The following is a 60874-nucleotide window of genomic DNA, read 5'->3' on the forward strand; positions in this document are numbered from 1 at the left end:
AATAGAACCACGTCAGTGAATCTGAAAATAACGTCTTTAAGGTCTTTATCATCTCATTATGCTGAATGTGTGGACAGGGAGAAAAATCTCTCATTTCGGAATAATTGGATGATTCAGTTCATGTTTTATTTTAGGCAGCCATTTACAAGATGCCACATGAGTCGTAATAAACGGCACTTGGATAATTTTATTAACATTTATCATGGTTAATTAAATGAATGTTTGCACTTGCACTTTTAATCACCACCATGGCTCCATTAGAAAGGCCATTTTGTTGGCGTGCGGAAATGGCAAAGACGCAAAGTTCCCCCATTATGATGTCATCACAGACAATGACAGTAATTACGTTTGCATCTTGAGAACCATATAGTCTCGATCATCGCTCTGATTATCTACTTCAGTTTCTCTCTCTGTTGATGAAAAGCTCTCCATCGTCGCTGATGGAACGGGCATGTGTATACGTTGCTGTTCCACATGGAAGACTATTGATCAGACAGTCCAGCTGGAGTTAGTTTCATTAGTTTCAGGCCTAACCTGCCAAGACCAGACTCTAAAATACAGAGAAATAAACAGCTTGCCTGCGGTAGATATAAACATTTATTCTTTCAGGAGTTTGTTCAGCAGGGTGTATGATGAGCAGAGAGACGTAGGGGCTTACGGCATATAACGGGAATGTGAAACAAAGCAAAATATAGCAAAAAAGTCAAACATAGAAAATTGCTTTGAGGATCAGGAATTACTCCCAAAATACGATCAGGGAATGCTTAATGTAGATAGGGACTTTGGTTTTAACAATATGCAGTTATTATATAATGGCAGCTTATTCCAAACTTAAGGAATGAGGCTCTAGGGCAGAAGTAGAAATATTGTAAAGCGCTTGCTTTTTAACGTCACTTTGTTTCATCCTTTACGCGGCAAAACTAAAACCTAGGCACGGTTTAATATCCTAATCTTTTAAATTCCCAGTGTGAATGCACGAGTCGTCAGATGCAGAAGCTGGAAAATAAGATGTAAAAAGGGTAGGAGGATGCTGTGATGAGTAGCTGCATGTTGATGCCCTCTGACCCTAATTTACAAAGGCTCATTTGTCTGAGATGAGGCGATAAACAATGACACATTAGTTTGCAAGGATAGATGGACCTAAATGTGCTGTCAACATATTCCACAGCACATTTAAAAGCTTGTATCGGTCAATACTCAAAACACTGGCTCCATTTACTCTCTTACTTTGGAAAAAAAACATTCACAAAAGATGTCAGTCCTTTGATTTACTGTAGTCTTTTCAAACTGCAAACATGCGACGGAAAAAAAGCTAGAGATGAAACTCACACGGACCATCCTGCAGCCTTGGCACTAGGTGCCCACGAGTTTCTTTGGACGCTTTTCAATCGCTCCACTACGGGGCGTATTAGGGCTTGAGGTCTGCGGATGGAGCAGGCAGTGCCAATCGTTAAGCTGAACCCTTATTTACTTGAGACCAGAACGAGTGGGACCTGTTGTAATTTTGAGGACGTGAGCATCAATATCTCAAAATGCAAACTATACTCAACCACCCACACAAGCAAACACGCTTTCTGAATAATACAGAGTTTTCCTCGCGCGTTTGAGCCTTTCTCGTGAGTTATTTGGCAAAATAGTAGCAGATCTCTTTATAGTTCTCGTCGCAATGCTATTGTATATTGTATTTTTTCGCTGACAATGACGGATATTAACATAATCTAAATGTAAAATGAAAGGATTGGCACTCGTTTGACGCGCGCGCGGTATTCTTTAAAATAATGTAAACGCTCAAGTACGTTGAGCACGCAAAACGCGTTTAAGCGACCTTACCCTGGGAATTTATTCTGTCTTGGGAATTACACCACCGCAAAAAAAGATCTACCACATTTAGAGGCGGGTTGTAGTTTTTGTAACCGAGACGCCCATCATTCAAAATGCAAACCAATGAGAGCGATAAAGTGAGCGCAGGAAACTGTACCTCGCTCTCCCCCCCCCCCTCTCTCTCTCTCTTTCTGAGACAGCATGGCTCATGCACCCTAACCAACTCAGCTGCCCGGAATCTCACTGGACTATCTCAGCATTTAATCTCGAATACCATAAAACATACAGTTCTGGCGCGCGTTTGTATGCTTTGGTCGCTTTCCGTCCACGAAGGCAGTTTGCTCTCCGGAGCGTCGCCTCGCTGAACCCTGACAGTTCGAGGACAACGATCTGGACAACGTCTGCGTGAATTTAGTTTTTAAACGTCAGGTTTCACTAAACGAACAGAAATTCACATATCGGAGAACAAGGAACGCGTGGACGGATGCTGTTTATTTCGTTTACAACAACTAACTACATTTGCTCGCGTTTAAACCGCGTTGACTGTCTAACGGGCTTTGGAATGGAAAGTTAAAAACACACAAGGACCTGAAATTGGTTTGATCTTGTCGAAAACTAACACTTGTGTGGCTCGCAAGAGAGGATGCGCTTGGGATGAACGCATCATCAGACCGGACTATTGACAGACAGCGAACATAGTAACCTGCTTCTGTGTTTATGGTTCATCGCAGTCCGATTCGTCTCATAATTCAATGTGACTGACTCTTGAAGACTTGAGCACATTGCTGTTGTGTTGAACTGTAGACGCACTAGTACAGCATCAGTTAAGTTGTTTTATAAAGAGAATTTCTCACGTGGGATATTTAACAAAAACATACGCCCGTCGTCCGATCGGTCACGGTAAACCCACCAACGCCGTGTTATCCTGAACAGACTGAAACTTTCAGAGATGCTGCAGGTGGAAATGTTTTATTTTGTGTGTATCAGCCTGTGGATGTCTGTGTTGGGCCTGGAGCCGGCGTCTAAGGTGGTAGCAGATCGCTATGCCGTCTACTGGAACCGAACAAATCCAAGGTGAGTTAGTTGCGCAGTAAATACAAAAAAGCGAATGCTTGTCATTTTTAAGAGCTTTGTTGTGACGATAGGAAAACGCAATCGTACGCTGATACCGAGGAGTGGGTTTTGCAGTTTAAATGTTTCTAAGATGCTTTTAAGCCCACCGGATCATACAAATAAGCTTCATTGCTGTATCATCAGTCACCACAAACACGTAGCGTTTTTTCAAAACTTAAGAAAATATATTTTGGGTGAGATGCACACGCTTGACGGCTTTATCTCGCAGTCATTTCTTTAAATCACAGAGTTTCGGATATAAAATACACTACCGTGGCGAAAAAACAGCGCTCGAGTTTGAGAAATTACTTAGTTTTGTTTAAAAAAATGTGTGCACCCTGGCCATTCATAACCCAAAAGACATATATTTTATTAAGGCAGTGGTTTAAATAAGTGCTTTCAGGTGCAGAATTTGTTCTTATTTATTTTTAAGCGTCGTTGTTGTTTACTATTATTATTTTCAGGAATTTAGGCATGATTTATATCTAAAGTTGTTTTCTTTCTATATATTTTTGAGTATGACTTTTAAAAATATGAAGTCATTATCTGTGCGTTTCAGGCACTTAACCGCCAGCTCGTAGACATTGCCCTCTAGAAACATCATTACAACTAAATGTCATGGTTCACTGGTCAATTTTATAACTTTAAAAATCTAGTTTAACTCTTTGAAAAGGATTTTTTACTTATCATATTTCCAAAAGGGCAACATTCTTTGTCCGTGTTTGTTCGTTCTGAAATATATATAAAATCTCTTTGTAAGATCTTTAGTTTTAAATAACTCTTTTATTTTTGACCCCCTTTACTGTGCAGGGAGGTTAAGTCGAAATGAGTACTTTTCTATCTAAATGTGCACTTCTTAAAAATACTGTATGTTTTATTAGGGACTGTTCTTAGTTGTGAGGTATGCTGAATATCAATATGAATATTTCAAGTCATTATCCACCACTTGATACATTATTCTTCATTTGTATCTGAGAAAAATTTGTGTAACAGCTTCATGAAAATTAGCCCATTTGTTAGAATGCCCATCATGCACTTAAATTAAAACGATGAGCAGTATCCTCCCGCAGAGCACCTTGAAAATGTAATACTTCTCTGGTCTTTGCTGGATTGTTGCCTGAAAGCGCCTCGATTCCAGCTCATCCCCATTCTCAGTTGTTCCTCCTCAGTTGCCATGGGGCTTTCTCTCTGCCCTGCACCCCAGCCTCATGCTGGGTCTACACAATGGGTCAAACCTAGAGAAGCATTTCAGGAGTGGCTGATGCCCAGTTGGGTGCATGCTCGTGAGAGGCAAACGCATGCAGGGGTCACACGTTCAGTGATAACAGCACAAGGCTGCGGTTAACCATCATCGGACAGTATTGAGCTCTAGTTAGGGTGAATCCGAGGGCGAGCCCCGTCTGTATAGCTTGTGTGTTTGGGCACTTGTGTGTATGTGTGGTGGAGGCTCCCTGCCTGGGTTTTGTCGAGGTAAAATGAGGCCCCTCTAGCAAATAAATGAGTTAGTCCAAATGAGTATCTCTCATTCGCATTCATGCGCTCACCCAATGGCCTAATTCAAATCTTGCTGTGCTTTATAATGTAACGGCACTATGTGTTACCAATTTGGGGCCCAGAATCAGGCAACGTGTCAGTCATAACCTCAAAACAAGTTGTCTGCTTGGCACTTTTTTTAATTATAACATTTCACTGAAGTTGGTTAAATGTAAAAAATTAAAGTTGTTTATCAAATACTTATTTTTACATTCACAGTTAGTGTTCATTTAAAAAGCGGCATCATCCTCTCTTAATATATCGCTCATTAACAGGCCTAAATGACGAACATTAGAGACAGCTGTGCAAAAGTTCAACTCCAAGATTTAGCTAGCTGCCATGAAATATTAATGCCTCCGTGGCAGAGAGATTGCCTACATTAGGGCTTTAATTGAAGTTTTAAACGGCTTAATGGCATTTAGTGACAAATGTCTCTCTATAATAACGAGAAACACAATTGTTTATACATTTTTTTTCTCTAATTATGCCGCAGACTTATCTCTTAATCCGTAGTTTGCAAGCATTGGAGTTGCACTTTGGATCGACGATGAACATACTCAGCGACTGAGTATTTTCACATGAGTGAGTACAGCGGAGTCTATATAGATTCTTTAGAGGATTTGATGGGGAATGGCTCCTTTAGTTTTTGGCTTGAGATTTGCAGCGCACCCATTCAAATGTAAGCCTCCGCCGAGCTCTGTGTACGGTGGTCTTACAGGCTTCACTGAGTTTTGGAGCTTTTTTTAAATGCAGTCCATGCCGCCCGCAATTACAAATTCAATTCAAGTTGGCAGATTTCCTCTGAAGTTTCCCAGCTCATTCGCAGATTAGCCATTTCTTGGGTTGAGACGTGTTCTTTCTAAAGAATCTAGCGGATTGGCTTGAGATCTTGAGAGCTGATTGTTGCCTCGTCTATGTAGCCTTCTTTTCTGAATAAGGTTCATGCAATCTTGATTTAGCATCTACATAAAAGACAAATGTTGGTCAATATTTTTGGTTGCGTTATTTATTAAAACAGTCTTGCATTGAAAACGAAACCCGTTTATTTGTTGTTGATAGGTAGGATCAGCCAGGAATCGGTATTGAATTCCTCCAGTAATCTTCTGGCTGTTTGTGTATGTGGTGCCATGGAAGCTGATACTGCTGTCCATCAAAGAGGTCTGTCGAATGGACCTAACAGCTGGGTAGAGGGATTTCGCCATTCTGACGGAGTCAGTCCAGGGTCCAGTTTTAATCACTGATAATGCTTCTAAAATCTCTCAATAGCACATGTGGCACTTTTCCTACAGTTTTTAAAGCTTTCTCTGTCAGGTGGTGCTGTGAATACAAAGCGCGTCCTGTTTAGATTTGAAATGTTTTTTTGCTTTTTACATTTCACAGTTAAACGATTTCTCCCTTGTCTTTCTCTTTCCATCTCTTCACTACAGAAATAGGAAATGTCATGGATCTCTTCTAAAGCCTTCTCTTTTTCACCTCTCAGCTCCAGCTTGGGAGCGCCGGGCAATATGACCTCGAATGGTTTCCTTTTTGTGCCGGCTCAGTTTTAATCCCCACTTTAAAAACAAAGCCTATGGTTTGCGGTTTGCGGCCAGTTGATATTGTGATAGCTGTTCAGTTTGTATTGTTCTGTGTGTTTACCCTCTTTTTTCCTCATTGGCACTTCTGGCCTTCTAATGCCAGGTTCTGCCTGGACTTTCAATGTCTGGAAAAAATCGTGTCCAAATATTGACTGGTTTGAGCAGCGTGATCTTCCCCCCTGCCGTGCCCTGTCCCCTGTGAAAGGGTGGCATTGTTTCCATCTTAGTGGACCTTTGCCAGAGTTTAAAGTATTTGGGCTCTTACACACAGGAAGAACATACAGTAGGGCTTGTCTGAGGAAATACGGACCTCTCGAAAGAAAAGCGTGATAGGATGTAAGAGACTCCGACCAAAGAATGGAAAGAGTTACAGATAGGAACCGCAGGCCTCTCGGTATGAGCCCCCAAATCATACCCCATCCTGATTTAACCCTCTAGGGCGGTGGTGCTCTCAAAAGGTATCAGAGAAATCACACCAGCAGCGAGAAAGTTTCTCCTGCGGGGTAACTTACAGCATCATGCTGTTTGATGAGCCTTAGCATGCCGAGCGGTGCCTGGCCCCTTCCTTGGGAGCTCCGCTGATACGCTAATAAATGTTCACATACTTGTTTCTCACAGGACTCTAGAAATAGAGGATTCTGGGTGCAACTCTGGTTTTAAATAAAAGTAAACCATTCCTCTTTTCATTTCACAAAGTCACGCTTGAGTCATCACAGGGGTGTCTCATCCTCTCTGAACTTTTTGCTAATAACTGATGCATGTCGGGTCCCTATGTTTGCTGGGGGTAAGCCGCTCAAATTTTGCGTGCTTTTAACTGCGAGTGGTGAAATGTCTTTGCTGGGGTCTTTAAAGGTATTAACAGAAAGGCACTAAAGGGCTTAGGAGGTCATCGTCCCATTGTGTAAAGATACAAAACACTTCCTCCGAACCCCTTCACCCCTCTGTGTTTCCCTCCGAGAGCCACGACCTCAACAACCATTCATATTAATCAGCTTCAGACCTTAATGACCTGATAAAGCTCCTGAAAGGACCCTAAAGTTTGCTAAGCCCCCTTGATAAGAATTGGAGGAAAATGTAGCATGCGGTAATGACTACTTTGCGCATTCTTTTGCAGGGAAAGCGCAGGGCGCTTTGCTCTTTGTACCCTTCCTTACGGCACATTTAATCGCAATGAGAAATAATGAAGGAAGCGTTTGTTCGACAGACTAAGCTAATAAAAATGGACTGACTTGGCATGCGTTAGAATGAAAGGAAAACAAGAAAGTATAGGAGAAATGTAAGCGAGAGAAAGTGCTTTATATATTTAAAAAAACGTGTCTCCCAGATTTGAACTTGGTCTGTAGCCTCTAAAACTGCTTTCAGCTGCAGAACTGATAAACTCTTGGTTAAAAAATACTTGAATCTTTCATCGTTATTTGTAAAGAACTTACAAGGATTTTTGATGCACTTCCTTCCATGAAACATTTCACTCATCGCTTTATTGCTCCCTGTACTCTTTGTAAGTAGCTTTGGATAAGAGCGTCTGATAAATGACTAAATGTAAATGTCATTCAGAGCATTAAAAAATTGTTTGATTAATTTATATTTTTCAGACATATTGTTGAAGGACATAGTTTTGAACAAAAACAGTTTTGCCATTTAAGCTCCTTTGGATGTGTTATTGTGAACATATTGCAATTAAGGCTGTGGTTATGCTCCAACAAAACCGGCTAATGTAATATTGTTTAGGAAAAGGTACAAGGAGACATTTTTCATTTACTAAACTTTGTGTGAAAAAAAGGCAAAGCATCAATAAAAAACTTTGTTGTCATGCAATGTAGTATTTTTTAATTTATATTTTTATCCTGTTCAAAACCTGTATATGACTCTTTCTTCTGTGGAACCCCCAAACATTTTTTGAGAAATGTCTCAGTTTTGTGTCCACAATAGAAGCCAGTGGGGTCCAATGTTCAAAATATATTTTATATTCTGCAAAAGAAATAGTCATACAGGTTTGGAATAACAAGTTCTTAATTTTTTTTCCAATTTAAAGGAAAGTCACAAAGGTAAAAAGGAAAAACTTTTCTAGCTCGATTCTGCAATGTATATAATAAGAGGTGGGATTTTAGATGTTCTTTTCATGTATCAGGTTCGAGATTTATTGCATATGATCAGTCTGTGGTAAGTGCTAGAGCATTTCCTTGTTACAAATTTGAGTACGCTTGAAGCATTGGGACCCATCAAATATTAAACGCTGTTTAGGATCTCAGAGTCAAGTCTGGCCAACAAAACCTTCACACGCAATGTAGAGAAAATCAGGTCAGGATGACCATCACTGTAATCTGGGGGTCAGCGTTGTGGCATATTGCAGCTGTTTCTTTTCGTAGATTTATATGATGTTTTTCAATACGAGTATGCTTCAGTATTGCCCTCTGTCTGTTTTATCAATTTAATTGATCAAATTCATTTTTATCGTATGTTTGCTTAGTTGTTTTCCAGCCCTCCTTGTATTTTTGTATAGGAGTACACGCGGCCATTTTCAAACTCGCTTCCATTTTGTGTTTTCGAACGGAACAGCTGTGGATTTGGGAATAGGCTCCCCTCTTTTGTAACCTTTTTTTCATCACATCAAGGGGTTACAATGGCTTTCCCTGCACACTGTGTTTAATTTATACCTTGTTCTCAATCAATGCGACAATTCCGTTAGATTCCAGCTTGAATTAACAGTTTATTGATCCCTAGCAGTTTCGCTCGGGCGTCTCGCTCCCTCTTATAACAATTAAATGAACTAGTCCTAAAACTCGAAATTGCTCGACACAAAAGAATCCTGCATTTACCGATTGGCCCTGTGCCACCAAAGATCAGATCTAATAAACTCCACTTGAGCCATGGTGCCACCCTGTTTACATACTCGTGCATTGCCGCCCCGGCGCTGGTATCATTGGAAGGGGGAACATGCTAGCAGACGGGGGAATCATGAAGGCTTTCACTCCTCTTTTATGTATCTGCTGCGGTCGGGCCTCAGTTATTCTTGTGCATAATTGATGGAAAAGTTAGAATAGCAGAAGTAATGCGATGAGAGGGTGCAGTGAAGCGGCAAGGCGGACAAGCGCAGCGCTGGCAGCCGGGAGCGGGATCGCGTGCGTGGGGCAGCAAACATTGCAGGGGATAAGAGGGCATCTGAAGTAACAGGTCATGGCGGAGAGGCAAGACAAAGTGTCAGCCCGTAGTCAATCAATCACTTCCTATTTCGAGAAGAGATCTTTTGGCAAAATGATGGTCAACCTATGACATGTTAACTAAGACCTGATGGCTTTGAGCATAAATGCGTGTTTGTACTCTTTAATTAGACCCGAATAGCGCCGTACTTCATGTTCAGGCTTGTTTTGCAATTTGAAATTACATATTGTTTATGCAAACGGGCGCGTTCCATTGTCTCAAATGCTTTGAACTTGTGTATTAAGTCATACTGCAGGCTGGGCGGCCGCTACACCGAAAAGTGGTGTCACACCTCGAGCAGATACTACAAAGAGGTGCTAATGGCAGAACAGCCCTACTTTTGTGTAATAGACAATGAGCTGCTAACCAGTATCATCCTGTTTCAAAGCAGCCCGGTGACTGTTCATAGACTTTGGAGGAAATCATGGTATCTTCCCCTCGGGCTCTCTCTGAATCATTGGGGCGCCGATTGTAAAATGAACTGAAACTAATCATTACTGGTCCTCCAAATTTGATGACGACAATTGGTGTAATGAGCAAAACATTGAAACCGGGACAGGTGGAAACTGGAAATTCGGGAATTCTCACATTTTCATGATTAAGAAATTCTTGGCGTGTGTTTCTGCTTCACGGTGTGTTGCGGTATATCTCAGCAATAAGAATGCGGTGAGCCAATAGGACAAGGGGGAAAATTAAATGGCTTTGTCAGATTTGATGCTTTTTTGGTTTGGCGAGATTTTGAAGCATGAAGGCAAATAATCTCAAATGTGATTAAAACATGAGATCAATCTTTCTTTGTAGGATAAGGACGGAAGATCTTGGTTTAGTTAGTGCTACTAGACTGCTGTTTATTTTATTATGAATTTCAGGAGCAGTGGCTATGGCTACAGAATTAAAAATTTGAGGATATTTATCACACTTTAAAATGAAACAATATCTATTTGTGAATATTTGTGTTTTCTTTTTGTTTATGTTTTAATATTAAAAATAAGCTAACTCTGGCATCAGTGAATGGCATACATTTTTTTGTAGTTAAACTAAATAATTTTGCATGCAGATACAGAATCGATCATTTTTAGGGTGATTTTGTTTGTGCGGCCACACGACCTGAAAAGAAATATGATGCCATTATAAGTGAAAGGAAACCATCTGTCTTGGACATAAATATTATTGCGATGCCATAAAGGCTTCCGATGGAAACATAAGCAGCGAATACGCTCAGGAAACAAATAAAGCTTTTTTTATGGCTGTACCTGCAGCCCTCTGGGCATCTCTGCTCCACTGAAAACTCCCAACAAAATCATCACCTTCTAATGGTCTCAATCCTGCACTCTGTGATTTGTAGTACTTTAAACATTTTCATTTGAGTTTAAGTTTTGAATTTACATTGAATTACTCAAATGTGTATTAATTAAATTAATTGATTAATTTGCTACAAATGTAATTTTATTTAAGTGTGATAAAAGATATGATTGTGTCCTAATTCAATTACAGTCTAATTATAATGCCTATATAATACAATTCCAATACTTTTTCTTTCTAATTAATTTATTAAATTATTTATTCAGCCAAAATGTCCACATTTGAGCATTTGAAAATTATTGTCCAGATTTATAATTAGCATTTTCTATTGTGACATGAAATATTCATATGACATGAAATTTCATTTTCAGAAAAATGTTCTGTGCATTATATTCACAGCCCTAAGCTGTGTAGTATTTACTCCGTTTAAATATTATATATAATATTTAAATTTCTCGCTTTAATTTTAATAATGAAAACTGTTGTTCAAAGTAAAATTTGAGGGTTGTTTTGTAGTGAAGTGACGTACGTATGACCAGATGAGAATTTGTTGTGAAAAGAAGGTTCTCAGTGGCCCGTTACTATTGGTGTGGATGTGATGTGGGTGGATGTGGGAGTTCAGTCGGTCAGGTCTAGACACGCAATGCACATGGGATATTCAAGTGCTATCTATTGTCAGCCCCACATTTTCAATGCAGCTTGCATCAAATCAGAAAATAAGGTGTATGGGTTTAAAAAAATAAGATCGTGTATTACAAATTCGTTCCATTTAGAAGTCGTTTTTAACTTGTTTAATTACAGTAATTTAAACATTCCATCACAATACAAAATAAAACTATTTTATGTTAAAATCTTTTTTTTACTCCGTTTTACTATGTTTTACTTCTATACACTATGTAAAAGTAGGGCAGGGGAGTGGTTACCAAAACCCACCAATTGAAGCATCAGTGGGGGCTCTGCAGATCTGGGAAAACCAATAAGATTTTGCCGCTTTGAATATCCTCAGGCACATTAGTGTATTGTAAAAGCTTGGGGTGGCTTGCAGGCAGAACATATTCAATCTTATCAGCATCAAGATCACTTTAGGCTGATTTGTATTGTGATTTACTTTGAGTTCGCTTAAAGATCGATCAATCCAGGCTTAAAAGCATGCCAGCGTAATTCATAAGTGGAGGAAACAGAGGCACTACTGTTGAATTTATAGCATTTAATTGTTGGGTTGGCACTCGCGCTTTCCAGCGCAGAGTGATTCATAATGTTCTCATATTAGCGTTCATATAATTCAATCGCGTTCGGGGACCTTAAATCCGCTCATTTGCTCTGAGATATCCTGTCTGAAAGTGAGAAGGTTACTAGATGCACGGGCCCCCTTAGCCCCGCCCCCTCCGTCTCTGCCGCCGTTTGTCTGCTGTGTCCCCTGATTCTGTCTTAAGGGGCTGATATCAGATATGGTGGGGTATGAAATGGCTTACGGCGGGCTGTATCCCAGGCTCCACCAAATTCTCACCCCTTTTTGTTGTCCGCCTTAACTCTGATGTAATTTCCATTCCCTCTGTCGAACTGATAATATCTTTTGTCGGCGAGTCCCTTGTAGGACTAATCCCTCTATGCATACCAGACTTGCTCTTGCTCTTTGAAACCGAGGAATATGTGTTATGTGGGCATTATAGTGCAAGCATGCCGCCTCTCTCAATTTTAGCCTTCCCACCGGGGGATTGAAAACCCGTCTCATCCCTTATGCCTTATAATGACTTTGTGTTTTCTCTGGCTTGTGTTTGATTATTTCGCTATCTCCCAGCTCCCTGCCTAGGTACGATATCGTGCGGCGGCCATTGAATTCGCCATATGGAGCCGGTGCAGTGGAGGCCATTGAGCAAATCAGAGTCCAGATGCTCTTTAGATGATTCTGTTGCACTGTGTGATTTTTAACGTGCATCCTGAGCTTGCCTAGACAGACACACTAATTTCATTTGGTGCAAAAGCGGAATGAAGGACGTGCTGTTGAAGTTGGCCAGCGGTACCGGGCCCTGTCGGGCCACGCTTATCTGTACCGTTACATCCTGCCACATTTACACCCTTTTAATCTGCCTTCACTTATTTTGTGCAACATCCTGGAACATAAGCTTTTGCCCTTGTGGCATGAATGTTATTTAATGATGCTGAAATTAGATAATCGGAACAAAACAAACTGTTATCGCATTTCATTGAAAGGCGAAATGGGAATATTATGTCCATCGCCTCGTTTTTCACAGCCCTTTGTGTTACGGTACAGAGTTAAGTCCAGTATTACGTTTGTGGGAGTACAGTGGGTTTATTTGGTTTTGGGTTTTTCAAGCAGGACAATGAAAATGATCATTGTGAAGGAAAGAAAAGGTTTATACTGACCTCATAGCACGTAGTGTGATGTCAAAGCCAAAGGTTTATGGAGAAAGGTCACAGCCACATCGCTGTGCACATTTCCCGTCTCCTCAGACTTCAGCCCATTAACACCCACATCCAATGGGGTTCCAGCTCAGGCTAATGACCGCTCTGCACTCAGATGTTTATGATGCATTTCGAATGTTTTATCTCACAGACGCAGTGTTTGAAAAGACTGGAGTCAGCCAAGTGTAATCACTCAAATCATTTCACTGACTCGCATGCTAAAAAAGTAGGTCCAGCTGTAAAGATCAAAGTCACCTCAGACATCTGAAGTTTGCTGCTCTCGTACATCTGCAAAGTTATGATTTGCAGAAAGGTCAGGGGCGAAAACATTTTAAACCAATTGCTCGAATTTGGAGAGAACCCGTATCGAGATATTTAATGTGAGCAATCGCATATTTGGTCAGATTGTGAATTAGTATTGTGTGGTTTTGATCATTTCTGGTGCTTAGGCCTATTTGTATGTGCTTGTGTGTCATTATTCAGCTCAGTTGGTTAGTGGCTACACTGAAATAACCGGCGATGGCATAAGATGTGCCTTTTCAAGATAAATGAGAAAAACAGTACAATATTTTGAATTACTGTTCATGTTACAGTTGCAAAATCATGAAATACAATTTAGCTTATATAAAATATGTAATTTTATATGAAATTATTTTTTATTACTATTTTTATTTTATTGCTTTACCATTAATGCCAGTGACAAATTTGACTATTTATTGTTGTAGCAATAAATACAGTAATTATTTTATTTAAGTTTTTTTTGCAGAAACTTTGCTTTAATAAAGTTTTTATGTATTTATTTATTATAATAATGACAATTCAATATGAATAAAATCAACAGGCTTAAAATTTAATAAAAATTCAATGAAATAAGAAATATGTCTAAAAATAGGATAAAAATCAATAGTGAATAGAATATGAAAGATAGCCACAATATTCCTATATATGTAATATTTTAAATTTCATTTTTTCGGATCCGGAGGGCCCATTGTGTGCTTATTTTACTCCAGATATACCCAAGGTTTCTGAATGGGTATCATTATTCACATACAGCAAGATTATTTTTGTTCCTTTCAGTTTACACCCTTGTATCGTGCAAAGCGTCATGGGGCATAGGAATTTCATATAGAAATAAATGTTGCCTTTTTTATAAAGTCTGCATGCCAGGGTAGAGAAAAAGTAACTGGAAATATTCTCCGCAAGATTAATGAGACTAAAACACGTCAAGTTCGAGCCAACACCATAAGTCATCTTTAATTCAAAATCAAATGTGCAATCGCGACGAAAAAACGCTCAGCCATTGCTCAAAACAAACAAGTGGAAATGGACTACAGAACATAGAGCAGGGCGGAGCTGAAGCAGGCACTGATCAACAGAAGGTTTTCCAGAATTCTTCAATTAGAGAGCCGAGAAACAGATGATATAATTACACAAAGGAGCCCACTTTCTTTCAGGTGCTAATTGAATTAGTGCGTTTGCCAAAAAAGACTCCTGTATAGTGGAGAGAGAGAGAGAGAAACTGCTCGGGCACATTCCTGCGTTAAGCCCAGGGGCGTTTTTACAGGGCGTGAAGATGGTGTTTTCAAAGAAAATATGTGAAGGCTTTGGTTGATCATTGTTGGTATCTGAATCATGTTTTGCTCTCCCAGGGCTTGTCAGATGAGCAACCTGTGACCGCAAAATTTCCCTATAAATAGCACAAAATAAAAGAAGCTTTGATTAAATACAGCATCATCTTAAATTAGTCAAGGATTAAAGGGACAGTTCAGCAAAAAATCGAAATTCTGTCATCATTTACTCACCCACAAGTTGTTCCAAAACTGTATAAATGTCGTTGTTCCAATGAACACAGAAAAAGATATTTGAAAGAATGCTTGTAACCAAACAGTTCTTGGCCACCATTGACTACCACAGTAGGACGAATGACAATGGAAGTCAAAAGTGTTTTGATCATTCAAAATATCTTCTTTTGTGTTCAACAGAATAAAGAAATTATAATACAATGTTTGCTTCTATGGTAGGCCAAGAACTGTTTGGTTACAAGCATTCTTCCAAATAAGAAATGTATGCAGATTGGAATCAATTTGAGGGTGAGTAAATGAAGACCGCATTTAGATTTTTGGGTGAACTGTCCCTTTATGTCAGTTTTAAGTGTCAAGATCTCAAATGCGTTTATTTTGATGAGAATTAAGATTAACTTTCATAGTAACCGGTTACTTGTGTTTATGTACTAAGAAAGAAGTAGTAAGAGTGTGTATTTACCTCCAATCTTTCATTTTCTGTAAAAGCCATTCATTTGACTTTTTTTGAAAAGTTTTAAGTTTAGAATCATCTTAAACGTGTCTATTCAGTTCATTATCAAAATGGGTTAACACAAAAGGAAGCCTGTGACATTAACTAATCTGTTTCACCGCAGGGTTTAGGATTATGAAACTATAATTATAGAATATGAATCAAACAGCAATTTTGACAAGAAAGAGAAAACTCTCTCTGCTGGATAACAGAAGTCTAAAACAACAACAAAAAAACCTGTACATCTCTTTTTAAATATAAACCTGCCTCTAAATCTCCAACAACATTGAATTAGAATTATGGGATTATCTAATTGTCATTCCATGGAAAGGATTGTGACATTCACTTTTTATGGCAAATGTTTTTCCTGTTTCTGTACCTGTACTTGTCGTCGTTATTGCTGCAAAAACTATACGCAAATACTAGGAAAATGAACAGAAAGATAATGCGCTAAAGCCCAATGCAGCAACACTGCGCATTGTTAAAAGAAAGTTTCTTTAAAATATAATCTGCAACGCTACGAACCAAATAGTTTATTTGTTCTGATGTAGCTATAAATATTATGAATTTACAGACATAATAAATGGTAGCGAAAATTCCTTTTCAAACTAAATTACGCTTAGCCGTCTCCACAGGACGCATTCATCCTGCAAACCGAGTGTTTGACACCTCCGCTTCAGAGAGATTTGGTTCATTGACTGAGACCACAATCACGCCTGCTTTGTTTAGCTCTGAACTGAAGACTGTTTCTCGCTAAACTCTGTTTGGTTATGTTCGAGCGCGTTCTTTTCCTATTGAAATAGATGGTCTGGGGAAGTAGATGAAAGAACCATTGGAGTAAATCTGTGTAAATGAGAAGAGACAGGCAGCGCATTGGTTCGTGCGGCACACGGGGCAAGGTGTTTGTTGGGCCCCTCTCTCTCAGCACGAGCGGGAGGTTTCAGAGCCGTTACATGACTCACAGGAGTCTATTGTTTGCTTTATATTCTCTGTGATGTCATACGATACAAATTAGAGTTTTGATTGATGTCAGCACCCGAGTCAAACAGGTAATTGAGGACTTTGCTTCCATTAGTTGCGTAAATAAATTTTGCAGTGCTGTGTTTGCGTTGTCTGATGGACACAAATAAACAAGGATGTGAGTTAAAGAGATCGGAATCTCAGGGCAGAATAGTGGCCCTGCCCTTTTGTGTGTGTGTGCCTCCCTGCTGAGCAGGCAGCGCGGGCTGTTTCTCACCGACGGAGGAAACTACACACCAGGAGTGTGACTATCAACACCATCGCAGGGACTTTTCCACTCTTCCTGGTGTGTTTCTTCTCGCCCTGTTCCTTGATGCAGCCACCGTGGAATCAAACGTCCTATGAAAGCTGAGAGGAAGGTTATCTGCCGGTGTAGACATGTGATAGTTTGCAGCCTGTTTTAAAGCTGCCTCGCTGAAATTTACCTTCAGAACGTTTAACAAATCGCTCGGTCTTATCTCTTCGTTCAGATGATCTATTCATGTTTTTTAGACCAAAATAAAATCTGATAAATTATTTGAATACCTTCGTGTCGTCGCAAACATTTGCTTATTTGAAACGGTTTTGGAATTAATGTGGAATGAGGCTTTTAAAGGGATAGTTCAGCCAAAAATAAAATGTGTTGTTATCATTTGTTTATCTACTGGTTTGGCATGTCATGAGGGTAAATTTATAATGAAATCATTTTCATGTTTGAGTGAAATATCCCTTTAGGCTTCAAAAGGAGGTGAAATTGCAGTAGCACTTACCAAGAATTTTCATTTTCGGGTAATTTGGCCTAATTCTTTAAATACCTTCATATGTGCACTATATGGGTTCATGCGTTCACAAATGGCCAACCAGCTGTCTGTGCCTAGAAAGGCCAGTCGTCTTGTACAGAAAATAAGTGGGCGGCATGGGAGTGCCCCAAGTTCACCCAATGTGACCACGATAAGTTGTTCTTTTGTAACTGTAATTTACCCACATAAGGCCTTTATCAATATAATGACCATATACTGACCCCATACCGGCCCCTGAAAAACACAAAGAGCCTTACATGCAATGTCCCCTCACCAAGACATTTATCTCTGATCAGAACCAGACCTAAACCGTCTCAGCTTTGACAAGAGAAGATATTTCCCCGTCCCTTGGCAGATTTTTTCTGGGAATTAGAGTGGTTAACAGGCTCTGGTCTACTGGCTTTAGGCTGATTAAACTATGCAGCTTTGGTCGCAGGATTTTCAGGACGGCTTTAGTTGTGGCTACAGGCATGTCTGCTGGATGTGCATGCAACGCCGATGATTAACGCGATCTGTCACAGTGCCATGACGCCGCATGGACAGAGAGCCTCTTTTACGGCGCTGTATTTTGCAGATTGAATCAGGTTATAAAACTGTCTCTGCTAAAGAGCCCGGCTCTCATCTGTTTGTAGACTCGCGTTTATGTGCGTTGCCTTCCTGGCTGCACATGTTTAGTCCGTTTTGCTTAAATGGCTAACGTTTGGTTAAAGAGCCATCAAAAAGAGGACGACCAATCACAGGGCAGTATTTATTAAAGTCTTATATTCGTTTTGGGGGTAATGCTCATTATTTTCTCAAATTCAGAACATACAACTCAACATCATGGCAGAGTATTTCCCAAATACGTTTTAGTGCAATCTGCTTTCGTGCCAATGGCGGAAAGGGGCATAATTTTTGTATGATTCACACTGTACAAATTCATAAACATTAGCAACCTTGTAAAATATGAATGAGCATACTAATAAAGTTACTAAACAAAGCATCGAAATCCAAATGCAGGTAAAAATGTATAAGCTCTGTTTTGGATAGCCAAACATTAAATATAAAAAAATCTATGATTTTGTATTGTGACCCATATATTGATTTAATATCTAATTGCTAAGTCCCTGCTGATTTACACCCATGTAAACAGATCCACACACATATATTTTCATTCAGCCTGTGGATCCTCTTAAATGCACAGCTTCTTTCTAACAGAAGGAATATTCTTAGATTCACAGTGGAAAAAGAGAATCGAGGGCCAACGCGAATCACAATATAAGCATGATGACCGAGCGCATGGCTATTCGCAGATCGGTCGTCATGGTGACAGTAAACATGGTAACATATTTGTTGAACTGTGGCGAGGCACTGTTTGGACAGACTCTTTTCCGTAACGCCGTTCCATTCGTTTAACTGATCCTGGCCGCCGACTCGAGCCTTTAAAAGTTCCCCTTAAACATAACTCACCCAAATAAGCTTTACCACAAGCTGAGTGACAAACTAAATGGACGTCTCTGTGTTCATTGTGCGCGAGCATTCGATCCCAGATTTCCTGTGGGAATTACACAAACATTTTACAACAAAAAGGATAGAATTTCTCCCACTCCTAAGAACGGGGGCTGGTGCGTATGCAATTGTGGTTTCGCTGAGCATTGTGAGCCAACCGCTTTCCTCTTTTACATTTTATGCTGAATCGCCTATTAAACCTTGAGGTGCCCGCAACATGAAAGACCTCATTGTGACACCAGAGAAATCCTTGTGACACCTAATCACGAAATGAAGAGAAGGGGAAAAATCCTGGCATCTCGCAGCAATCTCACCGGGTTATCTTGAGCAAGCGTGACCTTTGTGACATTGATAGGATTTCACACGCGCATATAAACGCGCCGGGGCTGACCCGCACAGGCGGGCGCACATCCGCCGAGCCTTTCATATGTCTGTGGTTTGTATGTGTGGGATTGAGTTCTTTGAAGCTGTGGGTATCATCAAGGCATACGTCGCCGTGGTGATATGCTCTCCCAGCTGCACCGAACTGACCTCAGGACTGCGGCTGCACCGACTTAAATGCATTTTAGGCTTTTATAATACTTAACACAACGTGTAAGTCGCCCCAAATAGCGTCTATTTTGCGCTTGATGGCTACCGTGCTTAATAAAATTTGATGGGGCATTAAAAGTATTGCATGCCAGTTATTAATGTCTGGCTGATCTGCTATTGGCTGGATGGCGCTGGAATCAGTCTGGACTTTTCCCAGCCCTTCATTTTCACTGACATTAGCCTCTCAAGTTAGGCCAAACATGTGCTTTCTCTCAACGCCGGCCCACAGATAACCTCCAGACGGACCTGTTTTTCGCCAAGCTGTAAATAAAATAAACGTTCCTTTTTTATATGCAGACGGTCCTCGTGCACGTATACAGTAGAATGAATGAGGTGTGTCTGTTCTCTGCTTTAAATCTGTCAAAACTGAAAGCGTTTAGAGGAAGTTGGCCACAGTAACTCTACCCTCACCTCATCATCTGTGCAGGTGGAGTTAAGCCCGGCCCTATCAGGCCCCTATCTCAGTCCCACACAGAAATAACGGCCATCCATCTCCGCACCCTCCCAGCCAATGACATACTGCCTTGGCTCATGGCTGGCTGGGTGATGTCACCATAATGCATTTCTTCAGCGTGCGTTGAGAAATTCGCTACTAGATGCTCTAAAAGTGAGTTCTGCTGTTTTTTCCGCACACCTGCCGGTCCTGGAGCCCAGCGAATGGCAAAGCGTAATCCGAAGCACCTGGATGGGTTTGTGTTGGAGTAGAACATCATCTGCTTTTTTGGCAAAACAGGCACTTGCCCGCATGCATCAGGGGGATCCCATATGGTTTAGCAGCGCAGTAGTTTAGAGTCTAACCGAATGCAGCGTCACACTGCAGAAGTGACTGTCAGCCCCCGCTCTCATTATCGCCAGGATTTGTAGTTGAGAAACCGTGTCGCCGTCTGACACTTTGACCTTTCCTCTCTTCCAATCCAGCGGGTCTCAAATGTCGCTCATCTTAACATGACAATTGAGAGCTGGGCTGAATGTCAGGCAAACCTGATCTCTCCCAGTGCTTCCGCAGACAAGGAGCCTTTTGCACTCGATCAAATAAAAACAAAACGATAAGGTACACGGCTGTGGTTCAAACCGCTTATTCTTTCCTTAATCCCTTTGAATACACAGCTGCTGTTCTCTTGCCAGGCTTGTGAAAGGGTAATTAGTATGTACAACACATCTGCAGTTCCTTTAAGAAATTCCAGGGAGTTATTTATTTTACACCAGGTTGTTTCTGGCCCCTATTGTTTGCAGTGTGAGAACTCAGGTCAGACGCTGGTATCAGTGGCATTGTCAGCATTCCTGTCCCTCTGTGTCTCTTCTCATCTCATTTACGTGCTGTATCAGCTTCTGAGAGCACCAGTTTACAGCTTCAGGATCAGATGGCTGAGGCCTTTGCCAGTATTGCCTTAGGTGAGGGGCGGAGCCTAAAAGTGTTTGCACAACTCTCCTCAGCACGTCGGATGCGGAGAAACTGGCTGGACGAGAGTGCGTTCTGTTTGAGTTATTTGATGTTGTTTGAGTTCCAGAGAAAGGCCCGTTGGAGCCGTGACAAGGTTGGTTCGACGATGCTGTTGTTATGCGTGTCATCGTGTTTTGTTCTTTTAAATCCTAATTTTTGCATCTCAGATGTCCATAATAATACCATAAAGACGATTAAAATGCTTTGTGTAGCTTAACTATTGTTGTCTGGATGAACAAAGGCCCCTATCTTCTAAGATGCCCCATGTGCTTTTGATGAAAGCAGTGTGTGTGCTGTTATCTGCTCATAAAGGCAGAGAATATGAGCCCTGTTTGATGCTCTAAGCCCATTACAGCAAAGCACCTGAATGCATCAGATATGTCCTTGTTATCTTAGATCTGTGGAATAGTGAAAAATAAATCAATAGGCAGCTGCCCAAAAGTCCAAATGAGGAGTCTACAATGAAAATCTGGGGTTTATTGTCATTTAAACTTGGCAGTGAGGAAAATTGTTGGACCGCTTAAGATAAAGAAGAAAGAGAAGCAAAATAAAGACGACGGCGGTATTTCAAGGTCTATAATCTAATGCAGGCTAAATTGGGGTATCTTTATACAATATTTAGCCAAGCGTTTTGTAACATCCCCAGATGCCCTTTGGAACATTCTCATGATGTTGGTATAGTGTATATAGTCAGGTTGTGCAGAAACTTGGGGAGGCCATGCCAGCTCAAGCTCTTCCATGTTATCAAATGATGGACATACCCACGACATTCTGAAATGCTTTACATTTTTCAAATCAATGTGTCACTCAAATTTTGTTTTTAATTACATTTGCAATTAAATGTTGTCTTTGTAATAAATTAAGCAATACTTTTATAAATAGAAGCATTTTCACAGATAGACTCTTGGAAACTTTGTAATACTGTATATTTATGTTTGAGCCAGATAAAGCTGTCTCATATTAGCCCCGAGCCCTCTAATTATCGAGTTCTACTTTTGAAATGGAAAACTGCCTTAGAGCTACATGTCCAACAGCACTATAACTTGTAAACCTTCTCGACCCTAGTCTGCGATCCCTCTCTTCAGCCTGCATGTTTTAACAGCTTGTCATGGAAAACTGCTTGGCGGGAATATATGAATCACTAAAATCAAAATATAAGGTCACCCGAAGGTCGGACCAAACCTAAACTGTGACATCATAGCTAAAGCGTTTAATTGTCAAGTATGCAAAAACAATTCAGGCGAGGTTCTAAAAATCCATCACCCATTGTTACAGGACTTGCTTACTATCCCTGACACAGTCGGAACGTTTATGATGTGGATTTATTAACCTTTTACCTGGCGGATTATTATATGAAGAACAGTGCAATGTCAGGATACTCTGACGAGTGAAAATACTGATCAATAGAGCTGAAGTGCTCTCCATTTAGGTAATGGACACAGAGTCGTAACTGTCCACTAGGGATGAAGTGCCATGGGGTCACAGGGCGACCGTGTGTAAGACAGGAAAGGGATTTCAACCCACGCGTGGGCATACAAGAAAAAAAAGTTGCTTCCTACATGAATTCGCCGCTCCCTGCAATTTAATGCCATTGCTCAATGGTGCCGTAACTGTAATGGGCCGTTGAAGTAATGAGAGCTTACACAGTAGTGCTGTTAATTCAGGGGTCACTGTTTTATTAGTCAGTCTGTGTACAGCTTTTTAAAAAGTGAATACAGATGCTTATGTTTTTATATCCGTAAGCTTTAGAAATGAGCAGTGAACTAACAGAGGTACTTCATTCAGTGCAGATTTACAGGGGCTGTGCAGATTAATAAACGTTCTTGTAAATTGTGCCAGTTTAGCTATTATAGCTCATTTTTAACTTGAAGTCCCTGGACGGGTATCATAAAAGGAGGAAAAAACAAGAGGGTTTTAGCAGATGTTGCATTTTCCTGTTGTAGACATTAGATTGTGAATGTAATAGAAAACAATAATCAGATTAACTAACCATTTGCCTTTTCTCTTTCCTTTGTCTGTGCTGTTTGCTGGCTCTGGGTGACATGTGGAATTTCCCCCTTTTTAGGTAAGAATATGCAAATTGGTTGTATAATTGCGGTTGAATTTGATTTACTTATTAGAGGGCCGCACAAGGATAAATGCCTGAATCCCATAGTTTTGGCTTTACCGTAGGTGTGAAAGCGCAGAGAAATTGAGCCAAAATGTAGGTTTTGAAATTAGGGCTGTGCAATTAATCGAAAATTAATCGTAATCGTCGATTTTAGCCTTCATCAATAACAAAAACTAAATAATCGAGGTGAACGATTGTGATTATTGTGCCGCATTCACTTTTTCAAGGATCCTATCTTTTCTTGTAGTATATATCCACAGTGCACACCTTTCCATTACAGTGGTTCAGCAGTGCTATTTCTTTACATTTATTTTTCAGTTAAATACAGAGTTTTAAAGACAGGTTTTTTTATTTTCTATGTTGTTTTAAAGGTTAATGAGTAATCGTGTTAAATAATCGGGATCTCAATATTGGCGAAAATAATCGCGATTATGATTTGGGTCATAATCTAGCAGCCCTAGTTGAAATGGTACGTATGTCTGTAGCCCAAAACATAATTATTTAAAGCTGTCACATGGTGTTTAAATCAAACTTTGTAAAATTACTTTAAAATAAAAAACTAAATATAAATATAGACTTTTTTTGCAAGATGTAAACAACAGTTCCGGTTTCATTTTTTATTTTATAAATAAATCCTAAAGATGTTTGTCAAACTTCTTGATTCAATTTTAAATATTATGTCAGTTGTATTTTGTTGTAACATTTTTGTGTTAAAAACTGAAACGGGAAGTGCATCTGGACTAGCGTTGTTTACAACTTGCAAAATATCCTATACATTTAACATAAAACTATTGCAATAGCGCTTTCTAAATAGAAAACGAAGTACAAATTGTCAGAAAGAACACTAAACTTAAAGGAATGTAAGACAAGTAGTACTGTACATACACCCCTCGTGTTTCCTCTCTGTCTCTCAAAATTGTTCTTTTCCCCACGTAGATTGAAGTTTCCCCATTTAGGAAAGGAGCACTAAAACATGTTTGCTATTAGACAACATCTGCACTGCGTTAGCTCCATTCAGTAAAAACATGTGAAAGCCCTGTAATAAATAAGCAGCCTGTACCCGCACGCTAACAGGGCAGAGCCCAGCAACTTGCATTAGAGATGCCATGCTCACTCCGAAAGAATGCCGCGTGTTGGGAATGGCGAGCGGCCGCAGCGACTCGGAAAGCAGATGTGCGTCTGCCCGAGGCTCATCTGGCTCTCCTCTCTGAACCTGCGTGACGTGGGAGTTATTGATGGGTAGCCACCGTGTGCCGGCAAGCGGCACGGTCATTAACGTGGTACTGGTGGGGCAGGAAGAGAGACGGAGAGAGCGAGAAGCAGTGGGTGGGTAAATGTGGGAGTGTGTCAGAGGAAAAAACAAGTCTTTCAAAATTCATTCATCAAGCTGGTCCATTAAACTCCCCTCTGGATGTGATTTTTAGACAGGCTGAAAGTGTGGCAAAGAATTATGGGTAAAGAGATGAGAGAGATTGTATGTGGTAGGGTTAGAGGAAAAAATATATTCCAATACTGTCTTAATATTCTTACACCAAAATTATGTTTTAACGTAAATAATATTGTGGATTCAGAGCACCATTTGTGAAAAAAGGTGATTGGTTTATTAAAATGTAATGTAAGTAGGTCGCTGAAAAATGTGTCAGGAAACATTTAGAAAACAAACTGTAAATAAAATATTTTTTTGAATTATTATTTTTTATAATTTAACATGGCATAAAGATTTATCTTCATTGTTATAATTTTTTTTGCTGTCACACCATAGGAGAAATTTACAGTTTATTTGTCAACTACCCAAATATATATATATTTAAAATATTAAAATAAATTGAATGTACTTTATATTTCAGCAGCTGTTTATTTTTTCAGATGAATTGTGTAGCATACAGTTGTGGCATACAGTGTCTATTGCACTATACTTGGTCTTCTTGCACCTCTGGACATTTTTTCTTTTTGGAGATTAATCCAAAACAGATCCTTGAAAGGGGGTGTGTGTCTTGTGTCAATAGTCAACGAAGTGTTTTGTTCCGGGATTACAGGTTTAGGAAAGAAGCCCATGCATGTTGATGCTAAAGTCAGTTCCACCCCCAGGATTGACACTCCATCTGTCAGAAACCAAAGGTCTGACGTGTCCTTTTAAAAGGTCCTTGTATTAACTTCACCCTCTGAAGTTAAAACGAAGTTGTTTTCTATTTGTTCTTGTTGCCTTTGTGTGTGGAACTCATTCTTTCAAAATATTGTTTTAGCTTTGCTGAGTTCCTAAGGAAAATGTTGTGCTCCTTCAAATGCACGTCGTTGTTTTATTTGGGTTCGTATCTTGTAGAAATTGGACCTTGTTTGCTATTTTGTGGCTTGCAAATTCTTTCCCTTCAGCTGTCGGTTCTGCTGATTTACCCCCCTAGCAGGTCTCCATACCTGCCTTTTTCCACATTGTATACACAAACTTTTTAAATGTTGGGGAACTTTATGACTTGGAGTTTGAGGTAATCTCTCTGAGGGTCATGGTTATAGCAGAGTTAGAGCAACTGTTTAGCCATCTGCCCTCCCTCAGGTCTACGAAGGGGCACTGAGAGTTCTTCTCCGCTTAGGTCAGGGTTGGAGGTGAAGAGAGACGAGACTTTAAGACGGAGCACAATCGGGGCTCATCGGAGCCTCCTGCATTCCCAGCAGCCCGAGGTGTCCATCTGAAGAGACAAACTGTCAACACGGATGGTCCTCTCCTAAGCCCGGAGTGTTCCACAGATTAAATTCCCACATTCCAAAGATAAACAGAGGGGGTCTGACCTCAATGTTGTGGAGGCTGCAGGACATTTTCAGGTCCGCTAACAAGGGTGTGCCAGCTAAAGCTAGGCGAAAGCTCAGATAAGGTTATCTTTTCTTCAGGTGTCATAGACAATATCTGTCTGCATCCAGTTGGATGTTGGAACTGTCTTGGACACCTTGAAAGAAGTTTGTTTGGTGGAGTGTCACCACAGGAGTCTAAAGATTATGGGCCCTATTTAAACGGTCTAAGGTGCAAGTGCATTAAGGGCATGTCCAAATCCACTTTTGCTAGTTTAAGGACGGGTGTGTTTAAAGTCATGGGTGTGTTTTGGGCAAAATCCCATAACCATGAAGAGCCAGTTGTGCTCACGCCACGGTGAATTCGCGTGAGGTTAAAGCGCATGAGCCGACCATCTACAGAACAAGCCGTTTTTTATCCTTATGTACACAATAATAATCTTTCACATTGTTATTTTGAATATTTGGCTTGTTTGTGTGCTGCTGCAAATTCCTCTGTGTGTAATAAGCAGAATGTACGTGCGCTGTGCACCCGCCTATAGGTGCATATTACTAACGCACTTTATAAATATCAAAATCGCCGTTGACTTTAGACCAGGTTTCAGTCAGCTAATGGCGCAGTCTATTTCAGTTGCCTCCAAATAGGAACATGCCAACAATGTGCCTGCAAACACCTCGTTTTCAGCCCATGGGCGCACAAATGGGCGCAAATGCATTTGCTTTTTAAACAACGTGGCGCAGAACTGAAAACTAACAAAAAAAAAACTCGCGCCTGGGTGTATGATAGAGACCAAAGTGTATAATTCAGCAAGAATTGTGTAATTTTACATTTTAAAGAGGTAGTTCAACCCCAACATTTTATTCTATCAACATTTACTCACCCTCTTGTCATTTTAAACCTGTATAACTTGTATGACTTTGACTATATTTTGAAGAATTTTTGTATCCGAGAACAAATCCAACTTTACCTTACACCACAATCACAAACCTGTGATGCATCGGATTCTCATGTACGCTTTTGAAACTCCCTGTGCATGATTCACATAGATAAATGAATGCCATAACGATTATTCATTCTTTTAACCTCCTGCACCCTCGCATACCTTCTCGGAAAAGCAGACTGAGGTCACTCTTAAAGATAATTCTCTAGTTTAAATTACAGGAAGTTCTATGCACTAAATGTTACAAGCGCGCTTACGACTCACACCGTAATATCCACCCAAACTTTTGCAGCGGCATCTTTGGCACACTGCGCTTTCCTGACGTTTTGCCCGCAGCGACTGGCAACAGATGAGTTTGTTCAGGAAATATTCACACCTGAAACAGGGCTGCATTGTTCTGCCACGCCCGCAAGCTAATAAAGTTTCCTCTTTTCTGTCTGGAGTCTGTGGTCTCATGAGACCACAGCAGAGGCCATTGATAAAATGCCACGTCTCATCTCAGTCCTGCTTTTCCTTTCTTTGTGTCTTTATAAACTCCTTGCTTTAAACAATTTCTCTTGTAGTTTCTGGGTTATAAGACTGTTGAGCTCAACCCTCTGAGCTCATCTGATTTGGCTAGGTGAGTTAGGTTAAGGCTTTGTCTTATGGAAAATTGTTGACGGATTTGTACATCATTACCATTGTGTCTTTTTTTTGGCGAAGCAAATCATTTCCTCATCTTTTAGATTTTGTAATGAGTTCATAGCTTTGGAACTTTACCACATTTATTTTCATTATTTAAAGTTGCCAGGTATTTTTCGAAAATGCACCTTTGGTGTCAATAGAAAATCACAGGGGTTTGGAACAACAATGACAGAATCTTTCCTTTAATAGTTTGTGTATTTATGTGGGTGATTATGTTTGTGTGTGCGCGTGTGGAACACAGCTTATTAGGTGTGAATGGAGACAGGGACATGCTGGGGAATGTGTTTGTGTTTGGAAAACCGCCTGACACTCATTTGTGAAGCAGTGAAAAACATTGGCAGCCTGGAAGAGCCTAAGCCCACTTCCCAGTCTCATATTTCAAATCCTCTTAGTTGAGGAAGATGATAGTGCTGTGAAAATGGAGATGATCATGTTTACTTTAAACAATGCCCAACAACAGCCTGATGCCCGGGGAATTCCTTTTAATAACAAGGAATTGGGTGTAGGAGTCAATGCAGTGCCCTCCTGTTCTAATGGTGTGCGAGATGTCACCTAGTGTGTTCTCACACCTCTGTTACCCAGCAGGCGGTACGTTGTTTAGCACGACCGGTCAATTTTACAGTAAAACAATAAACAATAGGGGTTTAGTGATCCATTAATCTGGATCGGTGTATCCATTACAGTACTAACAAAGCGTATTGGTGGTAAGCTTATTGTCATTAAACTTGCAACTTACAGCAATAATAAAAAATATTTGAGATTATTAGCTTCTCATAAAAACAGCCTGTTAAATTAAACTATGCTCTTACGGCAAAGAAAGGCTGCTTAAGTCATTTAAATACACATTGGCATTTTCAAGCCCTTAACAGAAGTTGCCTTGCCTCTGGAATTCACTAAACCGCTTTTCATTCCACCTCCATTTACGTTCAGATTTGTTGAGGAAATATATGCATTTGTCCTCAGTTAGAGGGGTTTGTCTCCCCGCTGGTGTGTTCAGCTGAATTGGTGTTAATTACCACAGCAGGAGCAACTTAAAATGGAAAGACCTGGCAACTCGCATGTACGCTACCACACAGCACACCGATGCTCAATAGGGACCGCTGCACCTTTCTTCAGAGAATCTTCAGAGAGACATCCAGAGAAAGAGAAAGAGACAGAGGCAGTCTAGAAAAAGAACAAAAAACTGAGATTTGGAATGAAACAAACTCTAAATGGAATATGGTTGCTGGCATTAGTAACAGGTTCCTTTAGCGTGATAATTTACTGGCCCTGTTGAAAAGCCAGAGTAATGCTCACCAGCACATGTTATGTTTAAAAAATTTTCCTAGCAAGAGATATTGGTGTGCGGGTGTTTCCAAAATGCTTTTTTCATTAAGCTTAGATTTTCGGAGAAAATTGAAATAGAAATGAGACCGTTGCTGACATACAAAATAATATTGATCTAGAAGTGGGCTGTAGTATAGTTTTAATTATTTGAGTTTGAAAGAAAAATGTTGATCTAAAATTAGGATCTTGGCTAATCAAAGTCTTGATGCATTGTTTGTGTCTACATAGGGAGACATATGGACCGCTTCGGAAAATGTATACAAAGTTTATACAAAGTTCAACTTACTTTCATTTGCCACTGACCTAGTAAAATTAATTTTTTAAGTTGGAAAATCTAAATTTGAATTTGTGTTTATTCAAACAATTTACATGATCTAACTTAATTAAACAGCATTTCAACTTGAACATATACATTTTTCTTAAATTATTGTTTCGTTATACATGCAAGTAAAAACCTTAATTCCAACCCTAATATTGCTTAAAGGCGGGGTGTCCGATTTCTCTTTGTTTAAATGATTTGAACATCGACAACGGCAAACACACCCCTACCCCAATCTTTCTCTTTCGTCAGCCCTCGGATCGCCTGATGTCCGTCCTGTGCACTGTGCACCTTACTGCTGATTGGCTACAAGGTTATTTTGGTACTCGGTCTGACTTTGTCTTAACAAGAAAGACAAACTTAAGGATTAATTGGGAATTTCTGTGTGTTTAAGTTGAAAAAGTGTACAATTATGAGTGACTAAGTTGAATAGACTCATAGTTTTAGCTTTCCAACAAACAACCATGTTCACTTTTTACAATGTAGAAGAACTTTTGTGCTTTTCAACAAATTACCACCAACAGAACGTTTATAACCAAATCAAAATCTGTCAAATATACTAATACATCCAACTACATGCAGTATATAAAATTAAAAAATAATACAATTACAATTTTTTACTAGAAATGCTTCTGGACCAGTGCTTGCATCTTGCAAGTGGTCTATAAATGACTTTTTCCTATAAGGAGACATCTGAGAAACAGAAGACCTAAGCGAAACTTTCCATGTAATCCAGGAGAAACGACGGAGATATTAAAGAGATCTTGTTTGTGATTTTTACTTTCCTATGGGATCATGGGAATCTGGTTTAAGCTGGTCTTTTCAGCCGGGATACTATGAAATAAAATAATAAGAGTAAAGTTTCACCCTTTTCGTGTCTCCTAATGTGCCTTACATCTGTTTGGCATTTAAAACTTTAGACTTAAGTCTGTAATTTTTCTCCAAATATACCTGGAGAACTAGAAAAACATTCAGGGTTTACAGCTGCCCCTTGTCTTCCCCTTGTTGCCAAGCCCCGTTTTGAAGCAGGGCCTGAATGTCTAAGACCTGGACAGGAAGTCCTAAATCCAAAGATGCGAAGGAGGAGGTGGAGCTTGTGCAGCCAGATGGTGCTAAATACTGATTAAACCCTGGATCTTTGAACCCCATAGATCTCTCCAATTAGCCATTGTGTGGAGGACAGGATGAAGTGGAGAGGGGCAGGAGGCCCCCTGTGAGTCCTTAAGCCTGGCTTTGTCACCTGACACTTCCCCCGTGCTAACAGGCTTGCAAGAGTCTCTTCAGAAGACTCTAAAACATTCGAGTGGCTGAATTTCAGCGTGGCAAGTGTAGAGGGACAAGAGCCAGCAGGCGCAATTCTGGGACTCGAGAGCGGGTGAATGTGTGCGCCTTTGTAGCGGATCTCCCGTGGCCTTGTGATTGGTTGTTCCTCTTTGAGATTTCTGCAGTTTCCTTTGCGTTTCATTATACCGTCTAAGGATTTGTTTTTTTCTCATGCTTTCTCTGTGAACCGTCCTGTCTTTTCCTTTCTGTGAATCCTAATGTTTATCCTCAAGCCAGAGGTGGGGTATTGTAAGATCTCTTGTTAATGTGGAGCTGCTTTCGATTAGTTTGGGAAGAAAAGAGGATTAGCTCTGTTTTACCTGCTGCGAGAAAAAAGCAACATCATTGGTCTCTCCGTGACAGCAATGCTTACCATCTTTCACAGAGTCCATCAATACTGTGCACGGTGGCCTGCCAAGACCTGTTCTCAAATGAGCCTCTATGCCAGTTCACACTGTTGCAAAATGCAACGCAAACCTGCCTTTGTGCCTACCATGCTCCAAGTCAAACACACACACACACACACACACACAGGTAATCCCACTTACCACCCATCTGTAAACTTCACCCTCCCTTCAGCGTGCTGACTATGAGTGATCACTTCTCCTTGTGGGTCTGAAAGTAATTCCTCTGAAGGATAAATAAACTAGGAGAGCCTTTGTCTGGTTAACTCAAGGTCTCCAGCAAACACAGAAATTGCCCACCAGGCTGTTTTCTATACCTGTTGAAAGAAAAATTCACCCTTGATTTAGTGGAAACCTGAAGCCCGCGGAACAAATAAGCAATGTTTCCATCACGGCAGCTTGAGGACGACGGAGGATTCATTGCTCAATTGTCTCAGCACGGTGGCTTAAAGGAATAGTTCACCCAAAAATGAAAATCATGTAATTATTTTCTCACCCTCAAATTGTTTCAGATCTGTATAGATATTGTTGTTCTGCTGAAAACGGAGAATGATATTTGTGAGAACATTTGTAACCAAACTGTTCTGGGGCACCATTGACTACCATAGTACTAAATAGTACTAAACTACTTGGTTAGATAACGGTGACCCAGAACTGTTTGGTTTCCTACATTCTTTGAAATATCTTCTGTTGTGTTCAACCAAGCAAAGAAATGTATACAGACTTGGAACAACTTGAGGGTTAGTAAATGATGACATCAATTTAATTTTTGGGTAAACTATTCCTTTAAAATGTACTATATATATTTTAGCATTTATATCTGTTTTAGGCTCTTGTCTTTAAGGTTTCAGCATTGGCTATTGAAAACTCATATCGGTCAATGGCTATAAGACACAATCAGTTGAACTGAATTGGTTGTTGAGTCTTTCTACAGCTAAACAAGGAAGTACGTGTTAAGCAGCAGTGTTGATAGAAGCTCGATGAGCGGCATGTTGAAAACCGCTTTATGAACGTTAAGTGCGCGCAAAAACCCCTCTATAGTCTGTTGACTGATGCCTGTTGACACCGTTTTCATGTTTCCCGCTGCCCTCTTGGTGCTGTGGTTTGCGAAGCGACGCCAAGCAGCTATCTTTTCGTACATCACCAAATAGCTCGTACTGACATTGAACCAACAAAAGGCTGATGGCCCTGCTTTTCTTAGAAACGTATGACCGTGGAATCTGAACACTATCCAGTCGCCTGTTGTCAATAATGTAGCAATTGTAAATTGTTCTTTATTGTGGTGGAAAATGTCTCGTAAGTCGAGTATCTAACAGGAAAAAGCTGTAATACAGTCATCTTTCCATGTGGTATAAGAGGGGATAAAATAAGAGGGGATAAACATGCCTGTCATTCACAGAGGTTGTGGTTTATACAAGACACCGACTGGATCCTTCTGTGTCCCCCATTTGATGGTACAGGGTTGCTATATCAATCTGTTAAAGTGACAACAGTGGGGGCTTTAGCAGGCCGACAATAGAAAGGTTGCTGGCGCATACCACGGATGCATATGTGAGATTGTGGATTAAATCTGTCCGTGTTGTGTTCAGAATGGGATGCTAATGACTTTAGCAGTCCCAGACAGACCACTGAAGGCAAAGGTATTGAATGAATTGATATTTACACAGGACCTTAGTCAGGTTAGATGCTGTATTTAATTTGATGCATATGAAAACAAGGCTATGATGGATAGTAGTACCCATTTATTTAGTCAGTCCTTTGGTAGTATAGTTTGAATGTCTTCATTTAATTTCACAAACCATGTAAAGAATAATTATTTATTTTTAGTGGTGAAATTGTACACTCTACACTATAATAAACAATACTGGGTTCAAGATAGTAGTAGTAGTAGTAATAATAATAATTAATTCATTAACATAATTTCAATTAATTTAAATAATTAAATAAGTAGAATACATTTAATAAAATAAACCTATATAGATTTATTTCCCAAACAATAATTTTCTTTTTTAGGGTGTAAACACAATGGAATTTGCAAAGGTTTATTGATGTAATGGAAATGTAAATTATGTCACGATAAAACAGTTTTCACTGAATTTAATTTTACACAAAATAACACACAATTTTAAATAAGCAAAGTAAACCCTAAGAGAGAGCTTGTTAAAATAACACAAACAAACATTTGGATCATACATCATATTGTTAAAAATATCAGTTGATATCCAGTATATCAAATATCAAATCATTAGAAAAAAATATTCACCAAAAGCACATTGCAAACAAATAATGTTTGTGATGAGGCTCGAAATAATATATTTAGTTGTCTGGAAAATTGCCATCATTTTGCACAGAGTTTAGATTTTACTTTGTGAAATTCAATGGCAACTAACCCGGCTAAAGAAATTAACGCTTTCAATTCCAAGTCAATCATATTCTGCAGATGAACGTTAAATACATTTTAAATGACGATACCACCTTTGTCTTTGTTCAACAAAAATATATTTGCCATGGATTTATTACATTCGCATTGCAACCACTAATTCTTAACTTCAAAGAATACCGCAGCGTCCAATATTCCATCATATTCCACTTCATATTCCAGGATGTTATGCTATGATGTCAATCACACAACCACAGCCCATAATAAATATTTTCTCATAAGAGCTTGTTGAACTTGGAAGCCTCGGTTTTTGAATGCAGATTGCAGAGGAAGTTTCCGGAATGAGGGGAAAGATCTGCCTCCACTAAAAACACAGTTGAGTCAGACGTGGAATGTCTTGCTGCAGTGTGTTATATACTGTGCTCTATGCGCTGTTTATTAGCTTGATGGTGGAGATAGAGAACATCTGTATCAAAGGTCCATCCTTCATCTTTCCTTCATAGACACAGGGTTGTTTCGCTCACTGTGATACGAGCATCTGGAATGGAGGCAGGAATAACAGGATCAGATTTATGGAAAAGTGTTTCATTCTACATTTAATCACCTGTCAACAGATAGAGTTCATAAATCCTGCTGATTATATGGGTTGGGACTGCCCATATCCAAGCCTGTGAAGGGAAAATGAACTTTCCAGAAATCTGTTTGGCTATTCTGTCTGTACAACACAATATGTGTTGCATCAGTGCGCTAATCCTTCCAAGCCAGTATGAAGTAAATTCAAATAAGGTCTGGAAGGTGTTGCTTCTGGAAGCTGTTAGGGTATATCTGGTCAATACCATGAAGGAAATAGCCAAGAACCAGCATACAGGTCTGGTATGCTGAAGGAATAAAGATTTTGGTGGTCAAATACAATACTTTTAAAGTAATATGGAAGATGAACGTCCTTCCAAAAACTTAGATGTCCAAATTCGGTGTTTTAAGTAAATGTTTTAAATGATTAAATACTGTGTTGTCAAAGTTGACAAGCACTTTTAAATACTTTTTATTGGTTAGATATTTGCAAAACCCATTGAAAAACATAAATGGTGACTAATAATAATAATTTTTGGCACAAAATAAAAATAACGAAATATAGAGACGCAAGGTTTCTAAAGGACATCTGCGATGTATTTTGGTACAATGTAATTTGCATTTAAATGGGACATACAACAAATTATTCAATGTGTAATAAAAGAACAAACTAAGAAAAATGCTAAATATAAACAATAAACAATAGATAAATGGTCAATTTATACATACAATAACAAAACCTGTATGCAATAAAAACAATTTCAGTATACACCGTTAAAACGTAATCCTGTGATGTGAGTTGTTATGCTGAAAAGCAATAATAAAAAAATGATCAAACAAAATTTGCTCTTTATTTAGTTCAAGTTTAAATGAATTGAGACTGCAAGACATATTTGTACTTTTCAATTTAAATGATCAGAGTGCACGACCGTGAGCTGGTGAAGGTTATTAAAACCTTGAAAAGGAAATAGCGAGTAGATGTACACTTACATATTTATATTCCTTTCAACCTGACTTGATTAAAAGAAGAAAAACATTTTTTTTAGAAGCAATAAATGTTATTTTATCTTTTCAGGTTGGCTGGCTCCATTAAAGTCATGTGTAGGAATTTTAAAACGTTCCCTTAAATTATGACTGTTGCGTATGGCTGGAAAGCAAGCAAAGTGTGTGTGGATGTGTGTGTAGCTGTGTGTTGGCTCTGGGCCCTGCAGGGTGTGTTAGCTGGCCGGCCGGCTGATGGAGGAGGCTCTGACAGGGCCGCTGAGGGTTCTGATGAACTGGGCTAAATGGACGAGATTGAGAGCAGCAGGTGTGAGGTGGGGGGGACTGAGCACGGCATGCCCGGCACTCTGAGGGGACTCTATGTTTAGATGTTACATTACGTTACATGTGCTGTTTTTTTTGGAGCTGCCGCGTTTGTTGAAGGTAAAAAACTTTCTGTGCCAGCTTCTGGACCACCCTCTTTCTCTGTCAGGGTGTTCACACAGCCCTTCTGAAAAAACAGCATAGCAAACATAGCTGGTCCCCAACACGGGATGCAAGTGTTCCTTTAGCTCAACTGGTGCACGGGGGTAATAACGTCAAGGCTATGAGTTCAACGGTAACACTTTCCAATAAGGTTGTATCTGTTAACATTAGTAGATGCAATAACATGAACTAACAATAAGCGATATGGTTTTTCATCATTTATTAATCTTTGTTGATGTTAGATACTGTCAATACAATTATATGTGTTAGTTTATGGTGCATTAACTAATGTTAACAGATACAACATGTGATTTGACAAATGTTGACGTAAATGCTGACATTAACATTAATTATGTTCATTAAATGCTGTAAAATAATTGTTCGTTTTTAGTTCATGTTAGGTAATGCATTCAACCACTAACTAACAAATACAACCTTATTGTAAAGTATTACCAGTTCGACTTCCAGAGAATACACAAAAAAAAACAATACTGTAAAAAAAATATCCAACGGCATAGTTGGATAAAAGCATATGCGGAACGTAAATGCAAATATTGCGACCTGCATGGAAAGGATAAGATCTGGTTGTTTTAAACAGGAAAGCTGTAAAGCCACCATACCTTTCTCACCGTGCCAATGCCACCCCGTTGATTAAAGTGCAATTTCTGGAAAATCACCCTGGTAATATTCCCACACAGCTTTTTAATAGGACATAAACAAAACGTGTTGCGCCGTAGACTATTTTAAGTCACCCGTAAATCGGTGGGCGAGCAATGCGGACAATTAGCACGGGATGTTGATTAAAGCCAGACTTTGTGGCTTGCTAACTGCCTCTCCTCTACTTTAATTGATTCAATGCTGTCTTGATTGGGTGTAGAGGGGCTTTGCCCGGGGCGATGTAAACCGATCCGGCCAGAGCGAGTCGCGGAATGGCCCCTCTGGGAGAGGTCAGTTCTCTAGCCTGCTGTGAAGGCAGGTTCATGTTTACATAGATGTCCGTGGACCCAGACTTCCAGCCTGTTCTATCTCACCTGTGCCGTTGAGCTGTTGTTTGTTGTGCTCGACAAATAATCCGGGCTGGTAGATTAATCCGTTCGCCGTGTATTTGGGGCATACCCTGCTAGATGAGTGACCCCAGGGTTAGCGCTGTCATTCTATTGAGTCTCTTTTGAATATGGAGGCCTTCATTAATAATGGGCAATCCATGACCCCCGACCCCAAGTTGTGACCTCACGAGGTCTCAATGTTGCAATAAGGCCACTAGAGTATATTTGGTGCCGAGCGCTGCTGTCAGTCTGGATATTTGAGATCTATATAGAATCTACTCAACTGACTCAATAAAGTGGATCCACTAAGTGTAATGAGGTTTTTAATCTAAAGAAGTGTGTCGATTGAAAAGTAGCGCACATCCGTGAAGTCCAAAAGGCCAGAGGGCGTCCAATTTGAGATTTTATGTTTCGGAAGGGAACGCTGGGCTGTATTTTTCATTAGACAGCAGGGGTTTTAGCACATTGGAAGGTCAGCCGTCTGTTTATTGAATATATGTGTATGTTTATATGGGGTTAACCACAGAATAAACATTTTGCTTGATGAGTGACATATACCATAATGCACTTCCCTTATCACAATGACACGAGGGCAGGAAGATTAACCTGTGCCGCTGTGAATACCTTTCACATATCATACATGTTAGACAAGCAACAATCTCACCCAAGCCGATATACGTGTTCTCACTCACTCATGTGGTCTTGCCGTATCACTTTTGTCTTCTTTTCACATATCCACCCATAAATATCTAGCTCCTTTCTTCTCTAGTCCAGAAATATATAGACGTGCCTCCCACAAACAGCAATATGTTTTTAATGTAAGGCACCATATATCTTGTCCCTTTAAGAAAATCTCTCTGAGCGTTTTCCATGGGAAACTCGGCTCCGGCCTTTTTTCTCTCACCTTCATCAGTCTTTTGAGGCGGTCGCCAAGCCAGCACAGCTTGAAGTCCTGGCAGGCTATTGTTTGACTGTGATGTTAATGCTTCTGGGCAGACATTCTTTTGGAAGGGGTGAATGAGTGATATCTGAGGCGTTGGGAGATGTACGGTTGCCTCCCGACTGAATGATAGGACAACTGTGTGAGGGCTGCTCCACCGCTGCTGTGAGAGATGTAACCTGAGGAGGTGATCCTCCATCTGTGCCACTGAAAGGCCTGGAGGGCTTGAGGTCTGGTTGACCCACACCCCTGGGAGACATGTCAGTCATTGCCTCAAGAGCGCCCTCTACAGGAATCTGTGTTGTAGGTGTGCTTAAGATTTACATCAGACACGTAATAATGCGTTTTTGTGCTCGGGCTATAGTCGGTGAGTGATGGGCGTTTTGTTTAAAATGCACTTTTTATCACTGAAACATAAAAATAGATGTTTAAACAATGTTATCAGAAAGTAAGTGTGATCGAAAAGTGTTATTTAATCAAATCTCTTGAAAGCAGTTGTTTTTTAATGAATTTTTCTCAAATTGCTTTGAAAGTTTCGCCTGCGGTGTATTTAGCTCTGGAAGGTCTACTGTTAGGGAGCATTTTGGAAAAAAATTTTGACAGGTGAAACTACACAACTGGATCTGTTTTCCTCTTGCTTTGTTAACAAACTTCTCCTTTTAAACAAAAGACCTGCCATCTGTTTTTCCAGTCTATTTCACTGTGGTCCCCCGCTGTTGTTGATCTAGGTTTTATTGTTCTACCACACCTCAAACGCTCCATTTACTTAAAAACAAAAAAACTTGACCTATGAACTCCGAGAACTCTGACTGGTAAACTAAATGACAGAAAACACTACATCAGGCATTATAAAATGAAATTGATGTAGTTCATTCTCTCTGGCTCTAATAAACTGCCGCAGCATTTCAAAATCAGTTTTTAGGTAAAGTTCAACCATTATTTTTTATGTGATACATTTTTTTATCAAGGTTTAATGTGTCTTGTCATGCTGTCAGTCTTTCAGATTAGATTTTTGTTTGAATAGATCCGACACTGGACACAAATATCTAGAAATGCTGATAAAATACAAATTGGGAACAGTCTCTTAAAGACTTTCTCTTAAAGTTTACCACCAAAACATGCGACCCTCTCCTGATGCTTGCTTGCTTGTTGGCTTGTTTTTGTCCGTTTTCATCCTTTCATTTGAAACTCAATGGCAGCTTCAGAGAGCTCTTTTGATTTAATTGGCTTCCTCTGGAAATTCTTGAGTGAAGAGCCTCCTTCATTTTTCATTCCATTGTTAAGACTGAGGAATCTGACCTTGGGATGAACCAACTATAATCATGAACTCCTGGAGACCACAGCCTCCTGGTGCCCAGCCTTTCTGTAGACTCAGGTCTGCCCCGGTCATCCCCATCAACCTCTGTTTGAACATACTAAGAGACTGAAAAGAAGGATTATCCTTGCGGGAGTTTATTGTTGCACGACTTGTTCTGATGACGCCATGTGCCATGTTTGTGCATAGAAATGGCTAAATGAGTTGCTTTCTCATTGCTAATGATGAATTGACACATTATTGTGTGGCTTATTGACCAGCCGGCCTATTGCTCTTCAGGCGCATGAAAGGAGGAGTGAATGAACATCAACATTGATGAGTTGTTTGTCTGTTAGTTGGTCTAATAGGGTCAGATCTTTATAACATACAGGCTCTTGTCAGATAGGTGTTGGAAACGGAGAGCTTTGGTGGCATTTGATTTAGATGCAGAGTATTATAATGTGACACAATGTTTATGAGAGTCAGTATTCTCATTCATTGATTTTTCATACACACAAATATTTTAGGTGGTATTGTCTAAGAAACATTTGCTATTTATAATCTGATGATCTGATTATAATCATGTATATTATAAATTCTTATTATATATTTTATATATTATTTATTTGTTTACATATGTTCATATGTATGTGAATCTATGCATATTATTTCATATAATGGGCAGGGGAAAGGGGTTTGCCTATGAGAATGTAGTGGGGCTTACTTTAAGATGTTTAATGACATGCAGTATTTCCCCAAATCCTTTGCTTTGTAACTGGCCACCAGTTGGGCAAAAGACACAGATTCATATTGATTTTTCTCAGCACTAGACTAAATCATGCCATTTGATTTCAGAAAATGCATTTAGTCAGGAAATGTATTATTTCTTCTTGGGCATTAGCAAAATCCAGACGGTCAAAATTTTTTACTTGAATTCATTACATGTTGCTTAATTCCATTATTTTGCTGGGAAAAGCCTTTAAATAAAAATGCGTCAAACCATTTCATTATACAATCGACCTCCCAGAATAAAAAAAAATCTTAAATGAAAAGACAAAGTGGCTTCAGAAGTCTTATTTTTGCATGCAACTCAAATAACTTTCACATGCCAAATTTTGAGCTGGACCCCTCGGACTGAGCTTTCCCAGTAAGTACAAAGAAAAAATCTTACTTTCCATTCCGATGATGTAGCTCCCAAGTGTAGTAAACAATAGTTGTTCAAAATAGCCCTAAAGTGCTTGCAGCCTTTGAGCAAGATCGAAGCACTGGCAAACAGACACACACGTGCATACAGAACACACAAACTACCGCCAGCCCTTCCTAACCTACAGGGACACTCTGTATTCCAGCAGTGCGTTTGAAATCCACATAATGATAATCGGATAGGTCTTGAGCTCCATCTGCTCTCAATAGTCTTTTATTGTCCATAATGAGTGGAAATCTTTGTGTCAGTGTGCCCAGCTGTGCTTCTGTCCACAGCAGGATCGCAACGCTAACCTCACATTAGCCCCAAAGCTCATCTGCTTCTCTCCAGGGTTCCTGTTGGGTGTCCATTGGCTCCAGCTCTTCTCCATAACTCAGTCTGAATCACTCAACACCCCAAAAATTCCCACCGACTACTGCACCACCGCCTTTAGGTATACAAGTCGAGTCACCAGACCACAGTCACGTTCGCTTACCTCACTTTACGAAGTCACATGGACTTACGGTCTGACGGTCTTGGCAGGAATTGTTTTTGTGTGTGGCTCTACAAACATTATATTACCATGGTTAAACGTGAGTGTCTGATAATGTCTGTTGCAAAGAACAGAAATGATCAACAGCCAATGAAATGACGCATGTGTGAAAAGCGCAAAAGGAGGGCGAGGCAATGGGAACAAAACAAAACATCAAAGTGCACTGTCTCGCCTAGATTTTTTCCTGTTGAGAACGAATTTTGGGGTCATTGCTAAATTCGGGTGAGGGGAGTGAAATGGACAAAAGTGAGTCTTTAAATGTGTGCACAAAGACGAGATTCAGTCAGTAGTGTTTGCTTGGCGTTAGTGGCCGACCTGAGTGTGTCCATCTCCACTAAACTGTTCAAAAAACCTTATATGGAGCCTAGTGGAGTTTGTGTTTTTAAATTGCTTCCTCGTCAAAATGAATCCGGCACATTCCGTTGACATTCATGTTTGGTTTGGTCCTCCTGAGGTCATCTCAATTTACAATAAACAAGATGTAAATCTGAAGTACTCGCCTGTTTTGGCACGAGAGATGCACGTTTTTTCATCGTAAATTCCTTGGAGTGCCATATTTCAACCTGTCATATCTCGCCCATGGAAAAGTAATTCTTTCAGGCGTATTTAAAGCAGAGTTGTCAACGGCAGGATTATGAATTTCCCCCGTGATCCTCGTCCAGCCCCGGCGAACTGAGATTGGATGATTTACGTGCTTTCACATTTGTGGTAATTGCCCTCAAATAAGTGGCTTCCTCCAGAAGTGGTCTTTTTGTGAAGTAGGGTCTCGATGGCTCGTAAAACATCGAATGAGAATAACTGCGTTGGTAATGTGTCATATTGTACATGCTCTGCTTTCTCTGGTGGTTTGTTCATGACGGCCTCTTTTGTTTATGTCTTTATCGCAGGTTCTACAGGGGAGACTACCACATAGACGTTTGCATTAATGATTATTTGGACGTCTACTGTCCCCACTACATTGACACGGTTCCTGAGGAGAGGACGGAACGGTACGTTCTCTACATGGTCAACTACGATGGTTATAGTTCCTGTGACCACACGGCAAAGGGTTTCAAGCGCTGGGAGTGCAATCGACCCCATTCGCCCAACGGGCCCCTGAAGTTCTCTGAGAAATTTCAACTCTTCACGCCGTTCTCACTTGGGTTTGAATTTCGGCCAGGCAGAGAATACTACTATATCTGTAAGTATCACATTATATATTTGTGAATTTAACATGATATAATGTACAGTGGTATACAAAAAAAATATATCTGATGTCAAACAAAATGGTTGATTGGGAGTAGCAGATTTTGGCAACATTTGGCAACCACAAAATCTCACGTAAACACTACGTCTTTTGCATTAACAAGCTTCATTAAAACAAGGTTTTTGTGAAGTCTTTTTTGCTCGCTTTCTTTAAAATAAAAGCCACCTGGTTTTGATATATTCTGTCACGCAATGTCATGTTTGTACGCATATGGTGTTATGTATCCAAAATCCAACACTGTAAATGCTAAATAGATTTGTAAGGTCAGTTTTCAGTTTATATGTGGGTAAGGTCACGTTACGTGGAAACGTATTTTGTATTAGCATCCTCGCGGCGGATAATGCAACTGGAGTCCTAAATTTAATGATATACTTTAAGGACGAGTATCCGATTACGAGCACGGAAGAAATTAAGCCATTGCCAAGTACGACTTTGTTTTTCAGAAGTCTTGGCAAACAGACTACAAGGAAAACACGAACCTCAGGGAAAAACATCTTGACTTTAGTGGTCTTCCTCTGAAGAGTCTTTGTTACAGGCTCCCAGTCTCAGCTTTCGTTTGCTCGTGAGAGGGTTCTTAAAAACAAGCATCTAAACCCATGTTTTTACAACTGGAGTCAGATCCCTACAGGGCGGGAAGGGGAAGACAAAATAAAGCACAGGAGCGGCCCGACTGCTCGGACTGCTTGCTGGTGAGATGGGTTCATTTATGCAGGCACACGCAGGAGATGTGGAGCGTTTGATTAAGCAGAATCTGACCTGATGATCTGACAGATCTCATGGGTGCATAAAACAATGGACATGTTTTTATGGGATGTGAAAGGAAGGAATTGGACAGTGAAGAGGGGGAAGTGGTAGAAAGAAGAGATAAGTACACCCAGCGCCAGCAAGAAAGATAGGAATGCACGCTAAACAGCGTTTAGGGGTTAGATCGCAGCAGGTGATAAGAATGTTTTGCATGGATGTGGGTGTCTATCGGAGACATTGCAACATAGTAAAATAGCTTTTTTTCCCTTAAGGCCTCAGAGGGGTGGATAATAGGACAGGAAACATCTCGTCTGAAGTGTAAATGCCTCATAGTAGCTTACGGGGCATCAGTTGACGTGTGATGGAAAACAAGTAGTCGTAGTGCTGTTTCACTACTCAGTTTCATGATTCAATTGTTAAGAATGCTGTCAAGCCGAGAGGAAGTTTGTCTATTTGTATGAAATCAGAAGTAAAGGGAATGTAAAATAAACAATATGTCAGCGTTCAGACTTGAAGAGGAATTGCTCAATCCATATGGCCACTTTGTGGAACCTTGATCATATCAGAAAATATTTGTTGTTATAAGTTGTTAGGCAGCTATAAATTAAATTTCTTATAGTTTACTAAAATGTAAACTTTGAAAACGTTTCTGTTTATTGAAGTCAAATAAAATATTAGCCTTTAAATTATTGGAAATAAATGTGTCCTCAGAAATCAACTGAAAAAAGACACTTAAATTGGAATAATATACAAAAACCACACACACATTTTTTTTATAGCAACAAAAAAAAGAACAAGTAAATATTAAAATGACAAAAGCTTAGAAGAAAATTGCATACAATTAATACAATTAATATTCAAATATTAATAAAACTACAATAACACTAAAAGCAAGATTCTAATAACTCTGCTGTAAGGTCGAATAAAACATACTTTTTAAATACAATTACATTTTAATATATTAAAATATATGTTACATTAAATTAAAATATCAAAATATTTTGGAATGTATTTTTGTTATTTTTAATATGTTTCTAATTTGTATGTACATCTCAAGAACATTTCTTGGAGAATTCATGTATAAACAAAAACTACTTTGCCCTGGCTATAAGTTGTTATAAATGATAGCCTATATAAAGAAATCTATTGCTTTTTAGAAACTAAGGTATACTCTGATTCTATTTGAAAGTCAATAGATGCCTGCCCCTCTATGATTTAAGACAGAAAGTCTTTGTTAGCTAGTGTGGTTGCTAATCATTCTGAGTGAGGGGTCGCTCCAGGAGAGCAGAGGGGTGACACCCGCGGTCTCTGTGCTGTCAGTCACCGGGGCCTGGGCCGCTCAGGAAGCGATCAGTGGGGGATCAGAGGGCCTGGCCCTCCAGGTCAAATGTGAACATGCTCTGATGACTGCAGTTGAACTCGGAATCTTAAAGGGCTCAAGGCACCATGCTTTTCCAATATGGCCAATGTGGAAGTCTGATCTTAATCTCAGAGGATAGAAATCCAATTTCAAGGGAAGGTTTTTAGTCGGCCTCTCCCTCCTGTGCGAAAGGGGCTGACGGCAGGCCGGGCTGTCTGATACGAGCCCGCTTCAAAAGACCGGTCCCTTCATCTTCATAATACTGTAAGATAGACCGAAAACATTCCAACTGTAGGCTTAAAGCACAGATCTGGTTTGTTGCTTCGATAAGAATCCTGTACTTTGCGGTTTACATATAAGTGGCGTAGTCGTTACCTTCGCCAAAATTATTGTGTGCGTAACAAAGTGCTCAAGAATGCGCAAGGATATAGAGATAGGTGCCCATCTTATCTCCGAGACAGAGCGTAAATCCAGCTTTCCCTCATTTATCAAACTTCTCGGTTACATCAGATCTCATCTCTAAACCCATAGCTGGAATAGTGGTGTCTGGGAGGTTTATTGCCCCTGGCCGTCGGCAGCTCGGGCGGATAACTACACAGGGATCTGATGTCAGCCATGTGGAAAAGGAAACATGGATGAGCAGCCTGGACCATGATAGTGTAGGGTGTCTTTGAATAAGCAAAGTTGGTGTAGTAGTCTAGTCTTAATGTCTGCCAACGAGGTAAGTTACACGTCCCATGCTGACAGCAGGAGGATTTCAAAGACCGAGAGAATGAGAGTTGACACGCAAGACGCCAATGAAATCACCCTAATACTGCCAAGACTTTTAATTATTGTTTTGTGTACGAGAAATGGTGAGAGCTTAGAAATTAGAGCGTTCTTGTTAAAAAAAATGCCATTTCAGAGTCACACTACTCCGGGTCCAATATTAACAAACACAAGTGTCAAATGAGAGTAAAAATTGGCTTTGGTGTTTAAATGAAACAGTTTCTTGCAAGAGGCTGGTGACTTTTTCACATTCTAATAATAGTCTGTCCGTTGCAGGCGAATTTTGCCAAATTTGCCATCGGAATATTTTAACATTGACTATTTGGTTTTTGATTATATATTATATTTAAGCTTTTTTATTTAAACAATTGATCTCAACTGTAATGAGAAACCAACATAATCCCATTGTCCGGAATGCAAATCCTAAATACAGTTTCACGGCCAGTAATTAATATTTATAGCTGATAAGGTTTATCAATTGATTCACTACTTGCAGGTATGGCATAAAGTCAATGACAGCACTAATGTATACATCCACTGACCATCCACTGTAGATGTCGAGATTGAGTTGCAGATTTCTGATGTGATGTTTCCAATCAACACTGAAATCCTGCTCCAAACTAGACCAGACTTGAGAATTGAGACAAAAGCAATTTCACCCAAATGAAAGTAAATATGCTTGCGGGGACATGATTAAGGGCTCAAACCCCCTGTATGTCAGTATAGACAGCACATAAGCACATTGATTTAACCCAACCTCTCCCTGCAGTCATGAGAGTGTGGGGATGAGGGAGAGAGAGAGCGAGAGAGAGAGAGCAGATTAAATGCAGCTGGAGACCCCACACAGCAGAGAATCGGGTGTGGAGGAAAAAACGCCCATGGTGCATTATGGGAATGTCTATACGCTCGGGGATAAGCCAGACGGTTAATGATGAAAAGAGATATAACTCTTCCTGCATGTTTCTCTCTTGCTCTTTTGTTTTGTGTTTTTTATAAGCATAAAAATCTGGTATAGCCTCGTCTTGACACTTTTATGACAGTTAAGGGTTACAAGTGTGTCTGAGAACACATTTAAATTCAAAACCTAATTTAAACCTCATCATAAACAAAGACTTTTGGAATTTGAAAAAAATTGAAAACAGAGATGTTAGGATGTAAATTAAAGGAGACATTTTTGACTCTGCACTTTTGAAGTTCACTTCAATTAAATTTGCGCAGATTTGTGACTTTCACCCAGTTCACACCTTCACACAAGATGGCCCTGAACTTTTGTGACCCTGTCTTTGAAAACCCAAATTAAGTGCTTTCTACATAAAACCATCCTACATTATGTAAAGAGCATTCTATAATAAATATAACTTTGAAACCTTTAATATTGACAGAGTAAGGCCATGTCATAAATTGAAATATTGAAATGAATGGTAGCGAATACAATTTTGATCCTCGTTTTGGGACTTCGGCCTGGATTTCACAGAATTGGTTGCATTATCAGATGCATAATGGGATGACTTATCAACAGGTTTTTCATAAATTCACTTATTATAATGCACAACAATAATAATTTGTTCAATTGTGGTCTTCCTTATTTAAAGTGTTAATAAATATATTATTTGATATTCAACTGCAATGCATATAACATGGTGTGCGGCATGGATGGGTTGGTGTAAAGTTCATCAGTTCACATGCACTGGTGATATGACCTGCAGGCTGAACAGAAGTCATGTGTATCATCACAGCTGATTACAGAGCTTTTAGTGGCAGGTGTGGCTTTCTGCCTATGATCTGTCATTTGCAGCTGCTGATGTTACCAGTCGCCAATACAGCTTTAAGTAGCAGGTGTTGATGTATGTAGTGACCACTCAACGTCTAAGAGGCCTGTGGAAAGGTCACATCCAGTGGATTCAGACGAGCCAGGAAGGTTTAGCACGAATTTGCTCCCATTAATAAATATTTTGAACGGCTGTTAGTGGTGCTTGTGGCCGTTGTGTTCTTAAATAAATATCTATTGCCAATAAACAACATAGTCAAAGCAATATCAGTTTATTTTAATGACGTCAGTGGCCATATGGATACAAGCGAGTATAGTACAAACATTAGTCTTTCCTTGACGATTGTGTCAGATAATGCAAATTTTATGCATCCAGCAAAACAAAACGCCCCCTTCGTCCACCAGAAAAACATTAAAATCGCAGTGGAAGGCACGTGCACATCAATGAAAGCGGTTTCTCCAATTGAATTATCAAGAACATGTATCGCCTATATGGAAATTGCATTTTCAGCCGAACTCATTACACCCGAGGCTTTGAAGACGGGGATTTATTGAAGTGTATTGCATTGCTCATTATTTAGTCACCTTTACGTCCAGATTGATCTGTGAGAAAAACAGCAAGCCTTTTCCTCACCCCACTGATCTCATTTGCATGGACTCCTGACAGCGGCAGATTGCGTTACAAACCGCTCAAAGAAAGGACAATAGAGAGCGCGCCTGTCCACCTTTCCTTTTTAAGCACTAATAAGCTTTTCTTTATAGAGAGGACAAATTGAGAAACATGGCTTATGATATGACAAAAGAAGCAGCATATGCAATGTAGCGCTGCCCACATCTATCTGTATGAACCGTAATGAATGCTGATGGGGCGTTCCTCAGAGGTCGCCGTGCCGGTGGAAGCATTTAAATGAGGCCTTTTGCCAGTAGAAAGTCACACGGTGCAGTTAGTTTTGAGGATATATTGGAGATGAGTTAATCATTTTTACACATCAAATGATTCAGGGGACCTCGTGTGGTTTGTTTTGTCGCTTGTGGGGAAATTTTGTCACTTTTTGGATGACTCTTCATGTTCTTTGCTAAAAATACTTACAAAGGGTATTAAAAAAAATGTGCGAAATATTTCTTCTGCAATATTATTTCCGCCCGTTGTATCACCTGTTCCCTGATGTATCTAAGAGAAATGAGATTTAGGGCTATAGGAATAATCTAAAAAAATCACTCAATTCATCTTTTGTGATGTCATTCAATTTATATTTCAAAGGTCAACTGGATTGGTTCAAAGGCAGATCAGGATAAATTGACACCAGCTATTGCCAACGATTGGTAGAAAATTCAGCTTGGTGTTAATTATGTTTCTTTTATACTGCCACCAGGCAAAAACATTTTTATTTCCCCTTAAAAGTGGCTACAGCTGTACTCTGTGTGTAGATTTATTAAACAATTCAGAGCACAGATCGATTGAACCCAATATTGAACATCTCAAATGTTTCCACAGCGTCCACGGTGAGTGAAAACGGAAGACCAAGCTGCCTGAGGCTGAAAGTTTTCGTCAGACCTTCGAGTAAGTATTACAAGCCCTGCGGGAGTCATCCTGGCCTGGCTTCTTACAAAACGTGGGGCGCGATTGCATCGTTTATCACCACTGCACACCGTGCAGTGAGTTAAAGATGATGCCATGACCCTGACAACACCCTGTTTTATGTTTCTCCCACAGACAACTGCGATAAAAGTCACGACCGCGTCGTCAAGATCAACGACGGAGATGTGAACTCCATAGAAAATAATAACGGTTCGTACATCAGGGGCATTTCTATTCAAATGTTCAGAGAGATTCCTTTGCACACATCTATAATCCCACACTAATCCCTCTTTTCCTCTTCCGTTTCTCAGATGGTACGAGTCATGAATCTGCAGAGCCGTCCCGAGGAGATGTGAACGGTGTGGGGCGCGCTCAGACTGTAGGGCCTTTGTTGACCTCAGCGCTGATTCTTCTGTTTTCCCTTTCAACATTATAGCATCTGTACGTGCACAGTGACACCTGAAGCATGATACGGGACTCGTGAACGAGCACTTTTATAGCGAACATTTGAGATTCTCTCTCAAAGTAGTAGCGGAAGATACTACAAGGCTTAAAATTGTTTCTTATCCCTCAGCGATATGACTGGACGGTTTACAGTAAGCCCAACCCCACAAAAACCTCTCTTGTATACACAATAAACCCACAAAAATACAGCACGGTACATAAAAATAGATCCGTGTCCTCTAAATGCCCGGTATGTAAGGGCCTTGAAACCGGGGGGCAGTGAAAGAAAGACTTTTTTCCTCGCCACAAAGACTGCTTTCAGTGTTGCCATCCAGAAGAGAGAAGCAACCAGGAGCTTCTGTCAATAAAAGGACTAATTATGTGCAAGGAATCTGTCTCCTGTTGCATTGTGGGTAAACTTTGTCACGATGGACTCAACCGCTGACTTCAATAGATATCAAGGCAAATTCCCTCGAATGAAAGGGAGCTTTTTAATCTGCGCGGACTCAGGTGCTCAGGTGAACAGTGACACATTTTCGGAGCGTTTTCGTAGATGAAGAAAAGAAAAGCACTCGTTTTGTACATTGTGTACAGGTTTGGGAGTGAAAGGCAGGACGCGGCGGTGATGAAGTAAACTGCTCGATTTAAGTGTAGATGCCAAAATTGATGTTTTGTTAGCAAATACGGAGCCTCGCTGATCAATTGTTTGAATGAATATACTAATTTGTTTGGTGAATCATCATTTTCTTATTTATTGTTCAGTCTTAGTGCTCTTGACACTTTGTTGTGCTAGCGGTCACCTGGAGATTCAGGAGGAGAGGAACACAAAATGCCTAACATAACGTATCTCTTTCTTTAGATGAATAGTAACAGCATTACATAACTTTCGATTATGGACTGATATTTTAGTAATTTATGTCAATCCTTGAAATGATATCAGGGAATTGTTATTTTGGACCGACACCACGTTTGCAATCCATATCCTGTCAGTCAGAAAGGAGAAAAATGTTTTGCATTCAACTTTTGTAAATGCTTTCTGTCTTTTTACCTCAGAGTAATACAATGAATAGCATTAGCGTTTTCATTTGGTCCACAAGAGGAGCTCATATCTTTGCCAAACGAATCGTTCATTTACACATAATGTATCAAAAAGGATTCTGTTTTGCAAGCATGAAGTGAAAATAATTAAATTATTTTCCCATATTCTAAAGACGCAATTCCCACGTGGACTTTTCCTAATCGAATTACATTTCTGCTGCACTTTGGCTTCATTCTTTGAAACCGCGTAAACTTAAAGCCCATGTGGGAGCGACTTAAACAAGTAGCAGAACGCTGACAGAACGGCTGCTTCCACCCCGGTGGCATCTGACGCCCTGACGTGATTTAATAGGCTCTTTGATGTTGTCCAAAGTGCCTGGCACGCAGACCACATACTGCGAGGCCTCATGTGGGTTATTTCTGGAATTAAAAAATTGACTGTGGCACGGGAGAAGTGTGGTGTCCTGTTCAGCCATGGGCTAGCATTACTCCCGTGATCTCGGGCAGACGTGGGGAAAGATGAGATCTCCTGCTAGGATCAATAGTGTATGGCCTTTAGAGACACAAAAACAGGGTAAATATTTTCCCAGGTCCCTGTTCACTTGCTTGAATGGTTTTCATGCACTGCTAAAATCATTGGTTGTTTTCTAGTCATATCTGTGTCTCCCCTGGACTGAGCACATTACTGTAGCATTTGATTTTAATATATGTGGCTGTAGTCATGCACGTATCCGAGCACATGGGTTCTGTGAATGCTGTGTTTCGGGAAGTCACGATCATAATGTTTAGGAACAACTGGTTTGAAAGAAATAATCTCAATATCAAATACACTTTTTATGGAATGCAGGGGTATAAAGTACTTGAGTGATTATACTTCATACTTGAGTCTCTTTTTAAGGAATTATTGTTGAACTCTTTCGCTTACATTTTTATGGAAAATACTTATTGAGTTTTATAAAGAAGGCTACATATTTCATAGGCCTCTAATTAAAAACATCATACACTCAAATACACATTTTAATATAATATAATAACATGCTAACATTTTAATTTTCATGCATGTTTTTGGTTGGATACTTTAACTTCTACATGCATACGCGTTTGACACGGCACTAAAACTAAACGAAAGTGTAATTTCTCAGTATTTTTACACCCCTGGTGCTAATTGACAGTTAAACGTCTAAATGTTTGTTAAATCAACACTGTCATTGTTAAATCATTTGCCAAACATTTTCAAGTCTGAAAAGCACTGTTTTTGCACCAATAAGGAAAAAGGATTTATTTAGAAAACCTTATTTTTGCAAAATGGCTTCATATGCTGTTTTTGTCCAAATACGCCAGCAACAGAATTCCCCTTTGCCATTTGAGTATTTGAGGTCAAAGGAATACAAACGAAGCGCTATATTATTCAGTTCTTGTGTTCCTGGGTTTTTCACCTCAAGGCAGTTGTGTTCCTATTTTCTCTTGTTGCGTCTTTTTATCCCAGAGATATTCTTCAGTGTTAGACATAATTTTATAATTACTACACCTGCTGCTTCATACAGATGTGAAGGGACTATTTCCCTAAGCTCATTGGCTGCGTTGCCTGAATATTAGACTTTTGCTGTACAGTTTCTGACGGTGCAGCACCGACTTTCATTATATGACACGTTTTTATATCTTCAAATGCCATTGTTTGTAAATACACTTGCTGGAGCAGCTCAAATAAATTACAAATGATTCAATAAATTTGTCATTGTTGTAAATGTTATTGTGATGTTCCTTTCTCGCAAAGACACCTCTTTATATTATATACTGTCGATGGTTTCATCGGACACACGCTTCTGGCCCGAAGTTAATTTCCAGTCTGTGTTTGGTTATCAGTGTGGCTATAATATAACAATTTATTTTATATTTAACTTGTAGTAATATTATTGTATATTAATTGTATTAAATTTGATTAAAACTACTCAACAGATATTTATAATTTTTTTGGGATGTCTACCGGAAGTTAAGTTTGGGCCACACAACGTATGTTTATGTTGTTGCCGATGTAACCGTCTAACTAAGACTTTGTTGATTATTATTTTTTATTTAACAGATAGTCGGGCTATAATATTTATTCTAACGGGATTGGTTGGAAGTTTCTGTTAACTAATTATTCTGTGAGACAGAGGAGGTTGATGAACTCTCTCAAATGGCAACATTTGCCCATCGTTATTATATGCACTCAGGGGTCAATGATAAACTCCATGAATATTAATAAGCGAGTACAAGCTCTTGGGCATCGGCCAGTTTAAACAAGAACAGACTTGAGGGGCATTCCTTGGTGAATGGCATCTTTTGTTCTTGCTGATTTGCCTTTAAATATCTTGTGCCTGTTCTATTTCTGTCTAGTGATCTTCGAAACGAGCCAGACAGAATGTGGTAACAATGAACAACTCCAATCCATTTCTCACTGTGCATATCACATGATGTAGCTCAGCAGCAGTATATTCAGACTTTAAATTAAAACCGAGTGACCTGGGAGTGAATAAAAAGTCGAATGAGTTTATAATTATTTACCAGTATAAAGGTTTATTAAAAAATGGTTAGTTACTGTCTGACTACAAAGCAAAGAGAATCGAAGCCTGCTGCTAAAAGATGACCTTCACAGCAGAATGTGCTCACTTATTGGCCTCATATGAATTCTATTGCTTTATGACAAAAAACTAAAGAATGTTCATATTTTGACAATTATATGCAAATTAGTTATTGGTTGCTAAGGAAACAGTAATGAAAAAGGATTTACCTCTGAACTCTGTTCAGCAAACTGAGATTCTGAGAAATGAAGTCAGTACATGTTTCAAAGCTTGTAAAAATAGTTTTAAAAGTTATTTTGCCTAAACTGAAACCTTTTTTTATCCTCTGAAAAAAACATGAAGACATACATACATCTTTTTTTTGTTTTGTGGCCAATATTCACTTAATTCTAAAATTAAAACGTATCCATCTTAATATGTTCTATCTGCAACTCTATTCAACAGACTAAAAATAGCCACAGAAAGATTCACTCTTCCTTTCATACGGGAAAGCTTCAGGCAGTGTGATATTTCCAAGGCCAGGGATCACGCGAAAAACCAGGCTCAATAACTGACTGTATATTTCTCGAGCACATTGAGTGTTGCTTCACCTTTAATGTCTCAGGACTGCTAAGACACATTAACACCATACACATTTTATTCATTCAATTTTGGATCTTAAAATGCATTTTATAGCCCTAGAGATTTAAAATATTGTTGTTGACTTTAAACACGAGAGTTTGATGATTTATGATAAAAAATATGAATTATTAGTAAGTGATCCTCTCTGGCTAAAACAGTCTCATATTCATATTCATATTATGATATTTGGAGTATCAAAGTTTGATTTCAACTAATTTCACTATGGTTTTAATGTTTTTTATTTACTCATTCAATAATAAAGAGATCCGTCTACATGTTTTGTTTTTACAGAATATAGGAGGATTTTATGTCACAAAGCAGTAAAAACGTTTTTAGTTGGCTCACAGGCATAGTCACATATTATGATCCAAACTACAAAAAACGTAAATAAGTTTTAAAAGAATGTGTGATTTTAATCGGACTGTACAACGACTAATCGAAAGCAAAACATTTTGTTTACATAATACAGACTATGTGTATGTCCGGTGTATAATATAAATACACACATGCATCAAGAGATAATTAAATCATAAAAATATATATTTATGTAGTACATTTATTTTAAAAATAATATAAATTACATATAAATATAATTTTTTTTATAAATGTAAATATTTCTTAAATATATACATTTATATATATATATATATATATATATACATAATCATTATACACACATATTTTATATAAACAAAAACTTTGTTTGCTGTCGATTAGTTGCGACTGATGGTTGTACAACCCTAATTTTGATAGGAAAACTCTCACGGGTTGAGTGACATAACACGATAACTACTGAATGTAACTTCTTGTTTATCATAAAGACTACAGCGTCAACAGCATGCTTGATATGAATAGCATGTGAAATCCAAAACAAAGCAGAGAAAAAGAAGCACGTTTTAATTGGGCATCAATCATAAAATGGCATGTTAATAAAGCATTAGAGTATGTTGGTACACAAATTAAATGAACCATCCAGAGTGTGGAAAGTGTTTTTAAAGTTTACTTTCAGGACCAGAAGTCCACATGGCCAACAGCCTTTACTGTGGTGAGCCCTCCTTGACAATCCAAGTATTGCTGTATAAAAAAGATGAAACAGATTAATAATAATTTAGCCATCCTTTTCCTTGGTGCCTGACATTTTACAGAAAAAAATACGTTGGGCTTGAGATGTGGTAAATGCAGCACATTTCTCTCCAGCATTTCTAGCAGTTGTTACAGATAGAGACAAACCCCGTGAGAGCACCTGTCTGATAACATGCAGGCCCCACCGGGCCGGTTCAGCGTCGGGACAGCTCAATTACAGCTGTAAGCAGAGACAACAGAGCAAAACGAAACCAGATAAACATTACAGTGTCATATATGGGACAGGGAGGAAAGCTTCTGTGTGTGTGTGTTCTGGGGTGAAGATGTCAGGCTCTCATTTGGTAGCTGTTCTCAGGGGAGAGCTGCTGTTGGAGGTCCTGTGAGCAGATGCATTTGCTGCTATGTTAGCTTGAATCCAAATAGAAAACGACTTCCAAACTCTACAATGCAGCTTCCACTTTTCGTGGTTTAATGAATTTAATTGCATCTTGTCTGTTTAAACACTATATGGTTGTAACTGTTGAGGTTTGTTAATGTTCTGTCTAAAGCTTCGTTCAGTTTCCGATCCCACAGTTGTGACCTTTCTGTTGATGTATACATGATTGATTTGTGTTACTTTCAGTGGCCTCAGTAAGTTATACTTACTAAGCATACTTGATGATGTGTTGAGTTTGCTAAATTAATGGAAAGCGGAACTGATGTTTGCATCAAAAGAATCAATTTGGTTAAATGTTTCCTGAGGTTTTATTCCGGTCTAACTACCCAGAAGCTAATTTAATCGCTCGGAGGTTGCTCTTTCATAACTCAGGAGATTTAATGAAGTTCTCAGTCGTTTCATTTAAGTATCAACTTTGTCTTGCATGTTTCTCCTGAAATAGCCTGGGAGAGATAGAAAATAAATGACACACAAATACAAATGAGAGCATTGTTGAAATGCATTAAGAATATGGAGCTATAAAATGAATGTAGATTGTTTTGCGCCATACAGCATCATTTCGCTTGTGAATATATTTTCCACACGACCACAGATATTACAGCAACAATAACACGAATAATGCCTATGCTCAGCGTTAGAAATATAACATAGAGTTAGGTTTCTGCTTTAAAGAAACCAGGGACGAATCAATTTAGCCATTTTGCTCATTTCGTTTTGCCCCTTGAACTGAGCTCACTCTTCCTGTACAAAAATGTGATTAATGAACGATCTAAATCTGTATTATGGTTACCATGGCACAAGAGAGTGAGACTGTTAAAAAATTGCACTGTCAGAGTTATACATATTGTTTTCGCCAAATAGTAAGGCGTGATGACAGAATGGAATTTAATCATGTATTTCGAGCCTGACATAATGACCCGACCATGCATCTTCTCAAACCAATGCCATAACCGTTGCCAATTCAGGGATGATTTAAGTAGTTAGCAACTTTTCTGTGTAAAAACCAACTGTATGCATGTGTAATTACGTGCAGATGGGTGGACTGATGAGTGCTGAGTCGCTCGTGCGGTTTCTGGTTTTGCGTTGACCGAGCAGCCAGATGCATGTGAAGGATGTGGTTTTCGGGCATGAACCTTATATCATTATGGGAAAAGAGCATGATGTTTCCTCCATTTCTGTCATGATTTACAACAATTTGAACTTTCCTTCTTTCAGATGTAGAGAGACCAATTACGTCCCGTAGGAATACGTTTGGTAAGTACTGCTTCTTGGGTATGCTATAAAATACAAAAAGGATAAACCTAAATGACCTCTCGCCGTCCGCACGGTACACACTTGTTAAAAGATCTATGTGGCCCTGTCCCGGGAGTTATCGGTTTGCCTGGAAATACAAAGTGCTCTGTGCTTTTCGCACAGAGAGGTTTAAAAGCATGTCATTTACTTAAATCTTTTAACCACTTTGAGAGAAAGCGAGCTGCAGTGTAAAGAATTACTGTGAATCTAAACATTTCGCTGGCGATATTTCATTCGCTCCTTAGAGGTCTTGATTTAAACACACTGTTGTTCACACAGTCTCTCGGCTTCACTTTTTCCATATGCCGTCTCGCAGTGCCAGATTATCTAAACTCCTGGAGACGCCTGAAATGAATATTTCTCTTGGCTCTCTACTTGTCAGCATGAAATTAGCCGTTCGCAAAAATAACGGCCGGTGTCAAAGTTGCACGTTGTCTAAGGAATCAACGTCTGCCAGTTGGAGAGAGGTGTGAGAAGAGGGAGTCACCCTGGTGTCTTTTATTTAAAACAGTCGCTCTCATCTCAAAATGTGGTACACGCAAGAGGTCAAGGTTTGGCTTGTTTGTGTGCTTCTCTTAGCCCCTGCTGGTAGATGCTGGAATTACACCATAACGGGTGTTTTTTATTATGTTATCATGGTTTTATTGTGTTTTGTTGTGTTAGTTCGCTGTATTTTTGGAGATATTACTACTTGATCAAAACCAAATGCAGTTTGATTCTTATTAATTGGAATGCACAATATATATATATATATATATATATATATATATATATATTCTTCTTTAATGGAGTGATTGTTTCTGCAAATTCACTCTTCAAACAGAATGTTAATTGTTTAAGCTGTGAAGTTTCATTGAATATTTATTTATTTATTTTATTTTTAATTATTAGTATTAGATTTTTTGCAAAAATAACTATTTATTGTGTTTAATTTTCTAAAAAAGGTGAACCGAGCTTTTAATTTTTTTCAGATTTTTTGTTTTATTAATATTTTGAATTCGATTTTATTTTTATACTATTAACATTTATTACCATTAAATTTTTTGCCTTTTTAATTTACTTTTGTCCTTTTATTTTAATTTTAATGTTTTTATGTTGCTACATATATATTATTTAAGTGTAGTTTAAGTTAATATTTTAGTGCTTCAATTTTTTCTAGTTTTCGTTTAGTTTAAGGTTTTACAAATATCATTTAATTTCAATAAACAGTAATGTTTCAATAGTTTTAGTAAACTATAAAAAAAACCTGGATGGTGAATGTTTTCAGTCCACTCATTTTTATGGAGGCTTTTATAAAACATGAAAGGGACTTTAATGTTATTTCCTGTCTGTTGCTGTGCTGCAATATTGCACTACAGCTACGGCTCTCACTAAATCTTTGGTTTTTCGAGTCAGATCACTTTGTCTTGTTGGTTTTGACTAAATCCTTGGTGTTTTGAGACTTACTATACCCTAACCCACACCCTAAACCTAACAATACTGTATGTGAACTACCTATGGTCTTTGAACATGCCAACAAAACACGCCAGTGTTTGAATGGCCATAAGGAAAAAAAATTCAAATAGCCTTGAGGTCTAACCTCAAAATAATAATTTATTTTAATGTGTGAAAACGCATTGAAATTCTATCTTAATGTAATACATGTTTGTTTTTAAAATCTCTGGACGGGGACCCTGATTGAGAAACCCTAAATGTAGATCACTCACTGCCTCCATTAAATATACATCTGTTTCTTTTTCATTTATTTGGTAGACATCAATACCGCAAAATGTTGGACAATACACAGAGCCCTTTCACACACAGTAATGCTAACAAGGCTTGGACAAATTTCATTGTCTCAATTTGCGCAACAAGCACAAGCTGCACACAGCAGTGCAATGCCGATTTGTCAATAATGAAACAGCAATGAGCGAAGACATATCCGTATGCATGTGGTTGGCAAGAACCTAGCGAGTTATTAATCGTGTTGCAGATTCATGGAGGCGTTCTCAAATTGTGTTGCATGTCAACATTTGGCTTCCCCCACCCGAAACATGTGCTCCAAATGAGGCTTTTAATGTGTTTCCCTGCTATTCCAAGAGAACAGCGAGCTCTGATGGAGTGCAGCCTTCAGATTGGCAATGGGTCATGAACCATAGTCAGAGGAGAGCAAATAAAATCAATGCTTCATATCTAACCATGTGCTTCATTCATCATCGCTAACCTTTACTTACGACGTGGGGTCGCCTACTGCATGTCAAGACTCCGGGAACCAAATATTGGATACAACCCATCAATATTTATGAGTATTTTTAAACATATTTCTTTATAGAACATTCTAGCACTACGTCAATATCGTGTAATTGCTCATTCAGATAAATTTATGACGGTGGGCCGGTTTATTGCTTATGGACTTATGGCTCGTAGAATGTAGTTCTTGCCTTAGGTTTACCAATAAGACCCCAATCCAAGACATAATTCTGATTTCATGCTCAGATTTGCAACACGGTGTCCAAGTCATGTTCTGTTTTTTATCCGAGCCTACAGAAGCCAGCTGTGTTTGGGTCCAGACTTTGTACAGTATCAACGGCGCTGGAACTTTGTCAAGAAAGAGATGTAATGAGATCTAAGAAGGTGAACAAACGTCCCTCTGAGATTTACTCCGGCCAAACGACACAGGCTGACCGTAGCTCGAGCCTTCAGTCTGATTTATGTGCTACTTTATCTGATTTAATGAGCATTTCAACAATTAGCTTAGCCCGTATCAGAACGTGGAGGGCTCTATCAGTCATGACCTGCGAAACTGCAGCTGTTTTTTAACGATGGCAAACATGGGGTTTCTTTTTAATGGGCGGATATCACAGCTCGGTCGCCGACGAGGCTCGTTATGTCATCTTGTAAAGGAGCCGTCATTTCTCTTTCCGCACCACATACTTTTTAGGCGAATAATATATAATCTCTTAAAATAGCCCGTCCCACGCTCCAGCTACAAGGAGTCACCGCGGAGGAAGATCAAGTAGAGCCACAAGGCTGCTTGTTGTCCTGGGACGGGTCATTAGTAACTTAATCAAGAGTAGTTTGATGCTTCTTCAAGCAAAAATAAATTCAGAGTCCACCCCCCGGTGCAGCAAATAAGGCACAGTGTTTTTTTTTACGATGGTCAATGCGCCGGGAAGCCACATGGCCTCTGTTGACATGTGAAGGGGTCGGTGAAAGATTTCTTCACCCCCTGTGTATATTGTGAAATGTAGTTAGGTGTAGGCAAGACTTTGTGTAGTTCCACCTACAGACGCACGCATTTATTTTTCTAGCACGGTGGGGACTTTCCGTTGACTTCTGCTGTTTTTGTACCAAGCTTGTGATATTTTCTAGCCTTGAACTTTATATTTTGTTTAAAAGTCTGTTTTTCTTATGGGTTTACAGTGTAGGTCGACTTCAGGTTTTACAATCCTTTGGCAAAATCTGACCCACACACACTGTTCTTTGTGTCTGTAGAGAGGTGACAGAACAAAGGTTCAGGTGTACTGTAGATTTCACCTCAGATAGCCTTAAAAATAAAAAACAGCACTCAGTCATAATGTCGTGTTGCTAAGCAACAAGTAACAATTTATTTTACCGATTTTCATCATGTTGAGGATGTTCAGCTTTGCAACATACAAAGCAGACAAATGAATCGTGTGTTCTTTGTGTCCCTACAAATTTGAACCATATTCAATGTTCAGTTTTTCTATTTGAAGTGAAATTCAATTTCTGCATGGAAATTTTCATTCAAAGATACAAGGTAATCTCATAAAGAATATATGATTGGGAAACAAAATGAATACAAATGTTAACCCATTCACGTGAGTAAAAAACTGTTCTGCATAAGATTCATCAGTGTAACAGTAATTCAGTTGTTTATCAGGCATGTCTCCCCAACTGGATGTGATTTAACGGTCTGATCCAAGAAGCCTGTGTAAATCTGGAGTTTCACAGAGCATATGTTGCTAATAAAGGTTTCGGTCGAGGTCTAAACCTGAACTCTTTAAACTGAATTTAGCTCTCGCTGTCATTCATAAGATCTGCATTAAGTCTGTGAACAGTGAAATGCATTTTCGCACATTCCTCTGCCAACGTGACATTTGATAATGCACGACTTGACTGACAACTGTCTCCACGCATGTCAAGTCTCTGTGGATTGCTTGAACTTGTTTAGCAAAAAGTTTTGGGATGAACAAAAATCAACCAAATATCTTAGATTCTGAATTCATCATGCATTTTAATAAGAGCAAGGTGAGCCATCTTTTTGGAAACGTGTGGGATGTAGAAGCCGATCAGCAACGAGAGAACACATTTCACCCGAAAATGAACATTCTATCATCATTTACTTAACCACTTAAACCCCAGATACAATAAACTGGAGCTTTCAAGCTTCAAAAAGCCCCCAAAGAATTGTCCATACAACTGGCATGACTTCTCCAGTGAGCACATCAAAGACATCTAGTGCAGATATAGAGATCTTTGGTAAATTGTGGCTATTTCCCCCAAAGAGCTATCATGTAGCTTCAGAAAACTTAGTAATATAGCACTTAGGGACCACTATGATGCTTTTTGTAGCTTTAGAGCTTCAGTCGCCATTCATCATATGCGATGGATTTCTTCTTTTGTGATTCAAGGAACGTTATACAGCTCACAATTTGATATTAATTGCTTCTTCTATTAAGATCTATATTATATTATACTACAATGTATAAATATAGAAAAATGTGTATGTTCAAAAATAATATTATGATGGAAAACCAGCACATTTATCTGCTGCAAAGAAAAAAATACTGTATCCATATCGGTCACAGAGGACAAACTTGCCCCTGGATAAAATTGCACTATTTTCTTCCTCCCCGATAAACACAGTGAGAGCTGCTAGTAAAACTATTTGACACAGTTAAATTAATCACATCTTCATGCCTCAGGCGCCCCATGTGAATCTCGGCATGGTACCGGGACAGACAGGATATTGGCACGCTTTAGATTAGCAGACAGAAAAGGACAGTCTGTGTCAATGTCTGTCTGAAACCAACCCCAGACGCAGCATACCCGTGAACGAACGTACGCCGGCGTATAGATAAACATTCTATTTTTATACATGCCGTTCTCAAAGATAAATGATTTTGGCCCCTCAGATAAATAAGGCCGTGGATGTTTGTTTGATTAAAATCGCAGTCACTGAAGTCTAACCGAGGAGAGTCAAGGTTTACGAGAGGCCTATGAACACTAATGATTCCTGGAAAAATCTCAAGGCTGACGGACACATAATAGGCCCGTTCTGCCTCTCATGTGGTCCTATCTGCGAGTGACTCATGCGCCGCTCAATCCAGTGATCCAACTCAGGAAAACCCAACGTTTTATGAAAAGCAAATGCTATAAATTGAAGGATCGTCCAGCGCTTCCATTATTTATTTGATCTTCAGACACATTTTGGTTCGGTAATGAATTGGGTTCCAATTTGTGACTGAGGGACGATATAATCTCCTGTTCTTAGCTTGGATGAAATGAGCAGTATTCTCAAAGGAGGGCTGTAAAACAACACATTGTGTCACAGATTAGACAAATCCATTAAGCTCTAATTAAATCACGAGATGCAGCACATTACTGTTCTGCCGGAGCTTCGCTGCCCTTTATCAGGCAGGCCCTGCAGACTATTATTTGATTTATTTCATTAACTGGTTTTTACTTGGCATCCAAAAATAATGCACTTCTCAAAGTTGCTTTTTACAGATTTATAAAAGGCAATTTTGACTTTTTTAATAATGCCTCTTAAGAAAACACCATCTTGCTAATCCATATTGCATCCCATACTGTTTTTAATCATCAGCTTTAGAGTTTGGGTTTAGTGTCTAGTGTCTGATAAAGCCGATATTTATATCAAAAGAAAAGTTGGCAAGCGTTTCCTTATGTCATGGTGCTTCCTTCCTAAATCTGCCCTTTAACCTGATGTTAGACTGGGGCTTTTGTCTCGAGCTGAGCTACCTGGTGAGAGGGCAAGAGTGTTAATAGTTAGATCACTTTGACCCCTGAGGC

General features: G+C 39.3%; 1 protein-coding gene across 1 annotated transcript; it reads left to right on the forward strand.

The window, feature by feature from the left end:
• The first annotated feature begins 1934 nt into the window (after positions 1 to 1934).
• efna5a (ephrin-A5a) lies at positions 1935 to 50586 on the forward strand. The gene is made up of 5 exons (XM_079486730.1): positions 1935 to 2895; positions 40785 to 41077; positions 47279 to 47344; positions 47498 to 47572; positions 47674 to 50586. Exons 1-5 carry the CDS (start codon positions 2771 to 2773, stop codon positions 47796 to 47798), a joined length of 684 nt encoding a protein of 227 aa, XP_079342856.1. The 5' UTR covers positions 1935 to 2770; the 3' UTR covers positions 47799 to 50586.
• Positions 50587 to 60874: the final 10288 nt, after the last annotated feature.

This window comes from Barbatula barbatula (genome assembly GCF_947034865.1).
Source record: "Barbatula barbatula genome assembly, chromosome: 22".
NCBI classification, from domain to species: domain Eukaryota; kingdom Metazoa; phylum Chordata; class Actinopteri; order Cypriniformes; family Nemacheilidae; genus Barbatula; species Barbatula barbatula.

What these genes read in the sequence shown, in the direction of transcription:
- efna5a (XM_079486730.1), top strand. Translation starts at nt 2,771, where the DNA reads ATGCTGCAGGTGGAAATGTTTTATTTTGTGTGTATCAGCCTGTGGATG. An exon ending in AGTTTTCGTCAGACCTTCGA is followed by an intron (nt 47,345 to 47,497) that starts GTAAGTATTACA and finishes TTTCTCCCACAG; the next exon opens with ACAACTGCGATAAAAGTCAC. An exon ending in CTCCATAGAAAATAATAACG is followed by an intron (nt 47,573 to 47,673) that starts GTTCGTACATCA and finishes TCCGTTTCTCAG; the next exon opens with ATGGTACGAGTCATGAATCT.